Here is a 72,089-nt window from a genome sequence, read left to right on the forward strand (position 1 = left end):
ACTTGCCTTAGACTAGCTTAGAGCTTGCCTTGGAGGTTTACATGACTTAATTGAATTTACTTTAGTAGCTTACATGATTTAACTATACTTGATTTAAGAGCTTACATAAGCATTAATTAACTAAAAGATAAATAGGATCGATCTATCGAGCCCAATATCCTGAGATTCGATTCAATTAGACTTAGATCGTATCAATCCACCATGCTTCTAACCACTTTGTCTCCATGGTGTCCATGGTGTCCATGCTGGTTTCTATACCTTTTATTGTTCTCAAACTATATGTCCTAGACCTTCATGTGGGTCTCATCGGCACATGAAGGAGGGCCCCATAGTGGGTTCTGCTCCATGGCTCACTTGTTCGAGCCATAGTTTACCCTAGTCATAAGTAGCTCGGGCAAAATCCTAGCCATGGGCGGTTCGAGCTAGGATCTTAGTGCATGGAGTTTAGGCCATGGTTCAGGTGCAAGTGGTCCAAGGAAGTGATCAATAAGTTATGATGATTTGGGTCAGTGGAGTCTAGATCTCCGCCAGCGGAGAGCTAGGGTTTTTGGCCCTAGCTTCCACCGTAAATGGGGACAATGGTACGACAGTAACCGAATTCCCTACTCGAGCCCGGGCTGCACCACTAACAGAACCACATTTTAGCAAAGGGACACTGCCTCCACCATTCCATACCAGGCAGGAGGAAGATCATGAAAATCCTAGGGTGGTCACGCCAAGAGCTTTTGCTGCCCACACCGATCGAAAGGCGCAACATATCACCGTCGATTTTTCACTATGATCGAGCACCGGATCCACTACTCCACAATGACGAGTGGGCGGATTACGAAGAATCAATTACACCACAACATCATCCTAGGGATGCTAGATTCAACCCAAGGAAAGAAGGCCCAACTGATATGAAGAAGAAGAACGAGACGTCCATGTAGGGACTGTTCGCCTCAACTTCCCACCCTTCAACGGAGGAGACCCACTCAATTGGGTTTATCAAGCGAAGCAATTCTTTGAGTACCAAAGAACACCTAATGCACAAAAAGTATTATTGGCATCTTTCCATCTCAAAGACACTGCCATTCGATGGTACCAAGCCATGAATCGATCTTAGCCCTATCGAATGTGGGAAGAGTTCATTGACATTATTTGCGTCCAATTTGGACCCTCTAATTATGAGGATTTCTAGGCTGCTCTTACCAAGCTAACTCAAAGGACTACAAGAGGAGTTTGAGCGTGTTAGAAATCAAGTGTGGGGTTGGTCGGATTCCCAACTCAAGAGCACATTCATTAGTGGCCTTAGGCAGGACATTTAAGCCGAAGTGAAGGTTGCTCGACCGACAACATTGCTGGAGGCTTTTGCAACAACTCAATTGATGGAAAAGAACCTTCGAGAGCTGTGAATAGTGGCAAAAGGGGCTGGAACACTACGGAGTTTAAAGGAGTGCCTCGACAAACGGTAGCCACACATCATGTATCAGCACCTCCACCGAGGACCTCCACGCCCACAACCAGAGGTGAGGAGACCTCCCCAAACTACCATGAGAAGACTTACCCCAACTTAAGTTGAAGAAAGAAGAGCTAAAGGGCTGTGTTTTTATTGTGATGAGCGATTCACCCCTAGGCATAAATGTGCCCGACCGGCTGCCATAGTGATGGTGTTGGATGAAGCAGAAGATGTGGAGGAAGAGGAAATGGTGAAAGATGAACTAGAGGATTTGACAAAAGACTAGGAAGCATTGGAGAGCAGCAAGGAGGTCCATGCCGAGATATCCATGCATGCCTATACCGACGCTAATTCACCTATAACGTTGCTGGTCGATGGCACCATGAAGAATTGAACAATGAGGATCCTCATCGACACTAGGAGCACCCACAACTTCATGGATAAGCATGTGGTCAAGAAGATAGGGATGGCTATTGATGCTACTTTGGAATTCGATGTAGCGATACGAACCGGGTCAGATCGGATCATATCAAGGAGAGACTAGACTCAATGGATTGAGTCTAGTTATCTTATTTGCTTATTTGGTTTAGTTAGATGGTTAGAATTTTATTTAATTAGCTAAATTCAACTCTACGCAGCTTTAGGAAAATATTTACAAAATATTCTACAGTCCGAATAATATCAAATTAGCTGGATAAGATCGGCAACCTCTAAATCTACAACTTTGGTATTCATGACTGATCCAAATTTGGAATCTATCTATGAAAAAACGAAGGATTAATCCGAGAAAGATAAAGAAGGCTAATTTAGTTAGTTAGCTAGCTTTATTTTGTTGTTTGAATTTCAAATAAATCAGATAATCCACATGTGAATCCGATCCGCTATGGATTTTTACTCTAATAAATAGGAGTGGATATATATTGATAATTTTATGGAATTAAATTGAATGGAGAGAAATCTAAGTTAAGCTAGTTATTATTTTCGTCCTTTATCTTTTTAATTTAGCTGTTAGATTGTCTTTCTCTTCATAGGAGTAGATCATAACTGTAGATCCCTTTCAAATATCCAAGCCCTAGCCACCTCCTACCTCCACCAGCCACCCTATAATACGGTCGTCCACCACCACTCTTGGCTGTCTGCCACCTTTTGACGACTACCACAACGTCGAAAATCACTGTTTTGCCCTCTCTGACCTATCTCCACTATTTTATTTTTATCTTTTCATTCTAACCTCTGATTTAGGTGAAACTAAAGCCATTAGAACCCTAACTTATGAGGATACCTTTTATTAAATTTTCATAATCATCCTACGGACAGATCATTCCAGATCTGGTCCGTAACATGTAGCTTTGGGAGATGGCACGACGCTTTGGGTGAACAGTGTATGCCGAGGGGTTCTTTTGAAGATTCAGGGCAATTCCTTCACCTTATATCTTCACCTATTGCCGTTACGAGGGACTGATATTATATTGGGGATTGAATGGATGTAAAGTTTGGGCCTGGTAACCTTTTACTTCTTAGAAATGCGGATGGACTTTAAACAAAGTGGTAAGCGAGTGTGGTTAGACGAAATTCGACCATAGCTTGTAGCCCAACTTGAACCGATGGTGGGATTGCCAAAGGCCGGATGCCATGGACTTCTAATGCAATTAACCCAGAGTCAAGTAGACCATACAAAGAAGAAGTACCCATTGGTTTGTCCACCGTACTAAAAGAATTCAGCGAGCTGTTTGAGGAGCCACACGGCATGCGACCAACTCGAACCCAAGACCGTCGCATTGAGATTACTCCTGGAGCGGAACTGGCTAATGTGTGGCCTTATTAGTACTCATTTGTGCAAAAGGAGGAGATCACAAGACTTGTAAAGGAGATGTTGGACAACAGAATTATCCAACTGAGTCGAAGCTCGTACTCATCATCAGTGCTCCTAATACGGAAGAAGGACGAGACATAGCGATTTTGTATGGATTATCATGCACTCAATGCCATCACGGTGAAAGATAGGTATCCCATACCTATCATTGAAGAACACTTGGATGAGCTCTTGGGGGCCTCTTACTTCAGCAAGTTAGACTTGCAAGACAACTACCACTAAATTTGTGTGAGGCCCGAGGATATGCACAAGACCGTATTTCGCACACATGATGAGCATTATGAGTTCAAAGTCATGCCTTTGGACTCACTAATGCCCCCTTCATCTTCCAAGGGTTGATGAATGACATCTTTAGGGGGCTACTGAGGTGGTTTGTGCTTGTTTCTTCGACGACATCCTTGTGTATAGCCATTCATGAAAGGAGCATCTTGTACACCTTCGCGAAGTATTGCAGATTTTGAAAGATAATGAGCTAAAGGTGAAGGAGTCCAAATGTTTATGGGGCCAGTCGAGAGTAGAGTATCTCGGCCACATCATTTTAGCGGTAGGAGTGGAAGCTGGTCTTGCTAAGGTGCAAAACATAGTATAATGGAAGATCCCTAAGACACCGAAAGAATTGAGGGGCTTCCTTGGATTAACGGGCTACTACCGTCAATTTGTTGCCAACTACGATAAAATTGCCACTCCCTTGACATCACTATTGAAGAAGAGAAAGTTTTAGTAGACCGAGGCAACAATGAAGGCCTTTGAAGAGTTGAAGCAAGTAATGACCACAACTTCGGTTTTGATTTCAGTAGACCGAGGTAGCAACGAAGGCCTTTGAAGAGTTGAGCAGGCAATGACCACAACTCTAGTTTTGGCGTTATTGGATTTCACTGAACCCTTTGTGGTAGAATGTGATGCGTCAGGAACTAGAATTGGAGCGATCCTCATGCAAGAAGGGAGGCCAGTGGCATACATGAGCAAGGCATTGTCAATAAAAAATTAGATGATGTCTACCTATGAGCGAGAGATGCTAGCTATTATCCACACCGTCATCAAATAGAGACCATACCTCATTAGTCGGCGATTTGTGGTGCGTACCGAGTAACGAAGTCTTCCTTACTTCCTTAGGCAACAGATTCACACTCCGACACAACAATGGTGGATGATAAAGTTATTGGGCTATGACTACGAATTGGTGTACAAGAAGGAAACTAAAAATTAGGTCGTCGATGCACTATCGCGGCAAATCGAATTGGCCAGCCTAGCCATGATTTTTATCCCGATCTTTCCTTTCCTTTCAGAGATTAGAGATGCATGTGTGAAAGATCCACAGATGAGGGAACTCATGAAGAAGGTAGAGGAAGAACCATCTAGCTATCCCGGGTTAGAAGTGAAGGACGATCTACTACTAGATTGAGGGCGAGTACGAGTACCGGCCAAACCCGAACTACGGGTGACTTTGATTCGCCACTTCCACAATACTCTTATGGTGGGGCATGAGAGAACCTTTAGAACCTATAAGAGGTTGACACAAAATTATGTATGGGCAGGAGTGAGAAAAGAAGTGTTGTCTTATGTCCGAGCATGTGAAATCTATTAATGCGCCAAGGCGGACTTGACAAAACCGACAAGGCTATTGCAACCCCTACCAATTCCGAAGCAAATTTGGGAAGATGTAACGATGAATTTTATTGAAGGATTGCCCCATGTCAGAGGACATATAGTGGTAATGGTGGTGGTTGACTGGTTGACGAAAAGTGTGCACTTTTCAGCTCTAGCGCACCCGTACACTACAAAGAAGGTAACAAAAAATTTTGTGAAGGAAATAGCCTGGTTGCGTGAATACCAAGGTCAATAGTTTTAGACCGTGATTTGATCTTCATGAGTCACTTTTGGCAAGAGTACTCCAAACAGCAAGGTACTGTACTGAAAATGAGTTCGACATATCATCCACAAACCAACAAGCAATCCAAAGTTGTTAATCACTGCCTCGAGCAATATCTGTGATGCTTCGCCAGGGAGCAACTAAAGAGATGGCTAGCTTACCTACCCTGGGCGGAATACTCATATAACATGGCTCATCATACCACTATTGAGATGACCCTTTTTGAGGCTGTCTATGGGCGCATGCCCCCAACATTGCTATCCTATGATTGGCTGAGCACACTTGATCGTACCGATATAGATGAGGTGTTAGTGGAACGAGATGAAATGCTCAAGTGGCTCAAGCTTCACCTAGTAGCGGCACAGAACCGAATGAAGCAAGTGTATAACTACAAACACCAAGGAAGAAGTTATAAAGTTGACGATATCATACTGGCAAATCTCGGTACAAACTATTTAGAACCAAAAACTAGCACATCACTTTTTTGGTCCATTCCAGATCCTAGAGAAGATGGGAGCAGTTGCATATAAGCTAGACCTACCCGAGTCATCTCAAGTTCACCCGATTTTTCATGTATCCAACTTGAGAGCCCGAGTTGGTCTTGTTGAGCAAGTTGCAGCACAACTACCCAAGCCAGAATCAGAAGCAGATAAGCTCACTCTAGAGAAGGTCATAGAATGAAGGAGGGTCAGACGTGAAGGACTAATAGTCACAGAGGTGTTGGTAAACTGGATCAGACAAATATAAGAGCAAGCCACATGGGAACCCGAGGCAACCTTGATGGAGCGATTTCTTGAATTTGCACTTTGAGGACAAAGTGAGCGAAAGCAAGGTGGAATGATGTGATTCGGGCCCCATTGAGTCGTCTCGAGCATGGATACACTCTATGGGAGTCTACTTTTATTATTGTTTTAGTTATTTCCTTCAAACAATAAGGATTCTTTTTGTTGAGTTCGAACGCAAGAGAGTCGCGTTCGAACACCTGTAGGTGTTCATATCGACAAATAATGCAATTTGTGCATTCGAACACACTCAACCCTGTTCGAACGCCTACGTACGTTCGCATCGGCAGAGAACGCGATCAACCCCATTCGATCACGATCAACGAGAATTCATTGTTTCTATGGTTATTATTTATCATTTTGGCTTGTTGAGTTAGCCTCTTAAGATGTGGATGGCAACCTAAATTTTTATTATGAATGAATATTGATTTCGATCCCTTTCTTCCTCTCTACCCTAATCTTCCTTCCTCTTCATTTAAGCCCTAGCCATGCGCCATCTCGATGCCGGTGATCTTCTAATCTCCTTCATCTGTCGAGTTCTCCCTCCTCCTTAAAATCTCGACCATTTCTCTTCCCTCATCCTTATCTCCTTAACACTACGATCCATCCATCCCATCACCATTTTCATCCCTCTCCCCCAATCATCACCATCACCCCCACTTTTGTGTATTTTCATCCCAGTTGCAATCAGAATCTGTAAAGAACTTAAATACCAAAAACATAGATCAGGAAATTACGGATCGACTATCCCTAGTTTCAAAATTTTCTATCTACGATAAAATATTTTGTGGTTATTTTTCTCCGACTGTGCAGGCTGTTTTCCTGCATTTGACCTTGATTGGGTAGCGGACGCGGTTCATTTCATTCACAATGACTTTTTGAATTTTCTTTTTGTATATAATGACCTCTGAACTACTAAAAACACCTCACTTGACCCCTTCCATTAGGGAGTCATTATGTATTAAAATTAAGAATTTAGAAAGTCACAGTGTATAAAAGAAAATTAGTCATTGATAAAAAATTATAATAATTCAGAAAGTTAAAAAAGAATTATTGCTATTATTTTAAGGGCAATAACTCTATACAGTCATATTTATGGGTCTCCACTTCGTCAATGTTGATGGTGGGGGATTGACGATGACATTCCACCGAACCCGTCTGTGATTGCGGATCTTAAAAGATGAGAAAGAAAAAAGCATCAATTTGTCCTTTTCAGCGATGACAGCTTGTCTAGGATGTAAGGCGTATTGGAATCCAAATAATTAAATTATATTCCGGCATATTGCTGGCCAGTGGGCATGTTGTCATTATTTTATTTTATTTTATTGATTTTATTTTATTTTAGTCAATTATTTTTAATAGAAGTAATTTCCAGGAAGGTGCCGCGCGATGTGATCTTCTCCAACCTAGATTGTAGGAATTTGCTACAATTTTGGATATTAGGCGCTGTGCTTTTCTTCTTCTTCTTTATTTTTCAAATTAGATTTATTTTATTTACTTTTTTGGGAAAAAGAAGTGGGCTTGGCCTAGTAAATCATATTTAAATTTTAAACTCACTGAAGCAAAATGAGATCTCAGACTTCAATATGCCCGTAGATAAAATAATATTGATGAGAATAGCGAATCACTTTTATAATGTCAAAATAGTTTGAGAAAAATAAAATTACCATTTAACCCTATAATTTACCAACCAACTCTTACAGAGTTTAGGTACCTTGCTCATGACCAAGGAGGTCATGAGTTCAACTCCAACCCTAAATAATATTGCGGAGAAATTGTTTGGTGGTTGGTGGTTTGGTAGCTTGGCTCGATTCGGTTGATGGCTCGGCAGTGCGGTTAGCTTGGAAGAACAGCTTGGCAACGCAACAGCTTGGAGCAAGTCTCAACGGCGTTTGATTTGAAGCAATTGTTCGGCGACGCATATGGCCTAAAGTGTCTTTGTATCTAGGAAAGGTTGGCCCTTTGTCAGGTCCATATCTAGCTTTCAGGCTTATAAATGATAAAAAAATAATAATAATTTAACCCTATAATTTTGGTCTGATTTTTAGAATTATTCTAAATTTAATAGAAGAAGAAGAGATTTAATGCCAATATATTTTATTGTTTAGTTGAATAGTTAGTACAAGGAACAATAGTTATATTTAATGTGACATAAAATTAATATTAAAGTAAAAAAAATAGTAACTAAATAACTAAAATACTTTTGATTAGATATAAAGGAGTAATATTAATTAGGTGTTGTTTAATCTAGGGGTAAACTAGTATATTTCATATTATTATTATTAAATTAATTTTTGAAAGTGTATGAAATAAGAGAAGAGATAATAATGAATTAGTAAGCTAAGTTATCGTTTAGTTATCTGCGGCTTAAAAAATTCATATATTCATGCTATAAGTATTTTGTCCTAGCCTACTCTTAAAGTCTCTCAGTTGTTTGATAGTTATACTATTCTTTTTTTATTATTATTCATTAAATTTGAATCTTAGATATAAGTTAGATAAAAGATAGGTCCTTCTTAGATACAGAGACACTTAGGTCCCACTAAATTTTAACTAATATAGTAAATTATCTAGTCTAGACACTACTGAGATCTATTCTATGTAATTGCGCTATCGAGCTGCTCCTCCGAGTCAACTGTACCACCGAGATTTTATGAGCTCATTTAACACTTATATTACTCTAAAAAAAAAAAGATAGTTATCCTACTATCAAACCCGTCCTCACGCAAGAATATATCTCAAAAGTGGAGGGCTGGCAGTTGAGTTGAGGAGAAGAGGATGTAGCTGATCTCTTTCTTTCTTACAAGGTACTCTTAACCATGAATACATCTAAGTTTTGGATAATTACTCTTATTACGATTGTGAGTAACTTGGTCTTCCCAAAGTCAGCTTTACAAACCAAGCAATGAATGTTGTGTGGGTAATCTCTCTTATCTTCCTTCTTCTTTTCGTACCAAAAATTGATGACTTGAAGAGATTGGTTTGTTGGCCAACTATTCTGAGTCTTCCTGGTGGCTTCTTAATCGTTGTCAGAACCGCCTTAGTACTTATCCATTAAAAATTCTGAATGGTTGGTTAGCTTTTTCTCGTGATTTCCGTTTCATTTCCCTCCCTATTTCCTTCCCAGTAGTCTGTTCCTTGCATATATCCTGTAAATTTGATTCAAATTCTTAGATTCCCACATCACAATTTCCCTCCTGTCCTGCAATAGCAGATCTGCCCATCTATTTCAAGTTGGGTTTTATTTTGTTCTTAATATATATATATACCTAGTTCATGAATCTTTTGGTATTAATAGGTAGCTCTCTCCAAGATTTGGGTCTTTTTCGTCTGGATCCTCTGCCTAATCCTGGAGTCTCTTGGGAAATGGTTGAAGCAGCTGGGGGGCAAAAGCTCCTCGGAGGCTAGCAGCAAGGAAGTCCGGCAACCGCCACCTCATCATGACAATAGCTATCCAAGGGAGCAGTATAGCGGCGGCAGTAGCTATTCAAGGGACCAGTATAGCAGCGGCAGCGACTATCCGCGTGATTGGCCACCATATCATGAATATCCTTCTCCATTCTCAAGTTATGATTCTCCTCCACGAGGCTACCCTGCATCATATTCCTATGGCCGACCTGAAGGCTACCGACGCCGAGACCACCGACCGCGGCCATCAGATTATCTGAGTCATCGGAGGTCTCCTCCGAGGCAGTCAGATTATCCGAGTCATCGGAAGTCTCCTCCTAGGCAGACCAGTTCATCGCGGCCCACTGTGTCGCGTCCTAAGCTGCAAAGATCATACTCGAAGATAGCCGACAACTACAAGTCCTTGCCGGAGGTATGCCATTGCTGGTCTTCTATTATCTACGTATTTTCTTTAATTCTTCAGCCTGAGCACTAAGAAAAGTACTATCCTTTCCTAGTTTGGCTTCATTGTTACCTTAATCGTCGCTGAGAATGTCCCTGCTGTAGGTACACCCTAGCTTGCTGCTGGTATACTGCAGCAGCTTTGATATGCTCTTAAAATAGATATTTGAGGCTTTTCAGATCTTAAAATAAGTTATAATGGGTAAATAGCAGTCTTTTAGCCTTTAGTAGTTGCTGTAATGTATCCAACTTTGTGTAGAAATAAGGAATATGGATCATTCTAAAGACAAAATTGCCATGTAGCAAAAATTTGTATACATGTTTAAATTAAATTAGAGGACGGGTACCACTGTAACCCAATGGTTGGTCCGATCAACCTATAATCATGGCCATGTGTTTGATTCCCCCATAAACATTAGGATTGATATTTGGTGAATTTTCTACAAAAGCACTTTGTGTATGAGTTGAGCCTATTTCCTGGGAAGGTTGGGCTACTTGTTCACCTATATATCGGTTAGAGTTGGCATTTTATCTAGCTTATGATAGCTTATGAGCTCATGATCTATTAGAAAAAGAAAAAGAAAATCAAATTAGAGGCCAAAATTGTTGAAATTTAAATTGATTCATAAAAGGAAGGAATATCTACTTAAAATAAAAAATTAGAATTGAATTTCATTATTTTATGTGATTTCTCTTTTAAAATTTTGAAAATAAGGTAAAAGAATTGGGGAAAAACTCTAATTTTTTATTTATGAGTTATGGCTACAATTTTAACCATAAGTTCGAATTTATGGTTGAAACAACCATATAGATTAGATATACTTGGATTCTAGACCAATTAGAAGCCAATTTAATGATTTTTCCTACTTTTTGCACTTTGGAAATTAAGGTAGGACATTTTGGTAAAACCCTAATTTTTTATTTATTGGTGAATTTTCAATATAATACAATTGGGTTAAGATCAACCTCCATGTAGTATATGAACTTATTATTACTGCAGTCAAAATCTAACTTTATATGATTTTTCCTACTTTTCCCTTAAGTTTGGTTAACTAAGCTTGATACATTGTGTCACAAAGAATAATTTTAGTACTCTCCCAGGGCACATGCTAATACTCCATCAGCATGAAAGATGTCACATGACAATTACTTGTTTAAGTTGGACAATCTGCTATGATTCGTCAAGAGTCATTATCACTTAAATCTGGATCCTCTTCATAAGTGATTATTTATAATCCACTATCACTTAAGGTAGGATGCAATAACGCATGCTAATATACAACCATTGTGTTTTCTTCTCTACCTCTTTCTATCATAACCCTAAATAGCGACAATCTCTCTCTCTCTCTCTCTCTCTCTCTCTCTCTCTCTCTCTCTCTCTCTCTCTCTCACACACACACACACACACACACCCCTGATTAGCACGGGCGGTGCGCACAACAATCTTTGGCGTGGGTCTATTGTTATGATAACTGGTTTTTATCAAAAGAATAAAGAAAATAGGTTCTTTCTTTGTGTAGTGTTGATTGGTGTGATGCCAAGTCTTCAGTGTGATTCTGACAGAGTTTGGTAGTTACTTGTGAGGTCCACAAACTCAATATCAAAAAAATCAGAGCTTTGAAAAAAGTCCCTTTTCTCTAGTCGATTCTTTTCTTGTACTTTTCTTCCTTACTTATTCTCTTTCTTTGAGACCTACCTTTTTCCTTGCCATTCCTTTGATTCTTCACTGAAGAAACCAAAAAAAGGTTTCGGTTCTTAGTAGTATGATAGGAATTGTAGAAATCCGTACAAACCAATTCTCCAAATTTATTTGCCATTTTTAGTTTTAGTACTGAAATCCATATATTTTCTTATCTTGGATAATTTTCCTTGAATCTATCTGGTTCTCTTTATCGGTCTTACATCATGAAGCCTTCCTATTACTTGTATCAGCTCATTTTCACCTTTCTTGATTTTTGGCATTAGTAAAATTCTTGCTCCAATCTTTTAGTAGGATTCCATTCCCATCTCTATCTCTTGGTGCCTTTGTATGCATTCTTAGTTTATACAACATGTACAATTTTACCCCCATGTTCTGATATTAGAACTCATTATTGGTAAAATTCAGTATGTTAGAAGGTTTCAACTGTCAAACCTCTTCCTTATGCTACCAAAGTTTCTCTACAGGTCACTGATGCTCTTAAACAAGCTGGCCTTGAGTCTTCAAATCTCATTGTTGGTATTGATTTCACGAAGAGTAATGAGTGGACAGGTAAGATTACATATTTACATATATATGATAGTTACGAGTTGTAGAAATATGACTTCTGTCAAAAATCAGGTAAGCAGTCATTCAACGGCTGCAGCTTGCATCACATTGGTGATACCCCAAATCCTTATGAGCAAGCAATCTCTATAATTGGAACGACCTTGTCATCATTTGATGAGGATAATATGATCCCATGCTTTGGTTTTGGAGATGGTAAATTATGATTTTTCTGTTCGACAGAGTTTTTGATAAAATCGTACGGAAGTATCTGTTCTGATGATTTGATCTACATATTCTATTTGGCAGCATCAACACATGATCAAGATGTCTTTAGTTTTTACTCAGATGAAATACCATGTAATGGATTTCCAGAGACTCTTTCACGATATAGAGAGATTGTCCCACAGTTGCGATTATCTGGTAGATCAATACTTTAATTAAAATATTATGTTAGGATATGGATCATGTGGTTTTACATGAATGTAACTTTGAGTCCATTTTCAGGTCCAACATCCTTTGCGCCAATAATTGAAATGGCTATGACCATTGTGGAGAGGAGTGGTGGACAATACCATGTTTTATTAATAATTGCTGATGGACAGGTATGTCATTCTTGCTCCAATTCTGGACCAACTTTATTAGAAAATTCATCTGAAATCTTTTCTACTTATTGTTGAACTTGCCATATCTCTTGCTATTGGAAGTGATTGTGAATGTTGAGAGTAAAAGAAATAAAAATGCTAATCTCATTTAAGATGCGATAATCTGATGTCTTAGACAACAATATATTTCTTCTAGAAAGGATCCAATTCATCTAAATTGTGGCCATAAATGTGCACCACACAGTTGTTGTTAACCTACTGGAATCCCCTTATGTGATCCTCCAAAAATATTTGTTTCACTTTTACCTGACATGTGGAAACTATGAGGAGATAAATTGCGATTTAGTAGGAGCATCTTTGTTAAGTTGTTTCCCTATTATGGAGATCTTCGAAGATTGTCCAAGTTGATATCTCTAATAATACTTTCATCTGCTTTTTTGTAAGCAGGCAATTTTGAGGTTTGTGAAGATGCACCAAGCATAATTGCTTTTGCAGAGATTAGCTATATCCACATTCCATGTCAAACAGATCAGTTAATAGTTAGTCTCATTTGTCTTGTTAAGTGAAGAAAGATGGGATAAGAAAAATAAAATCATTGATATCTTTGATTACTAGAATGCATATAGTTTCTTTTTATGAACTTTTAAATTTTTTATAGATATATAGAAAAGAAATCGTATTATGGTGATAACAAAAATGAGATAGAACATAAAAGATGAAGAGAGGAGTGCAAGTTGAACAGATATGCTGTTTAACTTGCAATTAGGAATTGAGGTCAAAGAAAGCTCAATTGCAATCATCAAGTAATAACTAATGAGTACATTAAACAAAACAGTCAGCACAAGGATTTAAATTAAATGATTGTACGAATATTAGCTTACATACGACAAAAAACAGTTACTGAATAGGGAATGTTTTAATAGAAATGAACAAACCAATGACATTATTTCACTACCTAAGGAAGAGTTAGCTATTAAATGAATCCAATGACAAATTGACTGAGGCCTTATTCAAGGATTTTTGTAATGCTTTCAGCCCCTTCATAACTTGCCATTTTCATCAGGAACAAAATGTAGTCCCTTTTTGGTTAGAAATGTATTTTCTCAGTTCCAAAAGATGAAGGATAGATGTTGTGACATAGACTTTGGTATGATTTGTACAGAAAGTGTTCTGATTTTCTTGAAGAATATCAATAGAATGAAAACAATTTTTCTATTTTTTAATCAAATTATTTTCATAACAAGTAGGTAGTTTCTGGTTTGGAGAATAAATCAACCTGATATAGTTATTGGGTTCTATAATACATATTTGGTCAACTTTTCCAATATGATGAGTTCTTTAATGTTCTTAAAGTTATCCAAGTTTGCTACAAATCAAGGTTTCAAAAATCGGTATCGGGATCGGGATCAGCCGTTCGAAAAAACGATACGTATCGGCTGTATCGGCCGTATCGGCCGTATCGGCTGCCTGTATCGGATCGAATTATTTTAATTAAATAAAATTTTAAATATTATTAAAAATGTTAGAGAAATTTCTAAAAATTTAGAAAAAATTATAAGAAAATAAGAAATAATAATTACTCACATATAAAACCTAAAAAGTAAAAATATCTTTTTCTCCTTCTCTTCTTTTCTATTCATTCTCTCCCACATTCTTTTTTTTTATCTTTTTCTCTCTTTCTTTCTCACCTTTTTTTTTTAATCTTTCCCTCTCCCACACTCTCTCTTCCATTTTCTCTCTCTCATGCCCAATTTTTTTTAATCTTTCCTCTCTCTCTCACTCTCTCTCTTGCTCTTTCCCTCTCTCTCTCCTTTTCTCTCCCTTCCTCTCTCTCCCTCACTCTCTCTCTCCCTCTCTCTCCCTCTCTCTCTACTGCTGCTGACAGCAGCAGCTGTCTGCTGCCTGCTGCAGCCACCTGCAGCAGGCCAGGCCGAAACCGAGTGGTTTCGGCCTATAGCCGATCCCGATCCGTTTCGGCCGATCCCACTCGGGATCGGCCGAAACTCAAATCCTTGCTACAAATGAGTGCGAAAACTATTTAAAGGAGTTTTAGTATGTAAGTTGTTTTCTATTTTTTTTTGTCAAAAAAATTAACTAATTGAGAAAAGAGACCATTGTGGTCCCCTATCAAATCATTAAATTTAAGAAAAAGATAAAATACCTTATCATCCATCCTATTCTTTTAAATTGTTGAGATAGATTCATAACTAGAGGATTGGGTTCGTCCTAACATAGAAACCGAGAGGACTCTTGAGCAATTGATGAAAGTTTATTTTTTGGTATGGAGAGTAACACTTAAAAGTTGTTATTTGATTATAAAAAAGGAAACCATTAACCAGTAAAATCCATAATTCAAGGAGAATTGGTAAATCAAGTAATCAACATCTATCTTTTAAATTAATTGCAGGTCTGCACTTTTTTCCCATGATGTAAGCAAAAAGTGCAAGACAGAGAAGGGCGGAACCACCTCTAAAAGTAAGGAGGTTCCATCATATACCAAATTTACAAAAATGAGGGGCCATATACAAAAAATACTACTATTTTTAAAGCTGGTGGTTGTGGCTACTCAAGACACATAAGTAAATTTAAAATAAGGCTATAAGTTTACCACCTTTAAGTAGGTGTACTTCAGTACTTGCGGTACCTTGACACATTACTTTTTGAGACTTCTAGGGCACCAAATACATTTAGGCACTACTGTGTTTTTTCAGTTTTGATGCTCAGTAGAGCAGTACCAGTATTTCAACATATTCGAGCTATTATCACTGAGAAAAAACTTGTACTTGTTTGTTTGCCTCATAGCACAACATCTAAATCAGTTCATTGCATTCTATGCGTACCAGAAACATTTTAAACATATAATTGTTTGGTCTAGATATGTTTCACTGTGAATTCTACATTTTGGGTTTTCATTTGCATTTTCTTCATATATTAAAGGTAGACGACAACCAAACACTTTGTTGAGAACATGAAAGATACAAAGTCGTTACATGTTTTCGTTTCTCTTTTGTGACTACTTCAGGCACTTGTTTCTTGTTTGCATATTGATAACTGTGACCATCTCAGGTAACCAGAAGTGTAGATACTGAATCTGGGCGGTTAAGCCCCCAAGAACGGAAGACAGTTGATGCTATTGTAAAAGCTAGGTACTATTGATGGCATTTATCAGTAATTGCAAAATTTATATATCTGTTTTATAGAATATCATGGAGAAAGATATATCCTTGAACCATTAAGATGTCCTGGTGTAATTTCAGTAGTAAAAGTTTTCATCAGTGATGAACCACATCACCTAGCATAATTTCAAAATTGTGCCACTTAACATAGATAAAGCACATTTGTTATTAACTTTTTCTACTGAAATTATAGTGATGCCTTCTGCACTTCTTGTGAATTTTGTGTTGCAGTGAATTTCCGTTATCAATTATTTTAGTTGGAGTTGGTGATGGTCCCTGGGACATGATGCAGGAATTTGATGATAATATACCTTCTAGATCCTTTGACAATTTCCAGGTAGGGAAATGCAAAAAAGGAAGAGAGTTTCTTCTTTCCCCCCTTCAATGGATGTTAATTGGCTGAACTCTATTGTCCTCCTAGTTTGTCAATTTCACAGCAATCATGTCGAAGAGTGTGTCGCAAACTAGAAAGGAGACACAGTTTGCACTTGCAGCATTAATGGAAGTACCTTCACAGTACAAAGCAACGTTAGAACTTGGAATTTTAGGGTATGGGAATGCAATCTCTGCACAGTTTCTACTTTCTTACTTCTAGATATATGAAGATGGTATGTCATGTGCTAATTGTTCTTCTTGTTTATGTGGACTAGTCGCCGAGCAGCAACATCTCCCGAAAGAGTTGCACTCCCCCCTCCAATTGGAAGCAATGACATAACTTCCTCTGATTCAAAACAATTTGGATCTACTGGTTACAAGAGAAAAGCACCTTCTCATTCCAGTGATAGCACTACTCCAGCCACAGCTCCTCCTGTTGCAACTGCTTCTTCGGATACCCAGGTACAACAGATTCTCTTTGTTTTTTTTGAAAAAAAAAAAGAAAAGAAAAAAGTTCTGTAAATCCTCTTGGTTTGTAGGTTTAAATTAATATTTTGTCAAACTATGTTGTAAGCACTTTAACAAACCAAAACATGAAAATGTCTGTTTCGAGAAATGAATCTCTAAAAATCCTTCAGGTTTGTGTTAGATAGTCTGTTAGATGTCTAACAAATCTTAAATTATCTATTGGTATAGTTCATATATCAATTCATAGTGGATCATTTTTTATCATGTGGATAATCTGCAGGTTTGCCCAATTTGCCTTACAAATCCTCGAGACATGGCCTTTGGGTGTGGACATCAGGTGAATAACGACACTTGCACAGAATTCCTTTTTATATCATCTCTATTTTTGATGTATCATGCTTCCTTTTTTTCTGTTGCAGACGTGCTGTGACTGTGGACCAAACCTTCAATCCTGTCCGATATGTCGTAGGCCAATTGACACCAGAATAAAACTTTATTGAGGTCACTGCCAACCATGTATCAAGGAGTTCCACTGTTTTCTTCTGAGCAGCCTTGATGTTTCTCGGTAAAATAATATGTCAACTCACAGGATTGATAATTCTCAGTCTAATGGGTTTACTGGTGTATTAACGCCGATCAGTGTCCTCGTTCAGAAGAAATAGCATTCTCTCATGGTTCAAAGTTCCAGTATCAATTCCACTGAGAAAACAAAATGCTTGTCAGTTGGGATTCTAGCTTCAATGTGTTGGTTTCAGATTTCTAGTAAACAAGGTTGAAAAAAAATCTAGATACAAGAAAATTTAAAAAACATGAGAAAATTAGGAATAATGTATTATAGGGCTGGTTGAACAGTAGTTTTAGGGGCAAATTCTGATCATTTGGAACCAAAACACAAAATGTTTTGAGTAAAACATCTCAGTTCTGAATGAAACTTCAAACTGTGAATAGGTGCAGGTTTGCTTATCTATACCCTTCTCAAATTCTCAAATCTTTGTCTATGTACATATCTGTACTGCATATGTACATCTCCTTTACCTATTGAGCAGCCTATTAATTGCTTTCCATCATCTCATTCTGAGTTACTCTCCATATCCTTCCATATCTATTATCTCAACTGGCTACTCATTGTAAACACTCTTATCAACTGCCATCTGTTCTTTTCTGTTGCTGCTGTATCTTCATAGTTTTATGATCTGGAGCTACATTGCTTTTATGTAATGGTACGTATCTTAGACCTCTTTTGAAATAAATCAAAGAGACAAGATGCATGACTGTGTAAAGGTATTCTCCTATTATTGCTGTTATGTAATGGTAGGTATCTTAGACCTCTTTCAGAAGGAAAAGAAAGAGACAAGTGTGTAAATTGTATTCTCCAATGATTGTAAAAAAATTCCAGATATTCTGTTTGGCTTTTCTGTTTATAGTTTTCCAAAGTTTGATCCAGTAATGGATGTTCCATCAGTATTATTTGATTCGAATATCCTACTGACTTGAGCAAAAGCGCTACCAATTGAGTTATATGTTCTTCAGACATTTAAAAATTGTGGTTGGAAATGTCCAGGAAAATTGATGTAATCTCAAATGCAATTAATATTGCTCCATGTATGTAACTTGACTTTTATTGTATGGTCACACAGGAGGGGATTTCACCTATTTGATGTTAATGCGGTTACTCTGCAAGTTTTGGTCTTGGAGGCATATCATGACAGGTAAAATTGTGACCTAAGATGGAAGTTAATTAGGGAAGAAGAGTAACCAAAAGCAAGTGGCTTTTTGACAGATTTCTAGTCTTCACAAGTCATCAACCTTTTGTTCATTTGATTGAATTAACTGATCGAGAGATAATTTGATGCTTGAGTTTAGTGACAGACGTACTGATGACCCAAAGTTGCTGCTACGCTAATTCATGCGACAATAGTAATTTGTTAAGCAGAGGTAACGGCATTCTAAATCCTTTGCTTTCTCACGGTCGAGGTAATCGAATTTGTTTGTGGTATGACTGAGTGAGAGTGGCAGGTTCAGACAGTCAATACCAACTGTATCATAGCCTCTAAATTAAACAGTAGGGACTAAAGATCTACTAGCTTTTAAAGAGGATTAATTAGTTCATTTGGAAGGAGAGAAACACTGGAGTTTTATGGAGGCACAGACTCCATTTGGCATCCGGATCGCTTCCAAGATCTAGCATCAATGGAACACCCGTTTCCTCTGTTTCCTTGTAAGGGCTTGGCTCCTCTTCTTTAATAAATATGACTGAGCTAAGCCTACTCTCTGAAAATTAGAATAATAATTTCCCTTGCCTTTTGCCACAGTCAACAACTACCAAGTATATTTCCAAATAAATGAAAACTATATATAATAATGAAATTAACTGAATTCTACTAGATTCTGTTCCAAAAAAGAAAAAACAACAAAAACTTGAGAATGTCTGTAGTGAATGCTCTGTTCTTTTTTCTTTCGAGAAATACTAGAAACCTATCACTCTGATGAAAATTCATCATTGTTCCTTTCATGAATTCCTGTTTGAGAAAAAAAAACTTATTCTCCTTTTTCTTATCCCTTACGGGCACCGACATCACAACACTGCAGCTGCAAAAACATCTAAATTATAGATTACATATTAAAATACAGTATCATTTGATAGCTGGACATTTCTTTGAAACATGTGTTTCATAATGGAAACTACATATAGAGATCGTAGCATGCCTCAAACAAATGAATGATTCTGTCTATACAACAAACTCTCTTGATAATAATGAAGAGGTACTAAGGCGCCACCCTTCTGGTTCCTGTAGATAAATTTTATTATCTAAATAGTGCTCGAGATTTCTAAGACAACCAGGCTTCACTTTATCTCCTTTTGCCTTCAATGCAGGCACAAAGGTTCGCGAGATGACATTTAGTATCTTTCTGAACTGGGATCTGTATCTCCTGAATAGTGCAAAACCCGCCATCTGAAAAACACAAAAGTTGGCTTCGCTTAAGATGAGTCCAGCAAAAGCATAAAGAATATGGAGAGAATGTGTTAGAGCAAAGTAAACCTTCAGAAAAGCCTCCAGCGCGGTAGCCGTGTAAGTGTTAGCGGGAAGAGTATTCAGGAACATAGCAAGCCATTTCCATCCTTCTTTCAGACCAAGAGGATTCCTGAAACCATTGATCTCCGTCTGCAAAGATGAACACTGTGTTTTCACTCTGAAAGAGCAATATGCGGAACATGCAATGAAAGACTATCTTTCATGAGGCACTATTGTCAGATCAATGATGAGTGCCATAATAAGTGAAAGAAGTGCTATAAGAATGAGACAATCTTTGAAAAATATCTGAGCAGGATTGGATGTGTCCTCCACAGTACATTCCTTTTTTACTAGCACAATGTGAATATGCTAGTATATAAGAGATGGAGGACCACTTTAATGTAGATGCTCAGGACATTATCAGGACTGGTAAGAGCTAAAGGAACCTGAGAAGATAGAACATATTTTCTAGTAGTTATTATATGCACTGTTGTTATGCGAAGACAAGAGACAATTTCTTAACTGAGAAACAAGATACCAACCAATAGAAAAAATTGAGAGAAGCAATTAACAAGACGGTTATCTTATATTATGACTTATGAGTCATGTTAGCACTTAGCATTCATTGCAGCTCCTCGTAACAAATTTCATGAGATCTAGATATCAAATTATCTTCCAAGATGAAATGCACGCACAATAACCAAAGAAAAAAGTAGGTATAAAACAGTGTTGAATATGAAAAATTAAGTTAGCAAATCACAGGCAACTCATTTTCAGGGATCTGCAGATAGTTTCTCCTAGTTAGGACTGATCAAAAAGCCCACGGGCCCAGAGCACGTTCATATCCAGTGCGCCAAAATCAGGTCAAGACCCAGCTCAAAACCTCTTTAGTCTCTCCTAGTTTCTCCTAGTAGTTATTATATTGGACTGGCTCAGGTCAGGGGGGATCTAAAGCCCCACCTTGCCAGAGCTCGTAGCTCTCGGCCCATCATTAGAGCCCAACCTGAGCTTGTCTATTATGTAGATGGAAGATGTAAGACATGGAAGGAAAGAGAGTATTATGAAACTCTACTATAGGAAAACATCAATTGTACACAACAAAGATAACAACAGCCATAAGCCCTTCATACAGGTCAAATTGAAGATGATCTTCCTTCTACTATCTTAAATTGATGAAGAAAGCTCCAATGACAAAGGATTCCCTGACTTCCAGGATATATCTGATACATACTATAAAGTGTGCATAGCATATACAGATAGAGATCGGTAGATGTAGTTGTTCCTTATTGGCAACTCAGATAAGGGGCATTCAAATGGATGATCCACACTATCATTATCCAACATGCATTAAAGCATGTAAAAAGACAAATTAGAGGTACTCTGAAGATGTCTTATTCGTAATATGATCTCCAAATGAATGGTAAATTAGAATTTCTTGATAATAGCGAATGCTTATCCCAATCATTGGCATAGGATGTCACACCGCTTATCAGTTATCAACATGATTGTGTTGGGCTTGGTACCATGCCAACACAATTCATAGCACAACCTAATTTTCCTAATGTTACATCAGAAGGCATCAATACCTTTTGTACCATGCTGAACATCACCAGTCAATACCAAGTAGGGGTGCCCATAGATCAGGTCGGCGCTAGCCTAGCCCAAAAAGAAGCAGGCCCAGCTGAGCTAAGGTCTAGCCTAGTCCAGTCTCAGATATGTTTTGGACTGGTATGAGCTCACGCTGAGTTCAAGGTCCCCAACCTAGTCCAGTGTACGTGTAAGCAGGTCGAGCTGGCCACCCATAGTCCCATTAAGGTTAAATGAAAGAAAGAAATATGTGGAGGTGTGCTGGTGGAGGAAGAAAACAAGAGGGAAAGATGGAAGAAAAGAAAAAATAATATAGGGAAGGAAAAGTGAAAAAAAGAAGAGAGAAGGAAATGGGTAGGGTTCAAGTTTTATGAGCTATAGGATTGGGTCATAAAGTATCGACATGAGTTGGGCCCTATTGAGCGGGGGGCTTATGGACACAGGCTCGAGCCAAACTTTAGATCCATTTGACCCGAGCTACTCCAATAGGCAACTGGGTTCGGGTTACTCGAGTCCAAAATGGGCCTAAGCCAAGTTTCAAAACTACAGGCCTACGGATTTTTTTTGGCAACCCCAATACTAAGCAATACATAGCAAGGATTGTTGTTTTGATTGGCACGGGGCATTCTAGTTTGTCACACCTCTGCGTGCTAGTGGCATGCACAGGCACACCTCTAGTTTATATTTTAGGATATTTATATGTATTTTTGGTTTGAATATATATTAAAGTCTACATTAAAGTCTTTTATCCTTAGATAATATAGTAAATAAACTATTTTATAATAAATATAGAGATAGTCAAGTAGAAAAATGATTCAATACATAATATGATCGAATATATTCATTAATTAATAATAGTTCAATAATTAAAACAAAATCTAGTTTAAGTGTTGAACATAATTAATCTAACATGTTCCTGTATCAATTTTGACCAATTTAAGTGAAATTGACAAATTCATTTATGATCTTTTTAATTTGGGAAAAGAATTAGGTAAATTTCAAGGTTTCAAAACTTGATATTGTGATCGAGATCGGCCATCCGAAAAAATGACATATATCGACTATATCGATCGTATCGGCTCTATCGGTTGCCCATATCAGATCGAACTATTTTTTAATTATACAAATTCTAAATATTATTTAAACATACGAAAAAATTTAAAAAATAATAATAATTATTTGCATATGAAGTTTAAAAACTAAAAACTATATTAACTTATTCAAAACATTGATAAATACCGAGTTGACTCTCCCTTCTCTTTCCCTTCTCTCTTTTCCTCCTTTTCTCTATTATTGCAAGGCAAATTTATTTTTTTCTAATTTTCTTTCCTTTCTTCTCTCGACCTCTCTCTTATTGCCACAAGATAAATTTTATTTTTTCATTTCTTCTCTCCCTTATCTTTCTTTTCCTTAATCTCTCTCTTCCTCCCTCTCTCTTACTGTTGCAAAGTAATCTTTTTCTCTAATTTTTTTTCAATTCGTCTCCTTTCCCTTTCCCTCTCAATCTCTTCCTCCCCCTCTCTCTCTCACTCTCCACTCTCTCTCGTCTCTCTATTTCACTCGCTGTTATTGTAGCAGATTTTTTGCTATAGTAATAGAGATTGAAAGAGAGACAAATAGACAAAAAAAGAGATTGGAGAAAAGAAAGAGAGGAAGAAGAGAGGAGACGCTAGAGGGAGAGTAGAGAGAAATAAGAGAGATGGGGCACCAGAGCGAGGAGAAATAAAAAAAAATTAGAAAGAGAAGAAAAATAGAGTGAGAGAAGAGAGGGAGAGCTCATATTGGGTGAGTTCGGCCGGTACGACCAATCCGTATCAAGTATCGATACCTGGAAATTGGAACCATGGTAAATCTAATTATGCTAAAATTTTAGCTAAAATTATAAATTTTGGGTTCACATCAAATTATATGGAATTAATTTAACATGCTCTTATACCAAATTTGACCTATTTTTAATGAATTGCTATATTAATTTTGGATTTTTTTGAATAGTGAATTATATTTGCCCTTTAATTCTTACATTTTAAAGAGTATTTTCTATAAATCCAGCATCAATACTAGATCAATGTAGAAAGACCCTTACAAATAATAAATTTAGCAAAATTAAACTAGATCTATCATTATGTCATAACCTAACTCTATACTTGTATTCATCTTCATAGCTATATGGTATCTATCTCACTAATCTGCTTCCTATTCTATCTCAAGAGACTTCCTATGACATTCTCTTTACTTAATTCTACATCTGCCAAGTAGTTTTCTAAAATATGCTTTTAGTTATAGATTTTTCAGTAACATTGAATGCACACAAAAGAGCAAATTCAGCATTGACCTGAAAAATGGGAATGCCATGTGTCTCACTTTGAATTAGTAATTGGAAGTTGGCAGTATATTGAAAAGCGGCAACGAGTTGTGGGCGGTCACCCCACAGCCTAGTACCAAAGTGGTCTAGCATTTTTAATATATAAATAATTAAAAAATAATTATACATGATAATATATACTAATGTAGCATATATAAAAGTTCTAATTAGTCCGTTTTAATTAGTCATAAGTGGAAGGACTGCTACTAGTTGTAGCTAGTGCTATTTTAGTGCATTGACACTTTGCCCGAAGTATGAAGGATGAACAACAGGTGGGGCCCACCACCGACCAACCACATACCGCTACACCAAACAACTATTTTATTAGATATCCACTAATTAGTAATAGCCATCACAAAGTGGGGCTAGATATGTACCCAATAAAGAGAAGAGTTTATTATAGGTATAGAGAGGAGTATGTGCTTTAATTTTATTAGCACCTGTGAAGCCATTATTTTGAGTAGCCCTTTGCTAGTGGGTGGGGCGATTCTCAAACCCTGCTTTTAAATGGAAGTCTAGTCACCTCCTTCTAAATTACACCATAGAGAGAGAACGAGACTAAGAAGTAGAGCGATAGAGAGAGAGGGGGTTACAAGTTCGGTGGGGATGCCGCCTCCTCGAAACTGATGACTTCGGAGATGGTGCAGAAGAGGCGAGGAAGAGGAAAGGAGAAGAAGAGGTGGAGGAGATCGAAGAGGATGGCAAAGATGAGTTGAAGCTTGGGTTGAGCTTGGGAGTAAAGGGATTTAGTAATTTACCCGACTGTGGGGTCAAGACCGTCCAGCCTGACAAAGCAGGTTGCCTGGCCTGCTAAGTGCTTTTCAGTGCTAAGGCGGGCTTAGCAGAGCGGGGGCATCTTTGCCGCCTTTCAATACACTGGAAGTTATAGCAAGTTAGAAAAGATAATTTATCAAGCACTTTAAGGGCATGGATTGTGGTGATTCTCTCGTTGCACTCGTGTAGTCAGCATTGGTCTAGCATATTTATTGGCATATCAGCACTCCTCAGTTGTTTACTGATGTATTACGACAATTGCATTCGTAAATTGCACCACATTGAACACTGACATGTTCCTTAATATCTTTAGATTGGGACAAAAAGACACACCTGAATCAGTGCAGCATATAGCTTCATATATGAGATAACACGCAACAGATAAGCATCATCACTTTCGATTTTCCCACTTTCTTCCCGATAACCAATCATCTTACAATAATCTTTCCTTCGTGATGCTGCCTGGACAAACAAGAAAGAGTATCAGAAGAATAGAGATAGACAGCACTAATATATACACACACATACAGAGAAAAGCTAAAAGAGTAGACAGTCAGAACTTATATTTACTTGATATTGAAATCAATGGAGAAGAATGTGTTCAAAACAACTAGAAAATTGGAAATTGGAATACCTATACGAATATGAATAATGAAGCTATATCTCAACATACAGGTGAATGAGTCAATCCACTTTGACCATCAATTTATTGATGCAACATGCACTAATCAGTAGCATTCAAAAAAAAATCATTATGTTTCTTTCTCTTTAGAAGTCAATATGTCAGATCTATCAATTTCAAAAGCTAACAAGCCCAATAATTAATTATTCATATCAAATTATCAACTACCCTAAATCTAGCAGTGTAATGTTCTAGGGACATAGATTGTAACTCCTTGAAACTCTCAGACATGTAAGCAGCAAAACTATGGGAAGAAAAGATGGATGGGTCTGATGTTCCTATAACAAATTACTAAAAGTCCACATTAAAAAAGAATATCCAAGGCCTTTAGTCTGAGTTACCTTTTGCCACTACATACAAGCATATTTATAACCTTGCCTTGATCCATCTTCCCAAACCCCAAAGTCAGTCTCTCTCCCCCACCCACGAGAGAGAGAAAAAAGGTTCAGATTCCTATGCAAATCAGTAATAGACACTTTATATGCCCATCATATAGCTATTGACTGACAATAAGTTTACCAAGAGGTCAAAGCTGCTTGAAAGATCAAAGATCTATTGCACAAACATGGAATTGCAATAGCAAGGTACAAAACTAGGACATATGATTCTTAACTCTTCCTTAAACAAGAGAGAGGCATTGTATTACAGTCCATTATACATCACATGCATAAAAAAACTAGGATTGAGTTCCAAGTAAAGGATGTTGACGATATGTTAAAGATAAAAGTTATGACATGTACACAGGGAATATCTTGATAGTAGATAAAATAGTATTACAGGAGCATTCAGTAAATATTAAAGGCTAGGGAATTACATCTGTCGGCTGCAGATGCTTCGGGACAGTATATATGCAAGCTTTGTTGAGCTCGGCTAGAAGTCGGTCCATCACAGCAGGCACCTGAGTATAAGCATGTTAGCTCAAAAGAGAATAACCGGTAGTAGGCTGAAACTTTTTCATTTCATGTAGTATGCGAGAATGCATATTTATACTCAATACTTCATTATTCTTTAACCAATGTTTATCAGAAACCAAGAACTTAAGAAACAGGAACTAACATAAATCCTGTCACCAGTAACACTGTGTACTGGGTCTCATGAATTACAAGTGTCAGAAGACTCAGAACATCTAGATTCTAGAGCATCAACTTAACAGTGTAATAATAAAATGCAAATTGGAAAAGGCTAGTAAAGGTGCATCTATTGTAGGTCACCTAAACAATGATATGAAAGTTTTGCAAGGTATTATATTGGCAATTAAAAGAAATGAATGATGTTATTTTATTTTCTTAATTAGGTTCGATTCTTTAGGCTAGCACAGGCCCTCCCACTAATCAGACCACGGTAGACCACCTATCTTGCAATATAGGACTATAAGGGGAGAATCTGTGTAGCAGACTATATTTTTCATTAAATCTATGTAGTGGACTTGATCACATGAATATAGAAGTATTTATGAGAGAACAATGTTATTGGGTTCTAATAGTCTCCACGTTTCTGTATATTCATATTCTACCATTCTACATAGATTAAACTTAGTCAAGGAAATTTATTCTGCTTCAGTTCTGAACAAGTGTACTAGTCAGAACTGAATACCAATCATGGGAGCCATATGAGATTATGAGACATATCAACTGGTAGAAAGCACATGGCACTAAGCTATATATAACCTGAAAAAAACTTATACATGTCTGTGTGTTTTCTAAATACTACCATGATATAAAAGCAAAGGATGCAGTCTGGACACTTTCGCCTTCTTTTCAATAATCGTAGATCAAAATTAAAGGTATCTAAATAAGGGTTATTTTCACTGAGTTAACCAGAATAAAGCATATCAAAACAGGAATACCAAAGTTTCAACCAAATATGCATAGATTAAAATAGATTCATCAAATATGCACGTGGGCTTCATTTCCATTTCATTCACTAACAAACTATGTAATACATGATTTAGAATTTGAATCTAATAATAAAGCATAAACACTCCAGATAAAAGAATATTTCTAAAAGGTTTAGTTATAAGAGTGCTGACAACTTTTATTGAAATTGCACGATGGAAAGTTCATAAATCTAACTAGAAAAGACAGCAAGTGTGTTTTACGTATGTAAAAAATTCACTCAGTTGGAGATATCTAATTTAACAATTCTATCAATAAAACAGATACCCTGCAATGCTTACGGCTTACCCTCAGCTATTATTCATAATATAAGTTGTAGAGCTAACCTCAAGATCTAATTTGATATGACTTAACTTGACTCAATCAACTCTCATTGCTCAAGTCTCCTCTTGTTGATTTAAATAGATCTATTTTTTCCTTTTCTTTCCTTTTTGGGGCAAATGCACATGACAACCAATTGATCGAAGTTACCCACTGATGTTATGGTTGTTACATATGATAATATGTCTAGAAAGTGCTATACTTCAGTCCAACATTATGGAGCCATAACAGGTTTTGGCTGAACACTGTCTGCCATGATCTAGTATGTGATAGAATCATAGAAGACATCCAAAGCACATAACATAGTGGGAGGGTTCACACCACTAAGGTGCTTGCCAGACATTTCTTTAGCACGATCACATGGTGCAATCAAAAAATCTAATAAATGTCCTGCAAATTATAATGTTGGCAGTAACACTTTACATGACGTCTGACTACACTAAGAAAAAGTTTGTGTACTAGGAGAGACCTGATGCACAGATAAAAAGCTTCTTTTCAGTTCTTATTCTTCCATTATATGCAAAAACTGTTCAGATATTAAGATTGTTTCCATCAGATTAAAATAGTATCCATAAAGAAATTTCCTTCTAACTATTTACTAGGTCAAAATCATGCAGGAGATAATTCTAGTAGCTCTAGAATCATAATAAGCTTAAAAGTAAAAAGCATAAAAGTAGAAATTAAAAAAAGAAAAGAAAAGAAAATAACCTAATACAAAGAACAACACAACAGTCTAACAAATTATTACAACATGAAAATATCAAACTATGTTATCTTCAAATATTTCTGTATTCAGCAACTTAAAAAATAGGGAAGTTTTCACAAGATCCCCTACATTAAGGACTTATTTATCGTTTGAACCCTACCTTATCACTTTTTTTGAAAAAGCCCCTAAAAAAATTCAATTACCATTCTAATCTTACCATCACAAAAGTTAAGTAACCAAGTTATGAAATTATCAAAATATCATAACTGAGAGAACCATTTGTATGCCCATTGACATAGGAATAATTTGAAATGGAGAATATAAAATTTAGGAAGGAAGAAATGAAACAAAGATTATATCATTATGGGAGTAAAACCATTGCATATGTTCTTATTATAGGCATGTGAGGGTAACTTGGAAATTTTCAAAATATCACCTTGAATAAGCTTGAATATTCCCTTCTAGATTCTTACATGTTAAGGTGAGGCGCATTAAAATTAACTCAAAGTGTTAAATGGATAATTTTTGTTAAAACAAGGAGCTTTTCTGGAAAAAAAAAAAAAGAAGTAATAAGTTACAGTTTTGAACCAAAAGAAACCATAAGGTCGGGGTTTTGCAAATTTCCCTAAAAAATACCTGACCAGGTAGAAAAAAAAAGGCAATAGATATTACCAAAATAGAAAGCGAAAAACATATCTGATACAAGAAATGGCGTATGCTTTGGTATAACAACCTCTAAAGGGCACAATTATACTGCCTTCTATACAAGGAAAAGATAAAGTAAGCACCTGTGAAGTAACGAGGAGAATGACATGACCACAAGCAAAAGCAGTTTTGTCAAAACTGTTGTCTTTGACTTCATTATTTTCACAGAGGGAAACAACCTGAACATGAGTACGGTTATTACTATGTAACAAGAAAATGGTTAACCAACAAAGAGATATTGACAATAAAGATGCGCTGTCAAGAGTGTAATGCAATAAAACTAGTAGACTATATTATATCAGTAAACTAGTGCAACAGTAAGCACTTAAAGATACATGCTACAATACATTTGCTGTTTATTTTATATGTGAATAGTTAGACACAGGGGTTACCTCTTTCTACTATTTGTCAAAAATTTGGCATTATAGAAAACTTTCTTGAACAATATCCTTTTTTGATACAATTAACAAACCCAAGTCCAAACTTCATCAGAAATCAGAGTGTTCCTCAAGACAAATGATCATACAGATATACTGCTAAAGACATCAAAATTGGACTCTTTAGGATAATATCCAGGCTTGGGCACTACTATGCCACCATAGGCACGTGGCTTGCGGGAAATGGAGTAAAAAGGGTCCACTTTCAGCTGATTCTTTCAAATATCAAAATTGGTGACGACTCTTCCCCACCCACTCTATGTATGTGTCACACTCATTTCTTCGGCAATTCAACAAGGAGGATGGGTATGTGAGGTGGCTAAGGAAAGAGGGGGCGCAAAATGGAGAACATGATCTAAAGTATTGACTGATACTTACATGCATCAGCTGATGCATATTCGTACTAGCCATTGCTGATCCAAGAAAGAGGCCAAAATTTAGGAAGGAAGAACATGATCTGAAGTATCAGCAACCATATCCAACCCAAATCAAAGTTGGGACATCAATTAATAATGTCCTCAGCGCTCTTTTTGTGTTTTTCCCCTCTTTCTTCTTTCTCTCCTTTTCTGCTTGTCCTTCCCTGGTGATCCATTATAAATTTGACCAATCTAAGGCAGATCGAGCATGATAAAGCTCCGATCGGATGGTTCCTGATAAGATAAGCTCCCTATCTTCTTCTCTCCTAGTACTTCAAGGCGCATGGAGTATGGCATATGGCAGGTGGCATGTGCTCAAGGTGGATCTTCAAATTATATTAGCATTTTATTTTTCCTATGCCTCCATCTTATGTATAATAGACATAGAATTGAATTTGTATATCAATTTTTTTTTTACATGACTAAGAGAAAAATGATGATTCAAAATGGGACTTTGCGTACAAATGAAACAACTTCAATTATACAGACTTAATCACTTAAAACATAGACAAATCATTTGCAAGAAGAAATTGCAGGCAAGGATCCAAGTTTCGGCCTATTCTAAGTCGGATTGGCCGAAACGGATTGAGATCAGCCATACATGTTCAATCCAATTATAGGGGTCGAATCCAAGATGAATCTGACCCGAGGACACCAAATAATTGATGTCTCAAGTCTCTCTCTCTCTCTCATCTACTTAGTGCACTCGACATAGATCCTAGCAGCCTTCAATCCAATTATTGGGGTCAAATGGTCAAATCCGAGATGAATCTAACCGAGGACACCAGATAATTGATGTCTCAAGTCCCTCTCTCTCTCATCTACTTAGTGCACTCGACATAAATCCTAGCAGCCTTCAATCCAATTATTGGGGTCAAATGGTCAAATCCAAGATGAATCTAACCGGCACCAGATAATTGATGTCTCAAGTCCCTCCCCCCCCCCCCCCCCCCCCCCCCTCCCTCTCTCTCTCTCTCTCTCTCTTTCATCTACTTCATGCACTCAACATAGATCCTAGCAGCCTCGATGTCTTGCGACATCCTCCGACCAAGATCCAACGAGCTCGATTTCCGACAACCTCAAGTAAGTTTTTCTATTTTTTATTTTTTCCTTTCTTCTCTCTCTCCATCTTTCCATCTCCCTCTCTCTACTCTTTCTCTCTATCTTTGTCTCTCTCTACCTCTTTCTTCTGCTTTCTTCCTCGCTTTCTTTCTCTCTATCTCTGTTACCGTAGAAGAAAGACTACTGCAATAACAAAGATAGTGAGATAGAAAAGCTGGAGAGTGGAGAGTGGAGAGTGAGCGAAAGGGAGTAATTGTTATTTTCTTATTATTTTTTCTAAATTTTTAGAAACTCTTCTATATTTTTAAATAATATTTATAATTTTATGTAATGAAAAAAGATTGTCCAATCTAATACGAGTGGACGATACTGCATATACATCTCATTTTTTTGGATGGCTGATCTTGATCCTAAACTGAGTTTTGGAAACTTGATTGTAGGATTCCTAAGGCTGAGTGCAGGACTTTGCTACAGTGGTCTATAGTCATGACTGCAGGAAATTCCAACAATAAAGGCTGCAAATAAAGACTTGGCTGCAGAGAATTCCTGCATGGCTACAGATATTCAAGCAAACATCATAGGAAAAAGAAAAGATGAAAAGGAAGAAGCTTGTGGCTTGTGAGGTAGAGATACAAAAAAAAATAACAGATGCGGCAAGGACAAGAAAAGGAAAAGGTTTAGAAGAACTCTATGTGAAGATGGCAGTATAGGTGAATATAGATGACATCAGCAGAGGGATGCCCTCTCCTCTCACTTTCCTCCTTTTTTCCTTTCTCTCCTCTTCCTACTTTCTCTTTCGTCTAGCCGTTTTTAGTCTTGCTGCAAATCTAGGTTGCGTGGTACAGCGAAGCCTTTTTAACTTCTTTTTTTCAAAACAAGTTTAACAAAGAGGCTATCGAGTTGACTAATAGGTTAGTGGATATGACCAATTGACCACCATAGCAAGCCACTATAGCAGGTCCAAGGCTGGTATATGATAAGGCACCGGCCTCAAACCCAAACACCACTCCCTGCAACTGCAGGAAAACCATGGCAGATAGAAGGGCAAAAAGCCATAGCGGCTGCCTTAGCCACTTCTTAGAACACTGAATGATTTTCAGCAGAAAATACAGAAGCAAGTCAAGCAACAACCTCCATGAATCTAGGAAATAAGATGTTAATACCCAGTATAACCAAGACGATCCATAAAATTAATCAATAATCAACCACCAATATAAAGAAAAAAGAAGAGTTTTATTTGCATATAATTAGCTTCAGTTTATCAAGGGAACACTAGGTGATGTGAAGAACTTTGATGTTTTGAGCAACGATGGCCGTGCCACAGGCACGAACCGTGCCAACCACCGGCCGGCATGGCACATGCCGTGGCACTTGCTGACCGTGTGTAAGAGGAGAGAAAAAAAAAATGAGATACTCACCTTCACCTTCGCCGTCGCCGCTCGCTGATCGCCGTCGCCCGAGCACGTCAGGTGCCCTAGCCCGAGGGAGAGAGTGAGAGAGAAATTGACCGATCTCTCTCTCTCTCTCTCTCTTTCTCTCTCTCTCTCTCTCTCTCTCTCTCTCTCTCTCAATTTCTCTCACTCAACTTAAGTTTTAACCGATCTCTCTCTCTCGATCTCTCTCTGTCTCTCTCAATCTCTCTCACACTCTCTCTCAGTCTATCCTTTTCCCTCGGGCTAGGGCACCTAATGTGCTCGGGCGACGGCGACGGTGACAGTGATCGGCAACGGGTAGCTCGACAACGAGGTCGATGGCAACCCCTCGTGCCATGTGCCGGTACCCATGCCGGTCGGCACGGCCATCTATGGTTTTGAGCACCTTTATACCTTTTTCCTCTTATAATAGACCTTTCCAGCTTTATATGGTCTTCTCTCTGTATTCCAATATTTCTAATACATTAATTATCTATTTATGTTTGCCTTCTTATCCGAACCTTTCTCACCCTTATACATAGCTACATACCTTGAATTTTGTTCAACTGCTAGAAGCATATTGCCACTTCTGATTTACAAGAATTAGCATACTTCCTATTTCACTGAATAACCTAAACTCATAGCATGTAATTCTTAAAGGATAATTAGAGATTCAATGTCAATGATGATAAAAATATCAAATATGAGAATTAATGAAACTTCTTATATTGCTACTAATAGAGTATACTAGTAATATTTTAAGATTGTCTGTAAGCTATTGCACCTACCAAGTTGGCTGACACTGCAGCATAATAAAAATCAATCTCATATAAGGAAATGTTACAACAGTTGTACTCCATCACATTACTATAACTTCACTGAAAATTTCACTAAGAAATGACGTAATAACAGTGAAGTACAGATCACTATTTCAATCCATATTCCAAAGTGCATCCCATCATAGTGAAATCATAATTGGCATCAAACAGGATTTGTGCAAAGATAACATTTTAACTAAGATTGCAAGAATCCTTGTTTCTCATTTGTTATGATCAAATTAAATAGATATATAGCAACTAACTCCTGAAAGAATCCTTCTTCCTCCATTAGCCAACACTAATTAATCCAAAACTTGCATTATTTATGGCTAGTAATGAATCTTAGAGAAAAATATGTTACTGCAAAAGGAAATAAAGTTAACAAATAATCTGAGATGCTCCAGACTATGACCAGTACAATCTCCTTTCATCGAATTAACCATCCTTTGACATAATCAAATAGACTAGTATGATTACAATATCTATATCCAAGATTACACTGCCTAGATAATGATAAATGAAATTCTGAAAGCAACTGAGTTAACCTGCACCATAGACAACAGAAGTAGTAATAGGAGCAATAAAGAAAATCAACGATTATGCATCAAGAAGGTAACTTGGTAATGCTAAAAAAAAACAACAGAAAACACTACAAAGATTGGTAAATACCTTCTCCGCAAACAATGAAACAGCAATAGAACGAGGGCATTCTGAATCATTCATGATATTTATTAGCTCGCGAGCTTTTGTTCTGCATATAGTTTAAAAGAAAGGAAAGGGGGAATTTTAGAAATAATAGATTAGCAAATGAATCCAGATTCCACAATAAATTGATACATGTATCACATATCTGTAATCTAGTATGCACAAGTCTATAATGGATACAGGGAATATATTACAAGAATGAGAGAGTACCATGGAAATGATATAGGTGCAAATGTCCTAACATTCTTTTCAAAGAGTAAACAAGAAAATGTTCTATTACTAGACTAGTACTGTCAGAACCAGGGAAAATAAATAAAAAAATAAAAAAAAATAAAAATAAAAATAGAGGTTGAGAGAGGAGGGTGCACGTGCAGCCCCTCCCCTCTCCCTCCCCCCCCCCCCCAAGCCACCTTCCCCTCCTTCATTTTCTTATTTGCTCTCACCGTCGGAGTTGTCGCTGTGGAATCGAATCGCCGGAACATCGCCGAAGGATTTTAGGACCACCACACTCCTCCCCGGTGAGCCCTCTCTCATCCTTCTAGTTTAATTTAAATTTAAAAAGGTAAATCGAAAATACCTAAATTGGGGATTTCAGCTTCGCCGGCAGCTCTCGCCGACCAGCAGCTTCGGGCTGCTGCTGCTCGTGCTCGAGAGCTCCAAGTCATTAGCCTTGCACCATGGATGCCTTCTGGAAAAGCCCTAATGGCTCCAGTCGATGTCGGCCTCGGCGTCGGCCGTCGGTGGTGAGTCCTCCTTCACCTCGTGAGGACAACAGAGAGAGAGAGACAGAGAGAGAGAGAGAGAGAGAGGGAGGGACGGAGCCGGTCGTGAACCGCCGCCGGCAAAGTCACCGGCGGCCACTCTCTCTCTCGATCCTTCCCTCCCTCGCATCGGACGCGAGAAGGGAGAAAAGAAAAAAAAGGGGGATTGGTTGGCTCGGGTTTAACCCGAGCCACCCCTTTTTTTTTCTTTTGAATGCGGGTTCAGGTTTGGGTTTGGATTTCGGATTCACAAACCCGACCCGAACAGATTAAATTGGATGGGCTGCAGGCTAAACTGCAACCCAATCCATTTCCTATCTGACTGGGCCTTGGCCCAGCCCGATTAGTTCTTTTTTATTTGAGCCGGGACCAGCATTAGCCCAGCCCAATCCAATAGGTAAATTTAAACACATTTTAGTTCTTTTTTGTTTTTAAATTTTAGAAATATTGATATTATTCAAATTAAAATTTTGATTATTATTTATTATTTAAGGTGGTGATTTTTAGTACGTGAGCTAGAAATTTGAGATTTCGGTTGTCTTGCCTAGACTCAGGTGAGTGGGTTCACTCACATATTTATTTTATTATATTTCGTATTTTGTCAGACCATATAAATTCTCTATGTGCAAAAATTTAATTGTTGCAAATTTTTGTGTGTAAATCTATCTATTTCATCCATACGTGTAAAAATTTAATTATTATATTTTCTGTGTGCATTTAATCATTATACTCAGTGCATCACCATACTTCGTGCAAATATTGAAATTTGTGAAAAGAAAAATGAGACTAGTATTGGTACGACTTAGAGAACAGTCTCGGTATAAATCACTTGCGATTTTTCGTGATGACTCAAGTCTATCTGGAAGTCCAGGGGAAAATCCTAAATTAGATCACTGTGGTGACTTTCTCAGGTAACTCTGGCGGGGTTAGGGAACAGTCCTAGGATGAATGAGAAAATTTCCTAGGTGACTCTAACTTCTCTCAACGGTTAGAGAAAAAGACAAAGTGTGTTGATGACAGGGTGATACCCTCTGATGACCCTAACCGGATCAGCTATGAAGAAAAGTTCCGAGCATCATCTCGAGATGACTTCTAGTTGATGTGGATCCACAGAATTTTAGACCCATTGAGACATATGACAGCATAAATATTGAAAAGATATTAATATATTGAAACCGTGCAAGGTTACAAGTTATGACATCTCTCCATTGTTATCATTGTTATTATTTAAAGAGCATGTCTATTGCATATCGTTATGGATATTGTTGCTTTTAGTTTAATTTATTCAGCATTAATATGATTTAAAATTTATTTGGTTTTCGAGTGGATTCCACTCACTAAGCTATAGTTGTTGGCTCATGGGTTCTATTGTTTTTTTTATATTTGTTTATCTATTTCAGGTAATAGTCAGCGGGGCGACTGAGCGAGATGTACCCGGACTCCACCTCCACTTAGGATTCACCTATTTACTTTTCCGCTCTTTTAGATTTTATGCTTTAGATTAGAAGTTTTATTCATTTAGTTTAGAGACTCAAAAACATTAACATTGTTTTATCTTTATTGCAATTAGTTTTAAAATTTAATAAAGCATATTTTCATTTTATTTATTTATTTTGCCAACGTACACGTAGAGAGTATTAATAAGGCTTCGTACATCTCAAGCATATTGAGATGCATGGCCGGTCATGATTCCTATTTTGGGTCGTGACAAGTACCCTGTTACAAAACAATCAAAAATAAAATTGCAAGTGAAAAATGATAAGAGCTTGTTTCCTAAAGTATCTGCTAGCAAGCTCAACATGCAGTATCAGCATCTGTCAACATGGCAAATCATTTCCTCAATATAAATGATATTCCAGAAACAAACATGTGAAATTCATGCATGTAATTAGTCCATCATTAGCAATCATTCTTTAGCTAGCCACAGTTGCATTTTTTATCAGCTCCTACTATATGACATTATGAGCATTTTAAAGATTGAGATCGATTTTTATGTATAGGAGGACAGTGCAGATTTGTCTTCCTCTTACTCTAAAAGGGATTGGAAAATGTAGAGCTTCGATAGCAGGAAAGAGCGGATATTCACAACCTCAGGAATATGCTGGCAAAATGATCTGTCTGAGATACTTTTCTATTTCTTATGTTCAGATTATTCTAATCACTTCTGGCTTGAACAACTGTTATTACTTATTAGCACTAAACTCAAGCGAACATAATCTTTTTCGCTGAGATAAGATAACAGAACACATAATGCTGAAAGGAACTTAGCAAGTCAACCACCTAGGAATGGTGGGATCTCCTTCAACCACAACATACAACTTACAGTTTAAATGTGCTTAATTTTAAATGTTATCAAGTTCTTTTCATATGGTCCATGTACCCTTTACATAGAATGAGATAGTCTAAACCTCGAAGATCTATGGAATTCTCAATGACATTCCTCAGTTGTATAGTAGAATTTACTCAATTGCCTTCATTGTGTGAATTTGAGTCAAGAACATCTACAAAATGACCTTGCTAAAGGGTGTAAAGCTACAAACATCATTACTTTTAACACCTTGCACTGTAGAAACATTTGCATTAGAACACACTTGTAGATTCATCAATTGAATTAAGCCCCGGTTCACTTTAGAAATAATTTTTTTCCTTACTTTGGAATACAACCATTTATTTTATAATAATAACTAAACATCATAATAGTCATATTCTATAATACAAATATTATTCACTAAAATTACATCTTAAACCACACACTAACCAATTCAAAGATAGTCCGATGATGGTTCAAGATGGGTAGTGCTGCCAAAATAATCAAGCCGGCTCAAGCTTTGCATAATAAGGCTCGATCAAGCTCAGCTCGAAAAATGAGTTAAGCCGAACTTGATCTTCAAAATAGGCTCAAAAATCATTTCAAGTCAAGTTTAATCATGAGCCGATTCAATCAAATAGGTTTGATAAGGCTCAAAATAATTATAATATATGTATCTACAATGTGAGCAATACTTTCCATACTATACTATAATTTTGTTATATTATAAAGTTTATTTAAGTGGATTGTTATATACTCTGATCTTATAGAGTTTAGTTCTAAATTTTGATCCTATCATATCTTTTCTAAATACATGGATATTTAATAAGTTTATATTTTTTAATTAGGTTCAAACCTAAATCAAAATTAATTTAATGCAAGCTTGATCAGGCTAAAATTTTGTCTTGAATTAATTAAGGCTTGAAACTGCTTATTGATCAGCTCATTTAGGCTCGAGCTCAAAATTAGTTTAAATTAAAATGTTTTCAATCCAAACTTGATCACAAATATAGGCTCGAAAGTAATTTCAATTTAAGCTTGTTCAGAGCTAGGCTCGATCAAGCTCAGGTTGAATACACTCCTAGATGGGTGCATGCTGACCCATATTAATATAGAGCCCATTTTTTGAACTTTTTTTATTTCTATCAATTGTTATCGAACAACTTTAATGTTATTCTTATATCGGCAAATGAAGTCATCATCATCAATATGATTAAAGATTATCAATAGTATTTAAAGCAATATTTTCGTGTTATTCTTGTGCTAGCAAATAAAATCTTTGATGCCCATATCATTCTACATTCAACTAGATATTAGTTTTAATTATTAAACTATATCAATTAATATTATGTATTCAATTATATCATGGAGTGCTCAATCATCAATATAAATTTTAATAAATGTATTCAATTATATGATGTGTTGAATAATATTTACATTTAACTATTGCTATATCTTTAATAAATATATTCAAATCAAAAATCAAAGATTGGCGTGCCGAAGACCTAAATAATGTTTAAATATTCTAATTTTGTTATTAAAAATATGTTAAATGTGTGTCAATAGCACACAGTTTCATACCACTTGCATGCAAGGGCGTGTTTGTTGGAACCATGCCAACCGACACATCGTGCCGATGGTGGCACAGCCATCATTGTCCTAATTTTATCATTGATATTTATCTCATCAATCTATTTTATATCATGTCAAAGGGTATTAATCGTAATTTCATAAAAATAAAACACATTTATCCAATCTTTTCCTTCACTTTATATCATATTAAAGATAATTATTACATATTTACATTATTATTCTAGAATACAAATGAACATAGGAATAGTTATTTCTAAAATTAATCCCTCATTTTGGTAATAACAAATAAAAATTGCTAGTCTTATTTCAATCATATTCCACTTGTGACCGAGGCCTAAGTGTCATAGATCAATCTAACTACATAGTCCAAACATAGAAGTTGAAAACAATAGAAAATTAATTTATAAGTAGGAAATTGATAGTATTGTTTTTAAAAAGAAATTTTAACTCACCTAACGTTGTCAACAGTGCCAATTATTTGTCTCAAGTACCTGGCAATCCGCCGTTCATATTTACCAAAGTCCTGTACAAATACAACTAGTTCAAACTTCAAAGGGGTATAAATGAACCTATAAATCAATTCAGCATTCATGAAAAAATGATTCACCACTAAAAGCCTATGGTAACACTTCTCAACACATGCTTGCAGACATTCACATAAAGATCTACGCACACAATAGCCTTCTCCTGAAGATATCACATAGATGTGATACATAAGGTAGTAACCAGAGAGTGCACAACTTGCTAGAAGTTCAAGTAAAAAGGTTCTACTTCAAATTTAAATAATTTGATGCGATCCACAAGGTTTAGAAATTCTACATATGAAAATCATTTGTTCAGAGAATATATGTCATTTAATGAACAACTAAATTAGTCTTATTACAATATAAATCATTGTTTTGGAGATAATCAATGCACAAATAATAATGGCACAACATATGATTTTGTATAACGGCCTTCTAGGTATTGTAGATCATATCAACGGCACCAATTTTCAATCTATGACCAGTATATGTGAATTATTATATTTGTGAGTTGTCTATTTCATATACTATATATATTATTAATGTCCCCTAATTAGAAATGTATAACACATAGCACTGTATAGACATATACGTTATATACATACATACATACATATATATATATATATATATATTTGCAAGTAAAGGAGTTGTAAAAAATGCCTTGCATGGCTCCTAAAGCAAAAAAATCAACATATAATGAAGGATATGAACCATTGCAGATTAAAAAAAAATGGCTAAATGAATGGACTAAAGTAATAAAACAGCATAACTTTTCAACATCAAACAATAAAGAACAGACAAAAACCTTATTAAGATGGTTCTTTTCTAGTCCTTCATTGTATAATCTGAGTCTATTTGCTTCTGCCTCTAGGGCTGCATCAGCAGCAAAAACTTTCATTCCTGCAACATGGAAAAATGTAAACCTTGAGACCTCGTTTGATTGAAGAATAAGAGACCTTATCCATAGATAAGGGATCCTTATTTATAATTTGTAAACAAACACTAACAAATCTGGTATAACTAATCATGGCTAGCATTCTCATAATATTATTAATATCATGGATTCAAGCCTCTTTATCCTTATATTTCCATTCCAACTTGAAGTTGGAATAAGAGAGAGGACCCTCAATTCTAATATTGCAACCAAACACAAATGACATAGCTCTCTCCTGGACCATGGAGAATAAAAAAAAAAACACTATCTAAATACAAAAAAGTATTGCTCTCCCCAAAACTATGGATAAAAATGAGTAAAACACTATCCGTGAATTACGTTATTCTTCAACCAAAGGAGACCTAATATCATTGAACAGCAAGGTACAAAAAGCACGTGTTACAGCCAAACTTTCATACTTATTCAGTGTTCCAATAAAAATATACAAACAATTTATGTTGTTACTAACTTACTACTAACAAGTACTGACGCAGTGCATCTGTTTGATAAATTGGATGAGAATTTGATTAAAGGTTGCAATTTCATAAATCAAGAACTACAAGGTAAATTTAATAGACACATCTTTATGACTGTTTTGATGTAACATTCTCTCCTTTAAATTGCAGTTTTTAGGAATTGAAGCATTTCTGAAAAAAACAAAGGACCTACCTATAAGAAAGAGAAAATTTAGGAAAAAAACACCTGAAAAAACTGGATGCTTCCAATTTCTTTTTTTCATTATAAATAAATAAAAATTGAAAGGTAGTGTTTGATATATAATTTGATTAGGGTTTTCAAGAATTGAAGCAATGACTCACAAAGAAACCTAATGCACGTATGCTTGTTGCAATAGCCCACCCTAACTTTGTAAAAGTACCCATTTGGTCATTTGAACATCTTAGATATCAAACTGGTGGCTCCACAAGTACACGAGTGTGAGAAGAAAAAGGTAAAAGCAGAATTTCTGAAGCAAAGCAATTTGAAGTGTTTAGTCACACAAGATGACTAGTAACCTCACTGTAATCATCTCTAAATACCAAAAACAGATATTGACTGTGCAAATTCCTCCCTATTTGTCAGCAACGAATAGGATAACCTTACATACAACTTGGAACCCTTCAAATAGCTCTTAAATCCCTTCTTCATGTACCAATTTTGACTGTCATGTCCCCCTAGCATGAAGCTACCCATCATTATAACATCCTCTACTTGCTTGACCGAAAGAAACTCAACCAAGAACACTCTCTTCCATTTGTCTAAATCATGCCATGTCAGCTACAACACAATTCTCACATGCTACCAGTTCAACATGACCTATTACAGAATAGTATAAAAGCAGGACAACTTCGTCCTTGAGCTAGTTCATGATGTTATTGTTTATTCTTTCCCATCCTTCAAAAGATGGAAGTAAAAGAGGAAAGCAAGAGCAATCGAAAAAAAAAAATCGATGAGGATGCAAGGCTCATCTGAGTCGGCTTGAACCAGAGTATAAAGTGTACCTTTAGAAGTATAATGTTTAGAACACCAAGTAATTTTATGATTTTATTATCATATATTTAAATTTGTATGAGGTAACCTGTGGTGGTTTATGGCTTTGCCTCAAATCTTAACTATGTGTAATAAGTGAAAGAGACATAATATCATCAAATAAATCAAGTATCTGTCAGTTGCACATTCTTATGTGTACCAGAATGACTTTTGTTGGAGATAGAATTTCCCTCGGTTGTTTCTTTTGTTTCTGCAGTTGTAAGCATATTCAAATTTGTAGTTCTGCTATTTTTAACTTCAGCAGCTGCATTTTCTCTCATTCGAGCAGATTCCTTTTCTGCAGCTTCCTTCGCTGCTGCCTCAAGTGCTGCCTTCTTTGCTTCTTCAACTAATTTTGCAGCCCTGTGTCTAGCCTACAGTCAAACAGTATAAATTCACATTTGCCGAAGTTTAAAGTCAGCTCCATGTTACATGCCAGTGCAATATCTAAGAACAAAAACAGACCAAAAGCCATTTTCTAATGAAGCACCTGAACACATTAACTGTGGTTTTAGAAAGAGGAGTACCAGATTAGCTAATATGACAACAAAAGAAAATAACTGATAAGAATAAAGTACTTAGTACCTGGCTGCATAGATCTCTTTGTCAGACCATAGATTTCTTTGTCAGACCAAGCACAACCATAAAATCATGTATTTTCTAACTACTTCCTCTCATGTTACCAGAGAAAGTGAGAAACCATGGTTTGAACTTTCCCAAGGAACTGCATAGTGTACAAAGATGGAAATGTTCTACTTCCTGGTGTAACTTATCAAGAACTAGGCTATGTTCAAAGTTTGGTTGATCCCAAGTTGCAGAGATAAATTTAAAAAATATATAAGTTATCTATATCCCTTGTATTCTTCATTCAATTAAACCACATACCTCATCTTTTGTGTCATATTTTAGCAATCTGTATACAGTGGGCGTTTTTCACAATATCACTGATGTGCTTCAAAACAAAGCTTCACGTATCAAAATTGGGTCGGGATCGGCCGTCCAAAAAAACGATACATATCAACCGTACCGGCGGTATCGATCATCCGTATCGATTTGTACTTTTAAATAATTTTTAAAATACAAAAAAATTCTAAATTTTTTTTAAAAATAACAATAATAAGATAAAATAGAAATCATTCATATATAAATCTAAAAATTAAAAAATAAATATTATTTTCTTAAGTTTTATCTCTCTATTTCTACCACTCACACTCTATCCCTCTCATACAAATAAAAAAAAATTCTTACTCTCTCCCTCACTAACTTTCTCTTATTAAACTCTCTTTCCCACTCTCTTATTAATTTTCTTTCCCGCTAACTCTCCCTCTCTCTCACTACCTCTCTCTCTACCACTACCACTCCCTCTCCCTCACTGACTACCCTCTCTCTCCCATTAACTCTCTCTCTCTCATTAACTCTCTCTCTCTCTCTTTTATTAACTCTCTCTCTCACTGACTCCCTTCTCTCGATCTCTCCTTATCTAATTCTATCTCCTCTCTCTCCCACTAACACTCCCTCTCTCTCACCGACTCCCTTCTCTCTCGATCTCTCCCTTTCCGATTCTTCTCCGACGATGCTTATCTGAGAAGCTTCGATAAGGTATTTTCTCTTTTTCTCTCTCTTCCTCCAATGAGCTCTTTTATCTCTCATTCTCATCTCTTTCTCTTTTTTCTTACTCTCCTCCCTATCTTTCTTCCTTTCTCTCTCCTGATTTCGATCAGATTCGGCCGATACGGCTAATCCAAACTGGAAACCAATCAGGTATCGACCAAAACCATTGTACTAGTTTCAGCCCTAGATTGGGATCAACCAAAACTTGGGACCATGCTTCAAATACATCTACCCTATATGTGCTAATTTCATCTACTATACAGTTTTCAAATATTTTCCTACTTCCAATTAATATCTTCTATAATATATATATTAAAATGAAACGATGAAGTAAAATCACAAAAGCTAGCAGACCCCTTTCTTTTCCTCCAGTACACAAGTAACCCCTTTGCTCATATACCCACCGGTCTTCCCTTTCTTTTCTTTGACAATTTTCCCTTCCCTGCCCAAACCACCCCACTACTTGGTGGGTTGGCATCAATGGTGAGGGGAGGTAGTTTCTTTCTTCCTCCTCCCTCTTGTACAATGTGCTAAGGGGGGAAGGAGGCATTTTGGCTCCTCCAACTTGGGCTCTCCCATGGAGAGCACCTTCCCTTTTGTTCAATCCGTCCACATGTCCAGGAAGTCGAGCACTAGTCAGACTTCTATGCCAGCCATTATTCCCGGCTCGTGGAGCGGCATACCGGGAAAAAAAGAAATAACTAGTAGTTGGCGCCTACTTATTCTTCTCCGGTGGTCAGATTCATTGGATAGCTTTGCTTAATATAGGCCGACCAGCATTTGTAGTTGCTTGCCTGGTATTGTGGTAGCATGGAGTATAGATGCTCGAGTTATGTCAGACTTCATGTCAGACTTCATGTGCTTCACTATTGCCTGGGTTGGAGATTTGGTCCATAAGTTCTTAAGACTTACAACCTCATGTTGTAATCTTCGATCTGGGTTTTCCTCTACCTGTTAAGGTTAGGAAAGATTGATAGTTTCTTTTCTCTGTTGGCGTTTTTCTTTGTTGGGCAGGCATTTTGCCAAAGTATTGGGGCTTTCAAGAGATTTGTCCCAACTTCCTCTTTTACCTTATATGTGTGAAGTTTTGTACTTACTTGAGTAATAATGCAATATCAACCAATGGCATTTCCTTCAAGATAGACATCAAATTAAGCAGTAAGTAGAACTATTTTTGTTTTCATATGTATCTAAAAACATCATTTTAGTAGTTCTCGTACTTGCTCATGAAGTTACATATCTATGTTTACAAATGTAGTTAAAACTAACCTCTGCTTCTTGTCTAGCTCTTTCTTGATGTGCTTTTTCTTCATTAAAAGCTTTCTCCTTTCTTATAGCTTCTTCAAGAGCTGCCTCATCTCTTATTTTGCGCTCTTCAATTTGGGATCTTTGCTCATGATCCCTTTGGACGGAAGATAAATGTTTATCAAGTACTTCTGCACTACAATGAAGCAATACAGTATAAATTCAGGTGCCTTTGAGTAACTAAAGGTCTTCAAGAAATTGAAAATGTTGGTATCTGACAAACACCAACTGAAACTTAATTTTAAGGAGCAATATGTTATATGATAAAGAAAACAAGGAAATAGGGAACATCAGAGCCAAAATAAACAAAATAGGAGAAAAATCTAGGCCATTAACTGAAGATAACATGGGCAATAGAAGAAAAGTATATACATATAAAAGAAATCACTTTTCCTTAAAATTTAAGTATTATTAAGTGCATTGATGCACTTAAGTTCAGGGAAAGAAGGAAGTACAATACATCTTAAAGATACATCAAGAGCAAAATAGATCTTCAACACTCAGTCATCCAAGTCCACCACAGACAAAAAAAATATAAAATAAAAAATAGAATCAATCTACCTACATAAAATGCTATAAATAGAATCAAACAATAATCAGACTAATGATGGATCAAGCCTCCAGGTGATGATGACCACCAAATATCAGAAATACAGAGGATCATTTTGTTAAATATTCCAGATAGCTATCTAGGATAGAAACTGATTTCTTTTTACTTCTTGACCATAGGGTTACATCCTGAAAGAAAGGTCATTCCTAGTCATCCTATTTCTATTCCTATTTAAGAATCAGAAAAAGGATTGTCATATAACATAAAACCATGTTCATCACCTACCCAAAAAGGACCAGCAAACACTTCATGATCTCATTCTTTACATAACCATCTTTCTACTTGAATCCCAACATCTAAACAGAATTTAAACTATTCCCTAATCTTCTTTGCTTTTTCCCCTTTTAATCATTCTTAGGCTTCATTTACTTTAGGAATAAAGTCAATTCTAGAATAGGTATTTATCTTTGTTATTCTCAAAATGATGTCTTTATTTTAGAAATAATTATTCTTATGTTCACTTATATTATAAAATAAGGATATAAAATTACTTTTGATGTGATATAAAGTGAATAAAAAATATTAAGAAAAGTGTTTTATTTTTTATAAAATTACTATAAATACCTTTTGATTCGATATAAAGTTAATGGGATAGATATTAAGGGTAATTTAATAATTGAGTTAGTGTGTGGTATAAGATGTAATTTTAATAAAAAAAATATTTGTATTCTAGAATAGAGTAATTATAACGTTTAATTATTATTCTGAAATAAGAACTTATATTCCAGAATAAAAACAAGTTAATTCCCGGAGTGAACAGGGGCTTAGGTTTATGCATCCTCTAGCATCATCATTTTCAAGGCATAAGTTGTAACCTTTTATCTTGTTAATGAAATTCTTCTATTCCTTTTCAGCCAAACAGACCAAATAATTGTAGCCATCATTGTATCCCATACTCTACAGTTTTTCTGCATTATTCTCCTTTTCATCCACACCACATTAATGTAGAATTTGGTTATCTACTTCATGTCCCACATTGGAGATCTTAAGTTGAAACTCTCCAAGTTCAATTTCTTATGATATAACTAGCTATCACCTTTCAGCACATATTATTCTTGATTTAAGCAGTCTCCACCACCACTATGCACGAAGTTCAATACTAATAACATCTATATTTAAGATCCCTTACCTACTAAGCTCTTTTCTGCTGCAAACAACCAGCTAAGTAAAGAGAATGACTTTTCTTCTCCATCCAAAATAGCCATAAGAATTTGCAATTGATCCAACCCATTTTTATATGCACATACAGGAAATTTGAAGGGAAGTAATAGAATAGAATAGGGAATTTAAATAGAAAAAATATGATAGAACCAAAATAGCATTTGAGAAGAGTAATTTTCCCAGCCAACCATAGTAAATTGCTATCCAAAGTTCCAAACGGATAGTCACTTTTCCACCTCACTGTAACATTCACTCAATGTTCTCTCTCGTTTATAACTTTTCTAGTTTCTACAGTTAATTATTACAAAGAAAAGAAAACTTAATAGAAAAGAAAAACCATTGAGAATTCAAAAGAAGACAATAGCATCTCTTGTTCAAAAAATTAAAGCATTACAGTTTGAAAAACATAGACAAAACATTTCATGGACGGGTAGAATAGAGAGAATAGATAATGGAATATGCAGCAAGGTAGCAGTAGAAAAAGGAATATTGGGAATGAAAAAGTAGGAAGGAGCAGAATAGAGAGCCAAGTAACATAGCTAGGTAGAAAGGAGTGCAAGCTTCTTCACATAGACCATATTTAGTTAAGCTAGAATTTATTAATGGTAACTTGGTAAGGATTTGGATCCATCAGATCTATCACCTACTGTTCTAATGTTCTACAGATTTAGATGTCCAAATGTGATTGTACTAATTGATTGACTCATAAAGAAGAAATTATTTCCTAAGGCTCCGTTTGCTTTGAAAATAATGCTCAATCTAGAATTGTTATTCCTATATCTTACTAACATTTATTCTAACTAGGAATAATTATTTCTCTATTCACTTATGATCTTAAATAACAGTGTAAAGATTATTTTTGATGTACTATAAACTGAAGAAGAAGAGAAAAATAGTGTCTTCTATGAAATTATGAAAACATCCTTTGATGTGATATAAAGTAGATTGATAAGATAGATTTAACAGATAGACTTCTAAAGCACCATACTCTACATATTGTAATGCATTAATCCATATATGCATTATCATTCTATATGCAATTGCTACATATTTATTACTGGCTCTGTATGCAATAGCTACATATTACCATTCTCTATATATGAAAATATTATATGTTTTATTTTTAATTTTGGAATGGCAACATACTCATTTTTCCAAAAACATAGTTAAGAAATAATAACATCTGTTTTGACTGTTAAAATTACTACTTTTTGCTTGTGAAAACAAACAATAAATCATCCACTAATTAAAGATTGACTACGACATTTTACAAAATATTTTTGCAGCATCCATAAAACCAATCTCTTTTCTTTATTCATCATACTGTTCTGCCCTTCTCTAGGTATCAACAAAAGGGAAAAAAATTACGTGAGAAAAATATTTCCTAGGTTGCCCAATTGCTGCTGTTAGCATCTGTGCAGCTGCATACCACCTTCCAAATGCAAGAAATATCCACCACCAAGACCTCTTATCTTTAAACATCAATCACATTTTCCTACTTCCTATTACCATATGCCTTCTCAAAATTTATTCTTCTTGCATTTTCTCCTTGCATGATAACAATTGGCTTAAAAAGCTTAAGTTATTAGGCGACAAAACTACAATATATTATATCTTACCTTCAAGATGCGCCCTAATGCTTGGTCTTTATACATCATATGTGGATCTATAAAAGATAATGGGATATGCAACCCCTCCACATTTGATTGAACTCATGTCTTGGATAAAGGTACTAGCTTTGGTTCAATTTTTGATAACTAGTTGACCAAAAGAGCTCAAGCTAACAGACTGACAATGTATACAATATCTTTTAAGAGCGTGAAAAAGACCTACACTAAAGAAAACAATTTCTTAGGAGTAGAGGTGAAAACAGATCAAATAGTGCTCAACTCATTTCCGAATCTATATTTTTAATCCGAATATGGATTCAAATACGGATATTGAACGAATAACAAAATTTAAAACCATATGCTAACCAAACAGATACAGATCGAATAATCTTCGGATACGAATCGGATAATTTTTTGATATGGATTGGATCTTAAACAGATATAAATCGGATCATAAAATGAATACAGATAGAATCATAAACGAATTATAACCTTTATTTTAGAAACAATTAACACAAATGACTATTTCAAAAATAAAATTTGAGTAATTAAAATTGTTAGTTTTGTTATTTATATATCTAAATTTACTATTTCTTGTATAAAGGCAATATAGTAATAAGGCTCTTATCCCTCCATTCGAGATATAGCATCCTACCTAAAAAAAGAATATGGCATCTGGTCCGGACTCCTAATTTTATCTATTAATTTCATTCCAAACATGAGATTGGTGTTACATCCAATCCCATCTTTATATCTCTTAAACAAATACACCCAGTGGGGTCAATTGACGATTGATGAGTGTCTAACTACAAAAAAATTCCTACAACCCCATTCCAAACAATCTGCTCCTCTATTTCAAACCCATCATGCCTTTCGTGAGAAATAAGCCCCTTCACAGTTCCGTCGATGAATCAATTCAAGGATGGCTTCATCCTTTATCAATGACTCCGTCCTCTCTGTCTCCATAATTGGCAAATAAACAAAGAGCAAACTTGAACAATTTGAAGACTTCATCATGCACAAGAGGAAAGGAAAAAAAAAATTTGTGCTGCTAATTTGTTGAGTCCTCCAAGGAAAAGGAAAGAGAACATAAACTTTGCCCAAAACAATCACACAAACAGAAACCATAGAGACATAACCACGAACATCAGGTGCGTAGTTCAAATCCAACGAAGTAAACATCAACAAAACAGAACCTTATTACGATCTTGACCAATGGAGGAGCCTCACGCACTTCCCCCATCGGCACATACCACCTTCCTGACCATACACACTCTTCATCCTTATACAATTCCTTTGTCTTCCCCATTGGCCCCTGCACACCGCCACAAGCACCAACTCAATGGGGGAAGACTAAAGGAGACGAAGCTTGGTGACGCCGCGACGGAGTAGTGATAGCGACAGAGAGGCTGAAGAGGTGCTGGCGATGAAGACCGTGATCGATGATGGCAAGGAGAGATTTTCGAGAGCGGGGGTGGAGGCGGCTACTGATTGGGAGAGATGGAGAGGGTGGGATTAGTGTGGTTTAGAGGGTTGGGAATTATATAAGTGGTTAAATGGACATTATCCAAATTCGTATCCAATAACATTAGCTATACTTGTATCCGTATTCGAATCCGAGTTTTTCTTAATAGACTATCCGGATCCGGATCCAAATCCGGACATTTTACTACACCCATATCCGTATCCATATCCGAATTTAGATCGTATAGAATTTTTTAATCCATATCCAATCCGGATCGGGTGGCAGGTCAGGTCGAACTAAGTCCAACCCATTTTCACCCCTACTTAGGAGGCACTGGAATCATGTGTTGTTTCCTAAATAGTTCTATTTGTTAGCTAAGACTTGCACTTTAACAGTCTCTCCTAGACTTTAAGGTCGTATTTTTCAAACAATGATGTTCCTAACTAATAAGAGATAGTTATTTCTATCATGTACTTTATAGATATATTCAACCTACCATTATCATGAACTGAGACATGCTCTATCAGATGTGACTTTACTTCTCAAGTTATAAACAAAAAAACAAATTAATCAAGGCAATAATGATCACATTTAGCCTTTTGAGAAGGCATTAATTGATAATAATGTTATTATATATTGCAGTGACTGAAGAAGGAAAAGCGCATACATCTTTCGTTGATATTGCTTGTCTAGTCTTCTGTCCATCTCTCGCCTTACTTCTGTATGCTTCATAAGTCGATCAATGACAGTAGATGCTCTATCAATTTCATTCTTGTGATAAACCTCCAATGCAGCTAACTTGCTCTTAACTTCTTCCTGAATTCATCAAATAGCTATAGATATGAGAATTTTTGGAAAAGGAATACGGAACTGGAACTCAATACTCACTACTGTACTTGTATAGAATCTAAATTGAATAAAAGAAAGAAAATCTTTTATCCAACATAAAAGTCAGTGAAGTAGAGAACTGTGACTTTTTGTAAGATGACCAAAATATTTTTCAGGTATTAATCATAGTAAATGACAATTTCTACATTTCTGTTATTGTAGAAGTAAACCTCTACTTAACTATCAGAAGTACCAAGATAATGATCCTTATGAAGCCTTTTCAATGACCAGATACTTCCAAAAAAAAAACAAAAAAACAAAACTTTCCACTAAACAAGAGAAAAGTTGACAAGAGAATTAGAAGAAAACTAAGTTTCAAGTCTGAAACTTTACAAGAATTATATGAAAACAAAAGAAAAAGAATAGTTGTACCCGACAGTAAAGTGTTAGCAAAAACTAAAAAGTGACTACGTTCTTTCCCATCTTAAAGGAAGATTATAGAGGACATCCTGACATCCTATAAAAAGAAAAGATATAACTATATAACTATATTAATCGATCTTTGTGACCTCAAAATAGTAGATTTCCTGTAACATAAGGATAATGTGAACTTTTGAAGGATTAGAGATATCGCCAAAAAAAAATGCAAAGGACAAAATTTCTCCAGAGGATAGCAACAAGAAGAGGCAAAATATATTTCAGAAGTCTACCATGCCAAGAGATTCAAGACAACATAGGCAACAATGAGCTGAAAGTAAGTTAACATAAGTTAAATGTGCCTCAGGGAGAAACATGCGTCTTTGACAGTAGTTAGAAAAGAGAAATGATGCCTCACAAATAGACAAAAAAAATATCCAAGTAAAGCTAATAGAAGGAGCCAAAGTTTAATATTTCAATATCTAGAAGCATATGTATCTACTAATTGTAGCGAGCCTAATAATTTCATACTCTGGAAATATAAAAACAAATACTTTTAAGTTTTACCAGCTTTTGGTTTTTAGTAATGTTTAACAAAACAGCACTTTTAAACTGTTTCAAATTAGGAATATGTCCAACAATTATGAGTCCACTTTTGACCCAATCATTATAACAGTTCCATAATTCAAGTACAACTGAAAATTACCCCTATTTTTAAAAAAATTTAATAGTACTTCAATTGAAAGTTTGAAACCTATTGAGTTACTTATATATCACACTAGCACGACTATTTTTTCTTCCACTATATTAAATTATAATCATGCACACTAGGTTCTGTTTGAAGGGTTTATTTCCCCTCTCTAGCAGAAATTGGTTTCTTTTGATGGGATGTTAGCTAGATCTATCATCAACATTGACCATGTTTGGCTAAATTAAGTTATGTCAAAGAGTCTAATTCCAATCAAGGTCACTTGTCTGCATGTATAAGTAGATATGGAGCTATTTCACTCACAATAGATTTTCCTTGTCTTCATAGGAATGGATGACAAAAATCTTAAATCTACCATTAAATCCAGAGTTTCGCAAATCTTTAACAATTTATATCTCTAGTACTTGTTCCATATTTTGAAACACAGCTAGCTGCATAGTCCTACTCCCTCTAATTGGATGGAGCTCTCTTCAATCTGGATCTATGTGCTTATTTAACTCTCTTCCTAATGCTATAAGGATGATTTTTGGTCCATATTCTTGAGTCTATATTTAAATATTATAGTATAAACTTATGTTGCTGGTACTGAAGACTTTTGTAGAAATAAGTATCTTTTAAAGTATTCTCATAATGGATATTTTTTAATAAAAGATCACACCAGGGTGTGCACATCCATATGTTACATGGAACACGATAAAGTATATCAAAACCTAACCCATATTTTACTTGGATCTAATGTATGCTAAATAAGAAAGCAGTTGTAACCATATGATCAGATAAGAATGATGAAAACATTGAAAAGTAATGTTACTTTGCAATTGTATTAAGCAAAACAGATAGTAATCATAGCTAGAGTATTTAAGCAGCAAGGTGAAATAATTAAATGGCAGAGAAGAATTAATGTATCAACCACACATCAAGATACTGTTCCTGTTGGCAGTATCAAAGTAAACCATAAACTTAAACATGAAAACTGAAAAGGTGAGCTTTGCGATGATATTCATATTTAATATACATATGTTGTATAATTAAGAATTATCAGAAATATTAAGAATCTCAAAATGTCTTTGCAAGATTCTACAACCAATAGAAAAATGATCAAGTATATCTTACTGATTGTGCGTACTTTTATGTTAAGCCAATGCTCAGATTCGAGGTCGAACAGAATGCCTTCCTCCAGGCATTTTTTTGCCATCAGATAGGACTGAGGAGCTTCAATCTGTAATTCATCATCTGATTCTTCGAATTCACTAAAATTAAAAGAAACAAGCAAATGAATAAAGTGCAGAGTGCAGCGTACAAGGAATACTATTCCACCAAGCCACAAATACAGCAGAAACCAGTTCAATTCTTTGGGCAATAATAAGATATTACCAATTGACATGCTCAGAGGACTTGTTAAGTTTGTAACATTTTTTTACTCAAACAAATACATATCCAAGATATTGTACAGGATCGCAAGTTAGACAAGAACAAAACATTCATTTTTACTAGTTTAGATAAGCAATGAAGAGAGAAAAATAAATAAAAAAAGGTCCCAAACTTTACCAATTTAAGTCATTGCATCCATCACTACTGTAAAGACCATTTTCTTGCACCACTGACTGAAACCATTACATTGTCCTCAAATCCCCAATGGGAGCAACTAAGCTAGGGGCAAACAAACAAATGCAGTAATCAACAAGTACAACAAGAAAACAACAAAGCAGTACCTCAGATAGAGGTCATTGCAAGAAAACCTCGTCCCTGTCACCAATCCCATACCACCATCCAGTTCATCCTCACTCTCGTCGTCCCCGGTATCATCATCAGATACATACATTATGAAGGGCTTCTTCATGCCTTTATCCAAAATCCTTTCTTTGGTAAAAGACCTAAACAAACACCAAATTATTAAAAAAAAACACCAAGAAACAGCAACCCATGAGGATTAGGGCACACAAGAGACCACCAATCAGGTTTTTGCTTCAACGGCGAAGGGATCAAAGAAGACCGAGCACCACCAAGCTGGAGCTCCAACGAGTTGAGCTCAGAGAGGAGATCATCCAATGTCCAATTAGGATCTGGATCAGGGGAAGGCACTGCAGGGGAGTTCTTTGGGCGTGGGAGCTCCAATTTGATGAAACCCCTACAAGAAAAGCAGCCAAGAAATCGATTTCAAGAAATGGATTGTTTAGAAGAAGGACTCTTGAAAACTTACATAGATGCGAGGAGGTCTTTGGGGATGAATCCAATAAGGTCAGAGATCGAGCTGCAATTCTGATGCTATTAGAGTTGGCGGTGATCGGTGGATGGGTATGGAAGGGATTCACTCTCAAAGTGATGGCCCGCTCTATTTCTGCATCAGTAACTCAGTTATTTTCCAATAGGCTCCAGTTTTAGACTAATAGTCAATTAGACCCTAAGCAAGCTTGTAAAACTGCCCCTCACCAAAAGGAAAGTAATGATTTACACCCCATCTTTTCATATTTTCTTGGTTCACATGGAATTTTTCATAAAAAACCACCCAAAGGCTGCAACCGAACCTTAACCATAAGCGCTGACTAAGCTAAACATACTGGAGCTAGTGGTTGAGTCATATCTTACTATTTGTTCAAAACTTCCCTCAAGTATAGGGGTGATTTATCATAGAAATTTCATATGGATACTATGCATATAGTTTGAGCATGTTTTAAAATGGTTGGCCCAGTTATTCAATCTATGTAAAAATGAATTTTTACCATAACATTCCTCTAATTTAATTTCAAAGCGAAACGATAGGCTATGGAAGTGATAGCAAGATTTAATATGACTTTGGAAGTATACATTAAGGCAAGTAGCAAGAGCCGCTCCTAACATTGGTCCTCATAAACACCAATTTACTGTTTCTTCTAGACTTGGGAAGATCAACTCATAACAAAAGCATCCAAAGAGAGCAAGCTCTTTTGTTTAGTATATTAGTAGGAGCTCATGATCTATTAAAAAATGTTATACAAATTAGTAAAATTATGTAATGCTAAGCTCGGATTCTCCGAATAGGATTCTTTTGCAAACTAGTTTTTTTTTTTTTTTTGAATTAAAGCGCTTTTGGTGAAGGTATATCACTATTAAAGTTAGTGGTTCTTCACTTGGGTATTCTCTTGATGTTGTTATTAGATTGTTACTATACCTAGGAAACTGCTGAGCTTAAGAGTGGTTTATTTTCATTGAAAATGGTTTAATCTATTCTTCTAAAAAATTTGGAAACTCGCATTCGTAACAAGTTTGAAAAATAAACATTTTGCCAAAACAAAAATAGTTCCTTCAATAGAAAAAAATATAAACAAAATGTTTTCACCTAAATAACAGAGGAAAATCTTTTAGATATTCCCTCAAAGAGATATGAGAAAGAATCTTTTAAAAATTAATCAGAACTAATTTGAATCAAATTGAATATTCTTTCGTTAATGCTTTTCTAGCAAGCTTCTAACATGAGGTGCTCTCTAAGAATAAATAAATAAAAGAAAAAAAAAAGATATCCAGAACAAGGGGCTTAAAATATAAAAACTGAAAAGCTAGAGTGTGAACCGTAAATCATGAAAATGTGGAACGTGAAATGCAATTTTCTTTAACAATCAAGGGTAGCATCTAAACCCTGAACCCAACGAGAGAAAGGAGATAAGAACATAACTTTTTGTTTGCATATAACCACCTAAATTTCTGCCTAGTGCAAACAAACTAAAGTAATAAAGCAAAAAATCATCTCAATCCAGAACATTTGCCCGAGTCAAAGCATTAGAATTAAGATAACATCTTGGATCCAATTGGAAAAAAATTATCAAGAACAATGCAGCAGCATAGGCTATGGAGGAAAACAAAGATACGATCAAATAAAACAAAAATGTAATCATGCTAACTGTGGCATTTCATCAAACATTTGAAGCCCCGCATACCTGCTAAGCGACTGAAGCATATTCTTCCGCGACACAAGGCGCATTTGCCAGCGTCGGAGCAAGAAGCTGCGCGGGGGACCTCGAAATTCCTAAAAGGGTACGGGAAGGAGGGAGATTTGCCAACGCAAGGGCGCACCTTCCAATTCCCCACTCCGCGGCGGCCGCGCTCGAGAAACGGCTCGAGGTCGAAGAAGTCCGCGAAGAGGGGAGGAGGTGATGGTAGAGGGCGGCGGCGAGTAGAGGGAGACGGGCGGAGGAGCGAGAGAGAGAGAGAAATAGAGAGGTGGTAGCTGTTAGGGGGTCGAGTCGGGTTGGATAGTTGGGTACTCGGGTTGTAGAGTAATGGATATCCGGCATCCGAATCCAGATCCGACTAATTAAAATTTTACTGGATTTAAAAAATAAATAAAAATTATATTCATATCCGAATCCAAATTCAAAACAGGTAACAAATTTGGTATTTCGATTATTTAGATTTCTTTTTTGTTTGAGGAACTCATTGTAATCTTCTTGTTGAAATAAACAAAAATATTTAGATTTTTGCACTCCATAATATATGAGTATTTTTGTATTCGAATCTAAATCCCAAGTTGAATGGAACATATAGATTAGATATAGGTTGAAATTCATAGTTGGAATAAGAATTAATGTGAGAAAAGGGGGCAACCTAAAGAGTATCCAATATGGTAACCCTAGAAATATATCATTCTTCCTTGTAGCAAATTGGAGTTCTACTATTAATTGCCACACTAAGGAGAGTCAACAATGTAGATAATTGGCTAGTGGAGTATACCTTTTTGGCACCAAGCTGAGGAGACTAATTGAAGTGGGGTGCAATTGCTTTTAGCAATCAAAAATAGTATCTTGTTGACCATCACTTCAATTGAAATTTTTTTCAATTTATTACTGTTGATTGATTAATGCAAGTCAATTTTCTAGATGTTCATTGGCTTCCAAATTCCAACCCTAACACCCTTTTTGAATTACCTAATCTGTGTAATTTAATTATTTTGAAATTTTAGTTTTCTTTAAATTTACTATTTAGACCCGATAATTTGAGGTCAGATTTGGTTGGAAATCATTTACTAAACAATAAGTTTTATTTTCAACTAAAAAATAAAAAAGAATTATTTAGAATTGGAGTAAATTAATTCATATGAGGTTTCCAATGGCAGAAGCTGATCATTTTCTATATCTTAGTTAATATAGATTGAGCCAATATGGACGGGTCTAATTTTCTTTTATTGATGAAGAAGTTTTTCATATAAAAAAGAAATAATAATGTGGTATTTGCGATTTTTAATCTATTCAGAACTAATTAGAGTATAATTCTACGATAGAATTTAATTGGTATCATAGCAAGTTCCTCTTATTAAAGGCAGACTCTAGATACAGATTTACTTGAAGATGGCCAATCAATCGTTAGATATTCGCTTCTAGATTGTTCTAAGTATCTCTATCGAAAAACTAGAATGAGAACCTTTCGTAAGTCTACAGATGAGCGGTTTTGATTATCAGTTGTCAAAATATTACCTAGATTGGTGATGTAGGAAACTGACACAGAAAAATATGTTGATAAGTGGAGCAAGCTCAAAATTGAAAGCAAGGGATGGAATAGCAAATTTATCAATATAATTTTTAGTGGTATCTCTCAAGATGAATCTATGTCTCAGAGATCACAAAAAGAAGCATAAGGCATACTTGAAACTAAGCATGAAGATGTGCGTAAAATAATATTTTCTAAATTGTAAAGATTAACTATTTCCTTCAAGACTCTCGTGATAGAAGACTAAGAAACTTTTTGCGTTCCATGCTAAACCGACTGATATTATAAATTCCAAAGTTATCAGAACTTGACCAAATGCTGACCTGATTAAAGTTTGTTAATTCTACCATTAGGTCAACTGATTTTTATCAGATCAATTGCATTTTAGATCTAATAATAAAATTGAATCAGCTTAGAGGTTAATTTGCCAGTTAATCAATTCGACCACTCGATCTGGTCTGGTTCCAATAATTATAGCAAATTCAAGATTCAACCTTAGTGAAAGAGTCCATGAAAGTAAGATTGTAATAAAAATATTTGATTCCTTCCTAAAATATTAAAGATTTCAAGCAAAGGTAGCTTCCATTAAGAAAAGTAAATACATTGATTATATCAAAGTTGAAGAATCAATAGGCAATCTATAAACTTATGAACCTTCACTCTGATTTCTGCAAAATGTAAAAGTTTACTAACTCTTACAAATGAAGATTTAAGTCTGATGACAACTTTGACATGATATTATGACTTTATTTGTAAAGAAACTTAAAAAGTTTTTCAATAATAATATGGTAGGTAAAATTAAAAGAAAGAACATTGAAAAAGAAAAATTCTCAAATGAAACAAATACTACCCCTAATATAACTCCAACTTTCGAAGGCATGAAATCCAAGAATACAATCCAAAGTGATTTAGTTCTATAACAAATGTCAAAGATATGGACACTTCGCTCAAGAATGTCCAAATCTAAAAAATAAAAGCAAAGCTATTTGAAGAACATGAGATGATTTGAATGATTCCAACATTGAAGAATATGGTTCTAATCAAAATAAGCTTGTTACTTTTACTATCTTGTTATCGGCTAATAATTCTAGTGTGACAATTTCAAACTATCTAGGTGCACTTTTTCATGAGTTATGCAAGTTGCATAAATCAAATATGAAAATTAAAAAAAAAACTTAAAGTGTGCAAATAGAAAAAAAAATGATGTATCTAATTAAATTGAAGATCTAAATGTTGAGTTTGAGAAGGCAAAAAAAAGATAAGAGGATCATATATGAAAATTTGGAAATTTCTCTCTTTCTCAATCTCTCAAATTTGAAAAGGTCTCTCTTTTAGGTAAAATTCACTTCTTCGAGTGAGTGTTCACGAACAATTAAGTTCAAGAGAAGGCTTGCTTGAGAGAATTTAAAATTTAGAATCTAAATTATATATAGCTTATCTACTTAAAAAATATATATAGATTTTTAGTAGTTGAATTAGTAATTTGGAACACAAAAGCAGATAAGACGACAAAGTGAAGTGATCCTTACCGCATGTTTTGTGATGCTTACATCATGTTGTGTGAAACTTATGTATGATTATGATAATAGTCATGCTATAGGTAGGAATGATCTTAGTACAAAATCATTTATATTACATGTGATAGATATGAGTTTAAAAGCCATACTAGAGGTAGATGTTTCACTCCTTATAATACATGTTATTCGCACTTGGGATATGATACATTCATAATGAGTGTGACGATATGTTGTAAAACAAACCAAGGAGTATAAAAATAGAAAATCTAAAATGTATAAGCCAATTACAAGCTAGTTAAGTAGTGTGATATGATCTCCCCTTTAGGGTAAGGTTCGATCCCTCTCGATTTCTAGATCTGGACAGAATCTGCCACGAAATTTTAGAAATAGATCCCCAAGGATGTCGCTGTCGAATCGATTTGAGATTTTGATATGTTGTAGCCCCAGAAAAAAGCTTTCCAACAAATCAAGTTTTAGGCGAATTGAATGTTGGGATCTCGAGATATCTTTCGATTAGTGGACGAACGTCGGAAAGGCTGTCTTTGGATTCGTGGATGGAGGCACGAGATCCCTGATGATGGTGGTTGGTGGTGGACCAGCGTTAATGGGGTGGCACTAGTGAATAAGTGGCAGTGGAAGGGTTATGGGTGATGGAATGGTTAGAGCAAGTGTGGGATAGATTGGAAGAAGAGGGAGGAGTAGGCTACCCATAAGGGACTAGGGTGATTGGCCGGTTGAGGGAGGTTTGAAGCGGCGTCGCTGGGGATCGAGAGAACGGGAGCAAAGAAGACGAAGGAGACGAGGAAAAAGACTCAATTCATCAATAACGACTCGATGGTTGCCATCCACATCATTTAGAGGCTAACTAAATAATTCAAAAATAACCCTAAACAGTACATTTTCATCAACCGCGTTCGAACGCGCCCAATCGTGTTCGAGCGCACATATTTCTCTCTTCTCTGGATTTGCAAATGCGCGTCCGAACGCACATATTTCCCACTTCTTTGGATTTGCGAATGCGATGCACAATTTACACTCTTTGGATGTGCGAACGTGATGCAAGCATTCACAACTATGTTTGAACGCAGTCCACTCGCGTTCGAACGCGATATACAGAAAACTTATGTTTTTAAGAATTAAACATTAAAACAAGAAACAAAGACACCCCTAAAGTGAATCCATGCTAAAGACGACATCGGTGAAGTCCAAATCATATCAGTTTGCATCGACAGAGAACGGAAATTTCTCGTTCGAACGCGATCGGGTGCGTTCGAACGCACCATGGCGAAAGTGTAGGTTTTGTTAGGATTTGTTAGGGTTGTTTAGAGTTGTTTAACTCAGTTGATAAATTTTTAGGGTGAGCCTCTATAAATATGTAGAGGAAATTTTAATTGAATTTATCTTGGATAATTGAATTGGCTTTTGCCTTTATCTCTTTCTCAACTTGTCTCTAGCAATTGGTGCCTTCTCCCACCTCCTTTCTTCCACCACCTAAGCATTTGATTAGCCTCTTTCAGTTTCTAACACCCCCATCTTCTATAACAACTTCTCCCCCTTCACACCAAGAACTAAACCTAGCATCTATCTAGCCATTGGTGGGCTATCAAGCCCATTGTTTGGTCTATATATTGAGATCTAATCATTCAAATCTTGTGATATTGGATTCGCTGGAAAGCTCTCTCCAAGAGCAACAACATATCTAAAATTCAGGAGGATCCATTAATTATATTGTTTGCAAATCTCTTCGGAAGTTATAAGCTTCATTGAGTTCAGAACCGTTGCGGTTCGGATCAGACCGATTTGTAACAAAACTCCAACTGAGCTTCAAATAGGGCTCCAAATTTGGAGCCTCGTTTAAGAGTTTGAAGCCCACCTTTCATACTATTCAACTTTTTAAAATTTTAATTTTACACTATAAAAGTTTAATCCAAAATTTTAAATTTCATATGTATCTTTTATTAAATAATCTAGTTAGTTAAACTAAATATATAATTACTTTTACTAATCAATTTTAACAAAAATAGTACCTTCGAAAATGTCTGGTCAAGATTTTTAGAATGAGTATAAAATTTTATTTTGTATAATATAATTTTAATACATTTAATTAAAATTATTTATAAAACCGTTGAATATTAATCGACCAATTAAGTAATTTAAAATACACATATAAATATATATTATATTAATTAAATAATAAATATTGAGTCTGGTGTATTGCAGTGCACTAGTCTCTCTAGTCTCTTGACTCTATATATAGAGCCTTTGGGAGCCCTCCCTGAATTATAATTATCACTATTTTTTTCATGCAATTAATTTTTCCTTTTACCATGTACACCACCTAGTCCATTTTTTTAATGTTTAAAGGTATGTATAGTTAATTTTTTTCTTAATTCAAATAAGTATATATATGAATATTTCTTTTTTAATTATGGTGTCGGGGTGCATGTGGGTTAAAAAAAGAAAAGTCACCAGAGTGTATGCGATAGTTCGGCGGTCCGAGTGAAATTATCTCATTAATTTATTTAGCAAGTAGCGGAAAGCCACACCCTTGGAATTAAATTCTAACCCCATGAACGCACTCCCCCCTCTTCTTGAAAACAACCCTGAGCCCATTCTTCATGTACAAGGTGGTGTTGAGCTTGGGCGCCACCTCCTGCCCCTCCACCACCTCCACGCGATATCTCAGCAGCATCGCCGCCGCCACCGCCTTCATCTGCATGTACGCGAACTTCTTCCCCACGCACAGCCGCGGCCCGCCGTTGAACACCGCGTATTTGAACTGGCTCTCACTCACGAACGCCCCCTCCTTCAACCACCTCTCCGGCCTGAACTGGTCGCAGTCCTTTCCCCATAACCTCTCCATCCTCGCCATCGAGTAGATTGAGTAGATCACTCTCGCGCCTTTCCTCACCGCCGTGCCGTCGGGGAGGACGTCGTCTTCGAGCGCTTCTTTGAAGTCGACTGGGACCGACGGGTAGAGGCGTAGCGACTCTGATAAGGCCGCTTGGAGGTAGTCCATCCTCTTCAGGTCGTCGACGGAGAAGACGACGGCTTCGTTGGTTTTGGTTGGCTTCGCGACTTTATTATGGAATCTTGTTGTTTTAGCTATGTCGGAGATCTCGTCGAGGATGCGTCGCTCGACGCGCGGGTGGCGGTGCAGGAGCCAGAAGAACCACGCGAGCGCGACGGAGCTGGTGTCGCGGCCTGCCAGGATGAAGCTGATGCAGAAGTCTTTGAGGAACTTGTCGGAGAATTTGACGTCGGACTGGATCAAGAACCGAGAGAGGAGGTCCGACCTCTCGATTACCGAGGCGTTCTGATGATTCCGGAACTCGTTCCGGCGGTCGGACACCGTCTTCTCCGCGAACTCATGAACGATTTGTATGGCGGCTCTAAGCCTTCTCTCCGTGCTGACTTGGAAGGTTTTCATCGGCTTCCAGATGAACGGCGGCACGATGAAGCGGAACAGCGTCAGCTGCGTCGCCTGCTCGAACGCCCTGGCGAACGGGATCTCTGGCAAATCAACGGCGAGGCAGCCCGGATCGATGCCGAAGGCTGCGACGCAAATATTATCGAAGGTGAACCGAAGAAAAATCTCCTGCAGTAGAGGTGAAAATGGATTCGGATAGTGGTAAATGTTTCATTTCTTTCAAGATACTGATATGGATAAGATATATAGTGAATGAAAAGAGAAAATAATTAGTATATCCGTCTAACATGAATATAGATCGGATATATTCCTATTTGTTTTCTAAATTCATAATAACTTATGATGTCAGTAAGATCTGCAGTAATTAGTAATTATGTACTAAAAATAGTAGTACGTATAAATATATAGTAGATATTGATTCAAATACTATTATTTAATATTATATTTGCATAAACTAACTGAATAGATATACAAATTTAAATGTCAGATGAGTAAAAAGTCTCGACCCATATCGGGCGACGACCAATTTTCACACTATACCTGCAAGTCGACGCTTGCTTCTTCTGCTTCGGCGCTGGCCAGCCGGTCGAGGACGACGAGCAGCTTCCGATGCACCAAATCCCTCACACTCGTCGCCGCATACTCAACGAACCGGCTCGAGTGCATCTCCAACGAGGCGGCCCGTCGCTGTTCGCGCCACACCATATCGTCGGAGTTAAAAATGCCGTCGCCGAGGAAGTCAGCGAAGCGCTCCCGGTAGTACCTTCCTTTCGGGAAGTTCGAGAACCGAGTCTTGAGCATGTACTCGACGTTGGCCGGGTCAGCGGTCACAACGCCGTGGCTGCCGCCGAACCACACGCCGCGGTAGGCGAACGTCCCGCCAGCTTCTCTGATTGAATCGGTGATCCAGTTGTAAACGTCGCCGATATGGAAGAATAAGTTAGGGATGAGGCCTAGTACTGGCCATAGCATTGGGCCTTTGGTGGTTAAACGTTGGATACTTGCACTGCATAAGAAAAGGCAAAGCAATGCAAAGGCCAAGTCTGAGAGCTTAACTTGGTGCGTGATTTGGGTCCAGAGAAGGACAGGAATGGGTGCCATACTTTTCTCTTCTCTTCTTTTTTATTGGATCGGTGATCTTTGAGAGAGAGTCAAGGGAGTGGGAGTTATGTGTGTGTATATATATATATATAAAAGTAAAGTACGTAATGATGTTTATGGTAGGACGAGGATGATAGGATTGCCAACAGCTTCCTTGACTTGATTCCAATTGGAATTAAGTGCGCAGAGAAAGGTGGTGCATTAGCTTGGTAGGTCTATCATTTATGACACTTGCAGAGTAAGGGTTACTATTTCCAAGTCATGGAATATTGTTAGGTTAGGAGGATGGAAGAGGATGAGGAAATATGTGGGTGGATAGTCGCACATTGGAAAAGAAGTAAAATGAGAAGAATTTATATTGATTGTTGGAGAGTTTTTGATCCAACTAGGCTTTCTTATATACTGATAAACTAGAGAAATATTATTTTGCAATATGAGGCATTTAAGTTTTAACCTAAGATTTTTCAGCTGAGTTTTAAGGTTTATGTCCATCGTTCCAAATAGTTTTCACTATTTGAATTAAATTTAGATGAATCTTATTTGAGTGTAATTTAGTTGGCTTTGTTTGAATTGAAATGAAATAAATATTTGATCTCGTAGTTTGGAATGACGTAGGAATTAGTTTTAATGTTTGTTCATTTTTATGAATTCAAACAGAAGAGTCGGAAAAACTAGAATTGATATTCCTAATCCATCTAACTCCTGGTAGTGGGGTTTCAAATACGGCTTGGGCTTTTGTGTTAGTAGTACTTAACGAATTGGAAATCAGAAATTGTGCATTTAAGTACATATCTATCTATAATCTGATTATAAACAGTGTGTGTTGACTTATCACCATCCATCTTAGCATACCTAATTTCATGCATGTCATCTTGCTACTAAAGTGATGGTAGATAGAGGTACTTGTTGACATGCAGAGTATTTCTCATAGGAAATTGTGTGCAAGTTTACAACAGCAACAACAATAATAAAAAAAATTCTACCTTATGGGTTTATTTTGATTCAATCACTATAATCCCAGCCTTTTATAAAATATATCTATTTAACACTGTTGGTTAAGTTTAACTCAATTCACTTTAACATATAAATCTAGAAAGAAATATTCAATCATATCTAGTTATCCTCACCAATGCATATGATGAGGTATGAAGTTATATTTTTTTCTTCCTTTTTTTAATAAATCATAGCCAGTAGGCAAACCATAGTTTAAACAACATATAGTCCTACAAATAATAGTCTAAATAATATATAGATTACACAATTAAACTTATCTTTTCGGAAAATTAGTACAACTACGCTCATGTAATGTTTAAGTGGGAAATTTATTAAAAATCAAACTCAACCGGTCCGCGAGGGAATCAAACCCATAATCTCTTATGTAAGGCTTGACCGTTATGCTACATTTTATTATATCAATTTACTCTTATATCACATATGCATAGCAAATAATAGGATTGTCAAGAATTCTCAAATGCTCACTGCTTACTAAGGATAGATCTCTAGGTAGAATATCATCAAACCCATCTAGTGCAAATAAGCTAGAGACCTAGGATACAAAGCATGATCTACTAAAGATAAGTTATAAAGAGAAACCAAGATATGCTCACCACCATCAGAAAAATATGCAATTCTTACATGGAAAAGTCTTTCTCGCAAGAGAAAAAGAAAACTACGAACCTAACCAGCCATATCAAATCTATTACATAATAAATGATGATATAAAATACACTTACAAATAAGATACACACTTGGCGTTGCTATACACCCACGGCAATAAGGTAGTGATCCCTCTTGCAAGGTTCACTTGCCCACAAGTCACCCACGGTGAACTTCTCCTTTATGCCAATAGATCATCTCCAGCTTAGTATGTTCTCTCGATTTGAATCTGTGCCTGACAAGGGTGTTAAGACGAGCTACGATTCTAAGTAGGCCAATGTCTTCTTTTTTGAAGCTCTGATGTGGATGTGACTTAGAGACGTGGTAATAGATCTCCTCTCTTTTTCTCTGGTGCTCTTAGGGTTTCATTGATATGAGAGTGATAAGTGACCTCGAAGAGTGCCTTTCACAGTGAGAGGAGATCAATTAAGATGGATGGCTCAAAATTTTCAATCAGTTACTCCCATCATTTTTAGCATAGTGCTAGTGTGTGAATGTCTACAGTTTCTTCTAAACTCCCCCAAGTGAAAACTTAGGGTTTATACTCTGATGTTTGAACGCTAATAGTAATGTCTGGATGCTCATCAAATACTCTTGGAGCAGTGTCTGCAGCATTCCTATGACTGCAGGTTTTATTTCGATGTTTGCTTGTCGTTTGAACTTCGCTATATGCTATTCTAATGCTGCATATAGAAATGATAAATTCTCAAAGCAATATTTGTAGCCTTCCTATGAATTTAGCTGAAAATTCATCATTCCAATATCTAAATAATTAGTGCCTTGATCATGTATGATAATTCTGAAGTTGTACAAAACAAAACTATTAATATATTTTATGTCCACGAGTTTACTCTCCAGATAGAAATACCATGATAGTGCAAGGTAGGAAGATTCCAAGTTCTTGAAGTAAAGTGTTTACCATCACCCTCTTGGTCAATGACAATGAGGATCAACGGCTCCCAAAGGCTTTGTTTGATTTGAGACTAAGGCCCGAATTTAATTAGTTAGTCTTATTTTTTAGTTTGATTTTTTTAAGAGTAAACTTGATTAGATATAAAATAGATAAAAAAAAATGTTTAGTTATTTAAACCAGTTCAGAAAGGGTTTCTAAACTCAAAGTAAACAAGGTACGGCCGATCTTTATTAGAGCATCTCCAACTAGGCTCTAAAACTCCAAATTTAGAGCCCGGTAGAATTGCAACCGGGCTTCAAATAGAGCTCCAAATTTAGAGCCAGCTACAGTAGAACTCCAAATTTGGAGTCCTATCTAAAAATTTGGAGCCAAGTTCTAATACTATTTAACTTTTATAAATGCTAATTTTGCCCTACAAAAGCTTAATCCAAAAATTTAAATTCCGTATATGTCTTTTATTAAATAATCTAATTAATTAAACTAAATATATAATTAGTTTTGCTAATCAATTTTAAACAAAAATAGTACCGTCAGAATGCTCTTATCGAGATCTTTAAAATAAGTCTAATATTAAATTATTTAAGTTATTTTAAATGTTTTATTTTTATTTTGTGTTATATAATTTTGATTTTTTAATTAAAAAAATTATTTATGAAACTATTGACTATTAGTCTTACTATAAAGATATCAATGAGAGTTTTCTAATCATATATTTTTTATTAAAAAATAATAACATTAAGAGAACTTATTAAATGATTTAAAATATAATATAGTAATATATATATATATATATTAATTAATAAATATAGAGTCATTGGAGTACATTGAGCTCTTGGCTCTATATTTAGAGTCTTTGAGCTCTAAATATAGAGCCCGTGTACTCCTTGCATATCAGATTTATCGATGTCTAGGATGAGTAGAAAGGGCTTTGGGCTCTCCACATCTCACCTATAATTAAGATATTTCTATGCAAGCTACTTTGAGGATGTTTGCCGATTATTGATTACTTGTCCATTTTTTCAAGAAGCAACTTAATTGATTAAACACCACGATTACAAAAAGCCTCATTAATGTCAGAAAACAAAAATCACAATGAGAGGCCAGAACAATCCGATCCCATATCCTGAAGTCTTACCTATGTTAGCAAGTCAGTCAATACTTTTGTTGGGTTTTCTAAACACATGGGCTGAAAACTTAAAATTTTTGGTAATATGTAAGAAACAAAAAATGTCGTCCACCAATGAATCTGGTGGCCATGGTGATCGGTGTATCTTGTATAAAACCATTTTTTAGCACCATGGAATTGGTCTCCACTCACACATTTTGATAGTAGTGCTTTCTCAACAGTAAGAGACCTTCCCTAACAGCTATTATCTCCACACTAAGCATCGAGTAGGTCATGAAGTATTTGGACCCTAGAAGGATCGGCTCCCCATTAGGGTGTCAAACCAACTCTATGACGCTCGCTTAAATGGCTCAAAAGGATCTATTTATATTGAGCTTAACTCACCCTGGAATTAGGGGCTCCCAACGTATAAATAGGATGACAGGAGTAGAAAGGCCACGGCAGGACCCTTTTTGAAAAATTCAAGAGTAATATAAAAGATATGTTGATACCTTACAAGTTGAAATCAATATGTTATTAAACATAGTCTTTTTTCCTCATTCTCCCAATTTGTTTGTGCATCATGGCCAAGAAAGCTCTAAGAAAATTCTTTTTTGCACCTATGAAGTCTCTATTCTACCCATATATAGTTCCAAATCGTCTTCTTCTTCTTCTTCTTCTCAATCTGTCTGTGCATAATGGCCAAGAAAGCTCTAACAAAATCTTTTTTTGTACCTAAGAAACCTCTATTCTTCTTTCCAATCTGTATGTGCATAATGACCAAGAATTCTTTTTTTGTACCTATGAAGCCTCTATTCTTCTTCCCAGTCTGTCTGTGCATAATGGCCAAGAAAGCTCTAACAAATCTTCTTTTTTTTGTACCTATGAAGCCTCTATTCTTCTTCCCAATCTGTCTCTGCATAATGGCTAAGAAAGCTCTAAGAAAATCTTTTTTCGTACTATAAAACCTCTATTCTACCCATATATTCTTCTGTTAGTAATTTTATGTTTTTGACATGAATTTTTATTAACTTTGAGCTAAGTTTTAAGTGAGGCCCACACATTATTAATGATGGTTTAATAGTGGAATTAATTTAGCTCAAAGTGTACTTTATTGTCAAATATTCACTTAGTCAAATCTATGAAGAGAAGTAAATGAAAATTGGCTCTAAAGTGGGCATCATGGCAATGAAAAATAAAGAAAATGAAGTTTAGTACCATATTGGATATTTGAGAAATGTTAGTATGGTATATAAGTAACAATCGGTGGAGGGCGAATTGGTCTTAAGGAGATAGTGTCCAACACTAGACTCGACTATTCATAAATCTGTAAGTTATTTATATTATTTTGATCGAATTTATTGTGACTCTTTGGAATCAGATTGTTACCACCAACATCTTCTTCTTCTTATAATTTTGGTAAACAATTTTTAAAATAGATCTAGTTTGGTCAAAAACTCGAAACCATGGGCTTGGCTCTGAATTTCAATGCTCTCTTATTTTGAAGCAATTTAGTATGCTAGGGAATTTACTATGACCCTAATAAAAATGGTTAATAGTTAAATATTTTAGTAAAATACTTAACTATTAAGTATTTTTCTGAGTAAAGAACTTCCTAGGCTAAAAGATATGAAGCATTATCTAAAGTGTTTCAACAAAAATATTGATAAGATTAGTATTTTACTTAAGAAATGCTAATCTTATTAACGTTTTTAGCAAAATGCATTTTACTTATGCTATAGTAAAATAGACCTATTTTAGTATTTAAGTTTGAGGGGTGATCTAGTATGGTAGATAAATTAAAAAATAGATCTAGCTTTGTCAACAACTCCATGCTTTATAACTTGAGATACCACCTTAATATAATAATATACACTAATAATATATTGAGTTAAATACAATTTACCCCCTTAGAACATCTCCAATCAGGCTCCAAATTTTCGGTGGACTCCAACGAGGCTCCAAAGCTAGCTTCAAATTTGGAGCCAACAAATAATTTAGAGCCCAGCTCTTTTTAACTTCAAACTTTATAAAATTTTGAACTTTTCCAGTAAATGTTTAATCCACTAATTTTAATTTTATCTATATCCTTTATTAAATAATTTAATTAATTAAACTGAGTATATAATTAGTTTTATTAATTAATTTTTAACAAAAATAGTACCATTAGAAAGGTTTCATTGAGACCTTTAAAATGAGTTTAATATTAAAATATTTTATGTTAATTTAAAATTTAAAATTTGTTTATAAAATAAATATTTTATTATTATTATTTTAAATGTTTAATTACACTTTACCCCTCTGTACTTTGACCATGTATCACTTTGCCCCCGTGTACTATAAAAGTGTACAAATACACCTTAAACTTTTTGAAATACTACAACTAAACCCATCCGTTAGCCTTTTGTGAGTTAAAACTCACGTGCCAAGCACGTGAACTCTATATTATTTTTAGATAAACTAAATTACCCTCATGAAGACCAAAAAAATAATTTTCGGACAATTTTACTCTCATCTTCTTCCTTATGCTTCCCTTTTCTTTCCCATGTCATTTTCTTCCCAAGAGTGGCAGATTAAAGAGGAAGAAGAGGGGAAGAGGGGAAGAGGGGAAGAAGGGAAGAAGAAGAGAAGAAGAGGGGAAGAAGAATAGAAGATGGGTTTCTCTTGTTCTCTTTTCTCTTAATTAATAATGTGGATTAGTGGTAGGTAAGGGTAGATAAGTAAATTTATATTTTTAGCTAATAAACCCTAATATTTTCTTCCAACTAAAAAGGAATAGAAAGGTAATTCTAAGGCTTCTGTTAATGGAGTCCAAGGGGTTGTAGCATTTTAAATATCTAGGGAGGTATTTATATGCTTTTATGGTATAGGAGGACAAATTGATACAGGGTCAAAGTATAAGGGGGCAAAGTGTAATTAAACCTTATTTAAAATTGATGTGTCCTAAAATTATTTAGATAATGACTTAAAATTATTTTCCAATGTAAATATTAAATATTAAGATATATTAAATATGAAATATATTAGACATGAAATACATCAAATATGAAATATATCAAACATGAAATACATCAGACATGAAATACATCAAAATAAAATAAATAAAATAAAAATTTCATTAAAAATTATATTCTTTCATTCCGGTATCTTTGCCATAAGTATTCAATCAGTGCATTCGAAGCTCAAAATGAGCATCTCTATCTTGTCTTTCTATACTGAGCGAGGAATCATGAAAATAATTCATTATCATTGACTTCCATCTCTTCAACGGTTATGGAGATGACTTACCAGACTATTAAATATTTATTGTTTCTCGTATTAAATGTTGATTTTTGCTTATTTTGTGTAATGTAATTTTAATATTTTTAGTAATGACGTGTAATGCTTATTTCAATATTTATTTTGTGTAATGTAATTCGATGCGTTTAATTAAAAGTTAGTAATTTAAAATTATTTTTAAAACTATTGAATATTAGTCTTACTTTAAAGATCTCGATGAGAGCTTTTTAACGATATATTTTTTCATTAAAAAACAATAACACAAAGAAAATCTATTAAGTGATTTAAAGTTTTACATATATATATATATATATATATATATATATATATATATATATAAAATTACTTTTTTAATAAATACCGGTGCATTGGGCTCTAAATATAAAGTATCGATTGGAGATGCTCTTAATACATACCTAAAATTATTTTATCCCATGTACTTTAAAAGTTTCAAATAAATTCCCATGCTTATGACTAAAGTGAAATCGTTAATTTTTTTATCAAAGTTAATAAAGCACGCCCAATTAACCAAAATACCCCCTTCATGTTTATTAGGCAAAATAGATGAGTTTTTTTTATCTAATATTTTTTTTATCCATATTTGTCTTATTTCTTAATGTAATATAACTATTAAACTTCATAAAAACTTCAGCTTAATAAAATTTACTATATATTTGATAAAATCTAGAAAGTAAGAGAACAAAATATATGGATATTCTTTAAAGAGAAATAAATACTTATATATACGAGGAGAAGGTCATTTTTATTCATAAAAAATAAAAAAATGGAGGGAATTTAACCCTCCATTTAATTTTTGAATTTTTTTTTACGCACCTAGTTAATTTAGACGGAAAAACTAATAAATTCACTTTAGTGATAAGTGCAGAATCTGATTTAAGATTTTTTAAAGTATAAGATGGTAAAGAAATTTTGTACATGAATACAGGTGCATAAAATATATTTAACGCTAATATATATATATATATACTATCATCGTATTTTGAGTGTGGTGGTTGCATTGCTTGAAAACACACGTGGTGCATATGGTTAAATTAATAGATTAATTTAAGATATTAGATATGACCAAATTAACATTCCATTCTTTCGTTACCTTCAAAGTTAACGAGGAATAATTTATGCATACTTTCTAATGATGAAAGAGAGACCCTATTATTCTTTGTCCAGAAAAGATGTCTCTTTATATCCTTCATGATTTATGCAAGCATATGTTCTTTGTTTACGACAAGAAAAAGAAGAAGCTTTAATTTTTCAATCTTTATGGAGACGAAGGCTGAAATGGGCCTCACCTTAATTGCACGACCCGACGCCCAAACCCAAACCCGTTAGCCCGAACATAGGTCCAAGACCAAGCCCCACTGGCTACCTCTTCTTCATCCCTTATCTTCTTCTTTTCTTCTATCTTTCTTCCTTAGAATTCTCTTTTCTTCCATTGTTGGTCTCGCTCTATTTCCCTACTTTTAACCTTAAACCTTCATCTCCGTTCCTCTCTCCATGGCATACCCTAAGCATGAGTTGATGCTAGGCTCGGTAACTTACGCTTTGCTTATAAACACCTTTGTACGTATAGGCTAAGTGTGTTGAACAATACAAGAGCAATCATCGATCCCAAGATACATGATCTAAATATATTATAAATTCTTTTTAACATAATTGCCATTGTTATATTCTCTAAAATATCAAAACCGTCGTTAAAACCTTTTGAATCTTTTAGAATTGCAAAATATTTATAAAAGATTATTATTAAAGTTAATAAACACACAGTTCAATTCAATTCGAGGATTTGGACCTAAAACTAGTGTTTGTTGGGCTTTTCTTACAACTATGATTTATAAATGGGATACCATCATGGTCATAACAATATACATCAAGCAAATAGATATCATACGTAATCCTTTCATTGATTCATTACCTTGAGAATTAACGAGGAATACTGTATGCATACTCATTTAGTAATGATGAAACACTAGATAGAACCTATTAATAGCCTTATGCGAAACATGTATCTATCTCTTTAACACTTTTCTATTTTACCCACGCATATATTCTTTTGTTTACCACAAGAAACGCAGAAGCTTTGATTACTAATCTTTAAAGACACAAAACACAATCTTATTCAAATCTCTTAGTGGCAGGATTTTTCTCTTTGCCTCGACACAGTGAACAAAATCACTGGATTTCCTGCACACTAAAGAAGAGGATATCCACGTCTCCGTACGCGAATTCCGAGGCATCCCTTTATGACTTTAAAGCGAGATCTATGTGCCCTGGTCATGAAGCAAGGTAGTTGTTCTCTTGTGGGCTTTATTCCATTTGTTCTCTATCCTAATCCTCCTCTGTTGCATGTATATATAGCATGCAGGAAGCCCTAGTTTTCTCAGGCAGCAACTACTGCAGCTACAACTTTGAGATTTGATTAGTTTTGATTTGAGATTTACTTAGGTACCATGTCGCTTGCATCGGCTGCTAAGATGCAGATGATAAAGGGAGAGAGGCATCTCTTCTCATCGTCGGACGACAGCGCGGTGATGAAGCAGATTCTCTCGACGCATGCTCCTGACGGGCGTGATATCGATGTGCGGCCACTCTTGCATGTCGTCGAGGATGTCCTTAACCGATCTACTCCAACCGTCGTGGTGGTAAATAGTTGACCTAAAAGCTTAAGTTTTG

General features: G+C 35.8%; 4 protein-coding genes across 8 annotated transcripts in view; 2 read left to right on the forward strand and 2 right to left on the reverse strand.

The window, feature by feature from the left end:
• The first annotated feature begins 8,760 nt into the window (after nt 1-8,760).
• Nucleotides 8,761-18,100, forward strand: LOC140758516 (E3 ubiquitin-protein ligase RGLG5-like). Of its 3 annotated transcripts, none has more exons than XM_073094716.1 (12): nt 8,764-8,883; nt 9,262-9,783; nt 11,979-12,063; nt 12,133-12,273; nt 12,367-12,480; nt 12,565-12,662; nt 15,729-15,808; nt 16,070-16,175; nt 16,260-16,387; nt 16,489-16,675; nt 16,962-17,018; nt 17,101-18,100. In XM_073094716.1, the coding sequence occupies exons 1-12, from the start codon at nt 8,869-8,871 to the stop codon at nt 17,179-17,181; spliced, it is 1,614 nt and encodes a 537-aa protein (XP_072950817.1). In that variant the 5' UTR covers nt 8,764-8,868; the 3' UTR covers nt 17,182-18,100. The 3 variants fall into 3 exon arrangements, with proteins under 3 accessions (XP_072950819.1, XP_072950817.1, XP_072950818.1); XM_073094717.1 differs by lacking the exon at nt 8,764-8,883 and adding an exon at nt 8,890-9,033; XM_073094718.1 differs by lacking the exon at nt 12,133-12,273 and having other exon boundaries at nt 8,761-8,883.
• A 1,171-nt stretch (nt 18,101-19,271) lies between these two features.
• Nucleotides 19,272-55,138, reverse strand: LOC140758515 (mRNA export factor GLE1-like). 3 transcript variants are annotated; one of them, XM_073094715.1, is made up of 16 exons: nt 54,855-55,138; nt 53,144-53,281; nt 52,895-53,071; nt 52,656-52,817; nt 52,070-52,193; nt 49,657-49,805; nt 44,108-44,279; nt 41,388-41,601; nt 39,572-39,666; nt 38,692-38,762; nt 33,542-33,623; nt 28,811-28,906; nt 25,915-25,998; nt 24,752-24,880; nt 19,723-19,845; nt 19,272-19,635 (listed from the first exon to the last, which is right to left on the reverse strand). In XM_073094715.1, coding segments are annotated over exons 2-16 (1,905 nt in total). In that variant the 5' UTR covers nt 53,146-53,281; nt 54,855-55,138; the 3' UTR covers nt 19,272-19,410. The 3 variants fall into 3 exon arrangements, 2 of the variants coding, with proteins under 2 accessions (XP_072950816.1, XP_072950815.1); XM_073094714.1 differs by having other exon boundaries at nt 52,892-53,071; XR_012104121.1 differs by lacking the exon at nt 19,272-19,635 and having other exon boundaries at nt 24,752-24,876; nt 52,892-53,071.
• A 5,309-nt stretch (nt 55,139-60,447) lies between these two features.
• On the reverse strand, nt 60,448-62,448 carry LOC140758241 (cytochrome P450 86B1). Its single transcript, XM_073094338.1, has 2 exons — nt 61,888-62,448; nt 60,448-61,515 (listed from the first exon to the last, which is right to left on the reverse strand). The coding sequence occupies exons 1-2, from the start codon at nt 62,446-62,448 to the stop codon at nt 60,472-60,474; spliced, it is 1,605 nt and encodes a 534-aa protein (XP_072950439.1). The 3' UTR covers nt 60,448-60,471.
• Nucleotides 62,449-71,809: 9,361 nt separating this feature from the next.
• The window catches only part of LOC140778106 (protein SIEVE ELEMENT OCCLUSION B), a 4,097-nt gene continuing 3,817 nt past the window's right edge, over nt 71,810-72,089 (forward strand). Inside the window, exon 1 of the mRNA XM_073122670.1 lies at nt 71,810-72,058. Within this exon, the coding sequence (XP_072978771.1) occupies nt 71,867-72,058 (192 nt within the window). The 5' untranslated portion in view covers nt 71,810-71,866. The remainder of the gene's footprint in view (nt 72,059-72,089) is intronic.

This window comes from Typha angustifolia, chromosome 3 (genome assembly GCF_048772165.1).
Source record: "Typha angustifolia cultivar Huaian chromosome 3, ASM4877216v1, whole genome shotgun sequence".
NCBI lineage: Eukaryota > Viridiplantae > Streptophyta > Magnoliopsida > Poales > Typhaceae > Typha > Typha angustifolia.

Bases quoted from the DNA above. Each gene is read 5' to 3' on its own strand.
- LOC140758516 (XM_073094716.1), top strand. The intron at 16,176-16,259 runs GTAGGGAAATGC...TTGTCCTCCTAG, and splicing joins GATCCTTTGACAATTTCCAG to TTTGTCAATTTCACAGCAAT. The intron at 16,676-16,961 runs GTACAACAGATT...GATAATCTGCAG, and splicing joins CTGCTTCTTCGGATACCCAG to GTTTGCCCAATTTGCCTTAC.
- LOC140758515 (XM_073094714.1), bottom strand. The intron at 52,818-52,891 runs GTCTCTTGTGTG...GTGTTTGTTTAG, and splicing joins AAGCAAAAACCTGATTGGTG to GTCTTTTACCAAAGAAAGGA. The intron at 33,624-38,691 runs GTGAGTTAAAAT...AACTATATGCAG, and splicing joins GGCACTGTTGACAACGTTAG to AACAAAAGCTCGCGAGCTAA.
- LOC140758241 (XM_073094338.1), bottom strand. From the start codon at position 62,448: ATGGCACCCATTCCTGTCCTTCTCTGGACCCAAATCACGCACCAAGTT. The intron at 61,516-61,887 runs GTATAGTGTGAA...CCTCTACTGCAG, and splicing joins AAGCAAGCGTCGACTTGCAG to GAGATTTTTCTTCGGTTCAC.